The sequence below is a fragment of the Coffea arabica genome, chromosome 10c (assembly GCF_036785885.1).
Source record: "Coffea arabica cultivar ET-39 chromosome 10c, Coffea Arabica ET-39 HiFi, whole genome shotgun sequence".
NCBI lineage: Eukaryota > Viridiplantae > Streptophyta > Magnoliopsida > Gentianales > Rubiaceae > Coffea > Coffea arabica.
In genome coordinates, this window is record NC_092329.1 from 8927690 (window position 1) to 8999778 (window position 72089).

General features: G+C 32.7%; 4 protein-coding genes and 2 pseudogenes across 4 annotated transcripts; 5 read left to right on the forward strand and 1 right to left on the reverse strand.

Moving 5' to 3' along the window:
* Window positions 1-7991: 7991 nt before the first annotated feature.
* On the forward strand, window positions 7992-13676 carry LOC113714687 (oligopeptide transporter 4). The gene is made up of 6 exons (XM_027238683.2): window positions 7992-8719; window positions 9241-9338; window positions 11307-11909; window positions 12040-12292; window positions 12488-12670; window positions 12896-13676. The coding sequence occupies exons 1-6, from the start codon at window positions 8177-8179 to the stop codon at window positions 13511-13513; spliced, it is 2298 nt and encodes a 765-aa protein (XP_027094484.1). The 5' UTR covers window positions 7992-8176; the 3' UTR covers window positions 13514-13676.
* A 13948-nt stretch (window positions 13677-27624) lies between these two features.
* On the forward strand, window positions 27625-35734 carry LOC113713868 (oligopeptide transporter 4-like). The gene is made up of 6 exons (XM_027237678.2): window positions 27625-28206; window positions 29492-29589; window positions 33306-33908; window positions 34039-34291; window positions 34487-34669; window positions 34895-35734. The coding sequence occupies exons 1-6, from the start codon at window positions 27667-27669 to the stop codon at window positions 35510-35512; spliced, it is 2295 nt and encodes a 764-aa protein (XP_027093479.1). The 5' UTR covers window positions 27625-27666; the 3' UTR covers window positions 35513-35734.
* Window positions 35735-39306: 3572 nt separating this feature from the next.
* LOC113713869 (oligopeptide transporter 2-like) lies at window positions 39307-43362 on the forward strand (annotated as a pseudogene).
* Window positions 43363-46015: 2653 nt separating this feature from the next.
* LOC113713870 (oligopeptide transporter 2-like) lies at window positions 46016-49952 on the forward strand (annotated as a pseudogene).
* A 6942-nt stretch (window positions 49953-56894) lies between these two features.
* Window positions 56895-59226, forward strand: LOC113714688 (uncharacterized). The gene is made up of 2 exons (XM_027238684.2): window positions 56895-57044; window positions 57225-59226. The coding sequence occupies exon 2, from the start codon at window positions 57274-57276 to the stop codon at window positions 59095-59097; it is 1824 nt and encodes a 607-aa protein (XP_027094485.1). The 5' UTR covers window positions 56895-57044; window positions 57225-57273; the 3' UTR covers window positions 59098-59226.
* Window positions 59227-67323: 8097 nt separating this feature from the next.
* On the reverse strand, window positions 67324-71984 carry LOC113714690 (oligopeptide transporter 4-like). Its single transcript, XM_027238685.2, has 6 exons — window positions 71443-71984; window positions 71205-71302; window positions 69849-70412; window positions 69263-69515; window positions 68844-69026; window positions 67324-68097 (listed from the first exon to the last, which is right to left on the reverse strand). Exons 1-6 carry the CDS (start codon window positions 71980-71982, stop codon window positions 67480-67482), a joined length of 2256 nt encoding a protein of 751 aa, XP_027094486.2. The 5' UTR covers window positions 71983-71984; the 3' UTR covers window positions 67324-67479.
* Window positions 71985-72089: the final 105 nt, after the last annotated feature.

Below are 72089 nucleotides of genomic sequence, written 5' to 3' on the forward strand. Positions count from 1 at the left end.
TTGAATATTATGATCCACAAGTAAATAAATCAACAAGTCTTTCTTTTTTTTTTTTTGGGCCAACCAAAGTTTAATAAACAGTTATGAACAACAAATACACAGTCATAAACTTGGCCAAAGGAACATGGAGGGAGTGATTTAGGCCTACTACGAGCATCAACCAAATGAAACCCAAAGTTACTATCTTCTTCAACATGCTTAATTTCGGCTCCTCATTTCCCAACTCAAAGTTCAATAGTTGTCCGCACAGAGTTTGGTGCTTTTTGCAATCGTGTTCTTGTCACAGAAACTCAAGTCCATTGCATCGTTAAAAGTCATGATAAAAATAAAAGATAATCCAAGATAACATTCTGATTAATTTTTATTAGTGTTTAAACGCCAAATTATCTTAGTATTATTATACTATATATACCGTGTGTCTAAGAGATTAATCTGAACAACATTTAGGACTTGTATTGAAAGATCCTTTGAGTCCAAAAGTCTGAATGCAGGAATATTCAGAGTTCGTAGTACCACCTTGTAGCCCCACTGACACCCTGTTTTTGACGAGCCGATTTACATTTTGTTTCGGTCGTATTAGTCCAGCCCCATCAACAAATCATTGATGGGGAAAGTATCAGAATCTGGGAAGAGATTCTTGGCTGTCAACATTGAAAAGTATCTTCTACATGAAAATTTGTGTTCTCATAGCAATCGACATGCTAGTATTTGATTAGTCTACACAAACTACAGATTGTGCGCACTCGTGAACATTGTGCAGAAAAGCATAAGAAAAGCGAACAGAAAAAAAAAGGTTCGGATTTAGTGTGTGTATTTATGATTTGTTCACTACTATTTCTTCATTCCTTGACTTTCTCTAATGATCTTTTCTTCATGTCTTTATCCATCTTGCTGGTTATTTTGCCTGTTTTTGTCTGTAGTTTTTCTGGCAATGATGTATTTCTGTAAATTTTTTAACTGTACTAAGCCAGATAAATTTCATAGCATTCTTGAAACAATAAAAATTGACATTATCCAAGATACGTAACTTCCTTTATGTCTTGAAAAGTTCGACTTTTACATGTGACACCTTAAAAAGTTTTGAGCTAGATCTTCACTCTTGAGTAAGAGTCGGACTTTACGGTTGTTTCTCGGGCTAAATTCAGATTAGTCTCATTAAGGGTGAATATACCAAATGCTCAAAGCCAAAAAAAAAAGAGATATACAGATGTCCCTTTGCGGCCTTGCCTGACCAAAGCATACTCATACTTCAGCCATCTTGACCTCTACTTCTACGTTACCATTTCTGGGATTTTGTTAAAAAAGAAAATCATAATGTCTCAACCTTCTTATCATGCTTAAAGCAACTTAAAGTTTGTCATTTTTGTTTTGTGATGTTTTTTCTTTCTTTCCTTCTTTTTTTTTTAGTTCAAGAAAAAGGGAAGACAAGGATGGCCTATGTAATTTTTTCCCCCTTTTTTTGTTTTTTTTGGGGGGGGGGGGGGGGGGGGGGGGGGGGGGGGGGGGGGGGTTGGGGTTTCTATGGGTTTCTTTTATTTTTAGAAGATAAATGCAACACAAGCCTCACGGATGAATGAAGATGATTCTGAATCTGATATGAATCTTCTACACTAAATGGACTGGATTCAACTAACCAAATTGTTTGCTTGTCCCAGACTTTTGTCAGGGCAAAAGCATGTGACGTTAGGCCTAAAGTCCGTGACGTTGCCCTTTTCTTTAATTATGTTAAAGGCCCTTTACGCAGCAGGAAGGAAAGTAATTTCGAGACTCTACTTTCCTAGAGTTCAAATTTGGTATTTGATAAATTTTTAGTGGTGATTAAGAGTATGATGTACTCATTAGCATATCCAAGTATTAATATCAAAGAATATATGGAAAACAAGACAGAATTGACTGCTCTTTTATTTTATTTTTTTAAATATATTGTAGCTAACACCACCATCAAGCTGCTAAACTCTACTTTTAAACTATGGTCCCGTTTGACAAATGAATTTTTTGGATATTTGCTTAAAATTTTACTATAACTTATTGCAGAAGTTGTAGGAAAAATTTTTAAAATATTTAAATTTTTGAATATTTTAAAGTGTATAATTTTCTTTAAAAATTTTAAAGAAGTTTTTGATATTACTGTAGTTCTCGTCAAACAGGCCGTTTGACAAATGAATTTTTTGGGTATTTGCTTAAAATTTTACTATAACTTATTGCAGAAGTTGTAGGAAAAATTTTTTAAATATTTAAATTTTTGAATATTTTAAAGTGTATAATTTTCTTTAAAAATTTTAAAGAAGTTTTTGATATTACTACTGTAGTTCTCGTCAAACAGGCCGTATCTTATAGAGTCTACTTGGACATGTTTAATCACACGTCTACACCAAGCATTCATTTCTGGTGTCCAAGTCCTAGCAGCTGATCATCGTTGAATGCCATCCAATATCGTATGATAGCATTAATATATCAAGACTTTTCTGGTGGCAAATGCAAACCGACTAGAAGTAGTTTTCTTGGGCGCGGACGTTCGAGGATTCGAAGGAAATGAGCAAAGTGCTACCCGCACGTTTTCTTCAACTTTCCGCCGATTATAGTTACTCATGGCTCTCCAGCTGCCAAGCACTTCGAACTTTGTTTCCGACTTGCCTTGTTTGGATTACCTTTTTCCTTCAAAAAATTCTTATATTTTTTTCTGATCATATTTCTCGATTGCATTTTTAGCTCATATACATTATATTATTACACTACATTTTTTCTACGAGAACTCTAGAAAATAATAAGTCAAACAGGCTCTAAGATTTTCTTTCATCTTGGTTTCCACTTGTTGATTTTTATTTGGGTGTTTATTGGATTCGAGCCATATAATCATCATATAGTTTCTAATTCTAAGTACATCCATCCCTCTTTTCCGTTATTCCTAGGTCGATAAGCTGTCCATATCGGATGTGTCCGAAAAATTCTAAGGAGAAAAAATTTTCTTTCTTATTTGTCGAATGGACGAGTAGTGGCTCTACTTATTAATGGTTGTCTTTATTAGTGTAAATACAATGATGAATGACTGCTCATTACAATCTACATGATTGATAATTTAACTGCATTTCATACTATTTTTCCGCCAATCCATTCTTGGACAAATACATTTGATAACTGAGTAGACAAGAAGAATAGGACTCAGGTCCGTTTGTTTCGGGTGAAAATGTTTTTCAGGAAAATATTTTCCTAATTTCCCGTGTTTGGTTGCACAAAAGTTACTGAAAACATTTTCCTATGTAAAATATTTTCACTCATCTTATGGAAAACAACTTCCCTTCCAAACTTATTGAAGTTGTTTTTCGAAATGCATGCATCCCGCCTGTAGTATGTTCCAAACTTACTGAAAACATCTTGTAGTATGTTTTTTTTTTTTTTTTAGTGTAAACAGGAGAACTCGAACCCAAGATCTCTTCCTTACACTCCCTCCCCCGTACCACCCAACCCAACCCTCCCCCTAGTATATTCAAAATAAAAAAAAACCTCATCATGCTCATCCTATGCTAGTAATTAATTATGTATAATAGGGATATTCTTTTCTAGAGAAACTTTCAGCAGTGAGAGTGCAAGATATATGTCACAATAAGCATTGCATGTGATTGATATTTGACACTAAATGGCCAGCAATTTGTTTATTGCTTAAGGAGATATTTTTTATTCATATATACATTTCTCCAAGATTTTTTAAAGTTAAACAATGAGATAAATTTTCTTATTTTGCATGGGAAGAAGTATGTAGTTATAATGTGTAGAAAGTAAAGATAGAGATAAAAGTGAAAATATTTCAAAAGTTAAACAAACACTAGAAAAATGAAGTAAGAAAATATTTTCAATAAGCTAACCAAACACCTGAAAATGATGAAAGGGAAATGATTTTCATGGAAAATTACTTCCACGGAAAATATTTTCCCAAGGAAAACATTTTACTTCCAACCAAACAGACCCTCAATGTTAATCCTTTTCCATTTCGAAATCATATGAAGTTTTACATTTGATAACTGAGATGGGTTCTGAAACCTTATAGCATTGGGTTCTCAAAATTTCCCTCCACGCTACCTCAAAAAACAAACCACAAAAATCCAAAGTAATAATTGTTGTTAGAATTAATTTTTTATATATTGACAATGTATATGCATTATTACCACTTGATGCATGATAATTAATATAATTTTAAAAATTTTTAAATTAAATTTTTTTATAGAAAAGATTATTTCATTCAATAAATCTACACTAATGATAGAAAATAAATTAAATCAAACATGACACAAATATATACAGGATTTGAAAAATCGATACAAAGTAGAAATAATAATGATGGCTCAATATATCTTCTATCTAGATGAATTATTGTAACCTAACAGTTTTCTAATAGTTAGATATGATTGATAATTGGTTCAAATTCCAAGAAAAGTTTAGGGGGCATTTGGTAAAAGGGTATCAGAATGTAGTAATGGAATAAACTCCATAGTTGGTGTTTGGTTCACTGATATGGGAATTGAAATTTTGGAATGATTTCTAAAAATTTGGCATTCCTCCATTCCTTAGTAAAAGGGTGGGTTTGGTCCAAAACCCAAGTGTGATTCCAAAATCTTATAATTGCATAATATTTAGTATAATTAATATTTATATATATTATATATATTATAATATATACATATATATAATGTAATATTTTATAATTATAATATTTTATTATAATATTAATATATTATATAAATATATATTATAATTATTTAGTTAAATATAATTATATTTATATAATATATATTATAAATTTATTAATATTACATAATAATATATTTATAATATATATATATGTATATTTATAAATGTATATTATATGTGCATATAATTATAATATATACATGTATATAATATTAATAAATTATATATTTATATTTATATTTATTATTTTAAATATAATAATATATAATAATAACTATATCTAATATTAATATGCATTATATTTATATAAAATATTAGTACAATTAATATTTATATATTATATAATTATGATTATATATTTATATTATAACATTTGTATAATTATAATTAATTATATATATAATATTAAATTTAATTAGTTACAAACTTATAATAATGATATTATTATATTATATAATTATATATTATAATTATTTAGTTAAATATAATTATACCAATATAATATATATTATAAATTTATTAATATTATATAATAATATATTTATAATATATATATGTATATTTATAAATGTATATTATATGTGCATATAATTATAATTATAATTATAATTATTATTTTAAATATAATAATATATAATAATAACTATATTTAATATGTAATATATATTATATTTATATAAAATATTAGTATAATTAATATTTGTATATATTATATAATTATAAATATGTATTTATATTATAACATTTGCATATTTATATTTAATTATATATATAATATTTAATTTAATTAGTTACAAACTTATAATAGTTATATGTATTATATAATGTATATTAATTTATGTAATATAATTAATATTATCAATTATACTAATAATTATACATGTTTACTAATGGAAATTATTAATTAGTTAGACTAAATTTACTAATACATTTATACTAATATATTTAATTAGTGAAAATTTCTTATATCCCATTTACAAAGAGCCAATAATTATCATTTACGTTGTGGTTTATAATATATTTATTATATTCCATTCCGAAAGAGTCGACGAACCAAACATCAGCTATAGTAATGATACACATAGGGCTGTCAACGGTCCAAGTCTAGACCCGGACCCGGACCAGATCCGTCAAATTTAACTGGGTATGGATAGGGATTTAATTCCGTTACCCGGACCCGGATCCGGATCCATTTTGTCAAACAAAAAAATGGGTCGGATACGAAATATAGTGTTTCGACCCGTATTGGACCCGGATCTGGATATAAATGGATTAATAATTTAAAATACATATATTTATTAATATAATTTGATTAGGACAATGTATTTGAGTGATCAATATAATTGGACCCGGATCCTAATCAATATAATTTGATTAGGGTGATGTATTTGAGTAAGGTTAATTTGATTTCTTTTCTTATTTGATTTTTTTTGTATTAGTTAGAAATTAGTTTATAAATATATGTTTTTTTCTCATTTTTGTTAGGAATTATAAATTTTGTTAGTTTTTTTTGGGTAGACCCGGATCCGGATCCGGGACCCGTCGGGTAAACGGGTCGGATTCGGATCCGATATAGTGTGCAGGGTCCGGGTCTGGAATAATGAATTTCGGCCCGGACCCGGCCCGTTGACAGGCCTAGATACACATTCCAGGTACTTGAACCAAACAAATGTATTGGAATGAATGACCTCATTCCAAACCCAGGATATCCAATTTCGATGTGTGAACCAAACGCCACCTTAGATCTGACAATGATAAACAGAAAAATTGTAGATATAAGAAACTAAATATAAAAGATCTCAGATTTCTCCAAAAAGACAAAAATCTAAAAAAAAACTCTCACAAGGAAAAACTCTTAGTATGAAAACTTTGGAGAGATTTTATTGAAGTAAGGAAAAAAAAAAAACTAGAGAGATGGCTCCCTCTTATAGAAGAAGACCAGATTTGTCTAGTTTTTCTCCCATGTGAGAGTTAAGAGAGATTTTGACTAAAAGAGTTCTAGAAAAAAGGTGGAAAAAATAATTCAAGAGAGAAGGAGAAAACAATTGGTAACCTAAAATAAAAATTTTTTTAGTTGTCATTCATTTAAGGGATAATTTCAAAAACCTGTTTTGAAGTTTTTGACAATCTCACTCTCCTCCCCTGAGGTTTTCAAAATATTAGGGACCTCTTGGTAAAATATTGGACCCCACTTCTTACATCATCATGGGCAAAATGACTTCAATATCCACAAAACTTATCAGATATTTCATAATTATTTATAAATATTTACTTAAATTAGTTATAAATATGGTTAACTGAATTAATGATGATTGAAATTGCAATAATATCTAAAATGCCATGAGAAAAAAGTCACCAAATTTAGGCACCATTTTCTGGTTGATGTGTGGCATGCAAAACTACAAGAATAAGAAGTCACTTCAATTAGAGTAAGAGAAGTAGAGGTTTCTAAATCAAATGTGAAGATTCTCACCTTTATTGTAAAGGATTCAAGAGGTCTTTAAATCACATCTTCAAGTTAGTCTCTAAGAATTTTGTACTGAAAATTTTTTATTTTTTGGCAACTTATGTTGATATAGTTGTTGTTTGTGTATGGCAGATTATGCTTAACTGATTTTCTGTTTCAGAAACCTCCCCTAAAATTTCATTCTTGTTAAATTGTCTAGATACTGTTTATATGAAATTATCTCACTAATGCAAGGCTTGAGGGCATTTGTGGTATCAGGATGTTTTCTCTCTCTCTCTCTCTCTCTCTCAAATTTTTTTTATTGTTTGTCTTTTTAAATTAGGTTGGATTTAATACTAACTACTTACTTTTAGGGATGTCTTTGATATTTTGAAAATCTCACGAGAGGGGAGTGTGACAGTGAGAAATCTCAAGGGAGGTTTCTAAAATTATCCGTACATTTAAGGGTGATAGAATAATTGAAAATCATTGGATGCAAAAATTGAAATTGAAATTAAAAATATTTTAATTGTTATACATCCAACGATGAAAACATGTAAACTGTAACACTTATTCTTATCCTACGAAACAAAATCCAACGAGAAGTCAGAAAAGAAAATAAAGAACTAACAAGTTGAGATGATTCCCATGCACATTAATATCCATCCTCAAATTTGACCATTTATTCCTAGGCACCTACAACCTACTTGGTCTTAAGCAATTGAATGGCCGAATAGTTGCTTTCCCATTAACCTCACGTCAACTATTTCGTCGTCATGACACTTGCTTTAAACTACTCACTTATTAGTAAACCATTACTGTAACCTTCCATCAACCAAATATAAAACAAACAAAAAGAATCTCTGTTCGATTTATTTTTTCCCAAAAAAAAAAAGAAGTAAATTCTGTCTCAATCTGTAGTTCCCTTCTTTCCTTACACACTATATATACACATGTACTTAGACGATTGTTTCCCCGTGCCCAAATAAAAAAAAAAAAAAAAAAAACTGGTCTCTTTTATCATTTCTCCTAGTTCCAAAAAAAAAAATGGGTGAAGTAGTGGGAAATATAGAAGAACCAAGAATACCCGAAGAAGATATTGATGACAATAACAAGAAGATTACAGGCGCAGCAGATGAAGATGAGCTTTCGCCAATAGAGGAGGTTCGTTTAACCGTACCCAACACAGACGACCCGAATCAGCCAGTATGGACTTTCCGTATGTGGGTCTTGGGTATCATCTCCTGCATGCTTCTCTCATTTCTGAACCAGTTCTTCTCTTACCGGAGGGAGCCACTGATCATAACCCAGATCACAGTTGTGGTGGCAACTCTCCCCATCGGACGCTTCATGGCTGCTGCGCTGCCCACCACCCAGTTCCAGCTACCCGGGTTTGGATCCAGGAAATTTTCGCTTAACCCGGGTCCGTTCAACATGAAGGAGCACGTCCTTATATCCATCTTCGCTAATGCTGGCACTGCTTTTGGAAACGGGCCTGCCTATGCTGTTGGGATAGTTGATATCATCATTGCCTTTTATCGAAGAAAAATTTCTTTCTTTGCTGCTTGGCTTCTTATCATCACAACCCAGGTCTGTGTGTGTGTGTGTGTTTTTTTTTAGAAATTTTTTTTTTGTCTGTTTACATTATTATTGCTTATGATTCATGTTTTCTTGAGAATCTTTTGGTTATTATTTTGGTTGTAACGTACATTTTACTGTTTGGAAATAAATTTTAACGAAAAAAAAAATTTTGTTACGAAACTTTTTATTGCATGTTGCTTGTGCGGTGCAAAATTTTTCGTCAGACTTTGCATGAAAGAATTGATTAGCCGCCGACCTTTTTTTAATCCCAACGAGTGTTTTAGTCAAACAAAAATGTAGAAAAAAAGGTTCCAATTTCCTAGTCTTGATCTTGAGCAAGCACTGATGTCGACCTCAACTTAAAGTTTTCATGCAAAATTTTCACAGTTCCAATTTCCTGCTCATTTTTTTTTTGTTATAATTTAATTAAATAACTTCCATGTTTGACAATTATGCAGACTTTTAGAAACGGGTTGTTGTATTTTTTATTTGCAAAACGACAATGGTTGATGTTAACGTTGGGTGGGCAGGTTTTGGGCTACGGATGGGCTGGGCTTCTAAGGAAATACGTGGTTGAGCCGGCACACATGTGGTGGCCCAGCAATCTTGTCCAGATCTCCCTGTTTCGGTACGCTTCACATATCGTGAAAAAAAAATATTTTTTTTTTTTGGGTAGAAGATTTCTGCATGATTTTCGTGATCCACACTAATAATTCCACCTTGAAAGTAGAGCTTTTAACGAATCCAATTGAACTGAATACTAAGTGTTCAAATTCTATTTGTATAATATATAAACAGGTTTTGAGCTCGATCGAGTATTAAACGAGTTACAAATGTTATTCGAATTCAATTCATTAATTTATATAAATATTTGGATTCGAATTTGAACTCGGCTTGTTAAACTAAACGAGCCAAATCATTTAATTATATTCTTGATTTTGTAAAATAAATAGTACTAGTTTTATGTAAAATTACTTTTTTAAAGAAAAATACAAGGTATATATATATTTATTTGATAGTGTTAAATGTATTTATACTTGTATTCACTTATTTTTATAATTAAATATGTGTACACGAATCTATTCGAATAGTTCACGAATATATTCGTTTTTGATTCAATTATTAAACGAACCAAATAGTGCTCGAGCTCGATTTGTTTATTGCACGATCCAACTTTTTTAAAACTCAAAGGAATATAGAAGAAAAACTTGTTCGCGTTCATTAAAAGCTCTACTTGAAAGCAACTCTTCTGCATAAGTCGCCCCATTATGATTTAGACACTAAATTTCAAAATTTACAACGCTGAAAGTCTCCTTTAACTATGGACCTAAGCACGCTGGACACAAACAACACATACTTTAGAAAATTGAGATTATAAAATATTTTATATTGTATTTGTATTTTATAGGTAGATTTTCTCTGTTATCACAACTGATAAAAAAGGATTTGTGACCAATTGTTTATCTCATGGTTTTCCTACGTCCAAATCTCATATCTAATGTCATCATACCCAAAACAACCAGATTATATCGAAAGTATTTTTTACAAAAATTTATATTGTTGATAATATTTTTCTGTCATTTTTGCTACATGCTTAATTTGGTTGACCTTACCATTTTTGTTTTTCTTTCTTGACTTTGTTGATGAGAAGATCTTAGGCACGTACGCCTGTCGAAAACTAATGAATGACAAACCCTTATGAAGTGGCCCTAATCACGCCCCTTAATTAGTGCTTAAAACTTGGAAATGTCAAATCTCAGCCCCTATCTTTCAAATCCAGTTTCTGTCTTCATGGTCGTGAACATAAGAAGGTCCAAAATATCAGCTTTATGTTTCCTGATTTTTTTCCAACTCTTTTGTTTTTCTGGTACCATTTTCATTTTCTTGAGATGATCGAGTATAAAACGTCTCCAGTTCACACTCCAAGGCTGTTGGCTGTTATGATCAAGTGTCAGATAAAAAAAATTCTTCTTAAAACCTGTTCTACTCTTCTTAACTTAGTATCTAGAATCATAGAAGCAATCACAAATTTACTTTGACAGAGCGAATCTTAATCATCTAAACTTAGGTATATAACATAAGATATTTTCAAGTTTTATGTGGGGGGCAAAAGTTTAAGTTTATAAAGAATATTTTTAAAAAATTTTTAATTTTCTAAATGAGGAAAATCTAATTTTCTAAAATTTGGTGGGCGTTGGCCCTTTCCGTCCCCTAGTTCCACTTATGCCTGGGACTGGGAGTTACTGATGGCGCGTCAAGTTAGAAATGCAATGGAACAAAGAACTTTGGAAACTGTCAAATTTTTGAGATTTTTTAAAATTTTGTTTTTGTGTATTTGCATCCTTTCCATTTCGTTGTCATGCAACGAATAACAGAATGCAGTAAAAATACTTCATATACAAAATTCGCATAAGATATATGATCATCAACTAGTGAAGACGCCTGTCTACTTTGAGTTTGAGAAGAAATGAGAAACTTCTTGCAAGTCCCTCTCATATAAAGCAATTTAGTGGGAAGACCTGAGTGCTCAAGTAACTTTTACACCGCATAAACAAATTGTGATGAAACAAGAAATTTGCACTATTGACTATTACAGGGCACTGCATGAGAAAGAAGATGCAGATGGAAATGAAAATGGGGAGAGCAATGGCAATAAGCGACAAACTTCGCGCACAAAATTCTTTGTGCTAGCATTGGTCTGTAGTTTTATCTGGTACTTGGTTCCAGGGTTCTTATTCCAGGCTCTATCAAGCATTTCATGGGTATGCTGGGCGTATCCCAATTCAGTCACCGCTCAGCAACTAGGATCAGGCTTGAATGGATTAGGACTTGGAGCCTTCACATTGGACTGGTCAACAGTGGCTTCCTTCCTGTTCAGCCCTCTCATTTCTCCCTTCTTTGCTATTGCCAATGTTTTTGTTGGCTATGTGTTGGTTATGTATTTTGTAATTCCTATATCTTACTGGGGACTTAATGTGTACAATGCCAAAAACTTTCCAATATTTTCTTCAGACCTTTTCACCGCACAAGGTCAGGAGTACAACATATCTACAATTGTTAATCGCAAGTTTGAGTTGGATAAAGTGCAGTATGAGCAACAAGGGAGAATCAACTTGAGCACTTTTTTTGCTCTCACATATGGATTTGGATTCGCCACCATTGCCTCTACTCTCACTCATGTTGCCTTGTTTTATGGGAGGTAACCTTCTCTAATTTTGATGACTTTCCATTATTGGTAGTTTTAGCTTTTGTCCATGTTAGATTAGTGAATGCTTCATCACCTTTTCTGTGGCCCTGAATATATCTAACAGCTATTTGTAATATGACAGAGAGATATATGACCGTTATCGAGCTTCTTCAAATGCAAAGCCAGATATTCACACTAGATTGATGAGAAAGTACAAAGACATTCCTAACATGTGGTTTATCGTGCTTCTTTCGGCGACACTTATTGTTTCTCTTGCACTCTGCATTTTCTTGAAAAAAGAAGTCCAGATGCCTTATTGGGGACTTCTACTTGCAGCTGCCGTTTCTTTCCTGTTTACCCTCCCCATCAGCATCATCACTGCAACAACTAATCAGGTAATACTGGAATCCATCTGCAGCTTTCATTTCCATTTCCTTTGTTAGTCGATTATGCACTCACTTACAGTTGGCAGCTTCTCGTCATCTTAGATTCAACTGATTTTGATTCTTTTAAGAATGCTACAAGAGATTGTGTTGATCAGTTAATAAAAAATTAATATAGCTAATTGAATTTTGATGTTTGTATCACAGACTCCAGGTCTCAATATCATCACAGAGTATCTCATGGGAGTCATATACCCTGGAAAACCCATTGCAAATGTCGCTTTTAAGACCTATGGTTACATGAGCATGACTCAAGCAATCTCCTTTCTGAGTGATTTCAAACTCGGCCACTATATGAAGATCCCTCCAAGATCAATGTTCTTGGTTCAGGTACTAACTCAATAGATTGTATTAAGTTATTGACAACTTGCTTTTCCTTAACTGTAAATAGGATCTGTAACTTTGAGCTTTCGTTGGCTGATAATCAGATGTTTAGGCAACTTCATATGTGATTATCAACATAAGAAAGATGGCATACGTTAGATTCATAATAAGATCTGAATACTTCCATTTGCAATTAATCAACTAAATCTTTATGTCGGTTTGCATTTCCAGTTCCTTGGGACTATAATTGCCGGAACAGTCAATCTTGGTGTAGCATGGTGGCTGTTGCATACAGTTAAAGACATATGCCACCAAGATCGGACATCAAACAGTCCTTGGACATGTCCCGGTGATCGAGTTTTCTTTGATGCCTCTGTCATCTGGGGTTTGGTTGGTCCAAAACGAATTTTCGGCCCTCATGGCAATTATTCAGCACTTAACTGGTTCTTCCTTGGAGGATTACTAGGGCCACTTGCAATATGGCTCTTGCACAAACAATTCCCAAAACAGACCTGGATTCCTCTTATTAACCTTCCAGTAATCCTTGGTGCAACTGCTTATATGCCACCAGCAACCGCATTGAACTACAATTCTTGGATTTTGGTAGGAACAATCTTCAATTTCTTTGTCTTCAGGTATAGAAAGAAATGGTGGCAGAGATACAACTACATTCTTTCCGCGGCATTAGATGCTGGAGTGGCTTTCATGGCAGTTCTGCTTCACTTCACTGTTGGCATGGAGAACAGAAGCATATCCTGGTGGGGTAACAATAACCCTGAGCATTGTGACTTGGCAACTTGTCCTACTGCTAAAGGCATATCTGTGGACGGCTGTCCTACATTTCACTGATTACTGTATTGCTTCCCCATAGTTTGAAACTTGTAAGATAGAGCTTGAGCTTTGGAAAAATTACCACGCAGAGCTGTGTATGGATAGAATCTTTTCAAATTGCTCCATAAGCAATGGTGTTTTATATCATCTTGAATGCTCAAGGTTTTTTCTTGCTCCTGCATATGCTTTAAGTTGTGAGCGTCTAGCAGAAATTTACTTGCTGAAGTTGTTTTGTCCACTCGAAAGAAGTTTGGCTTAGCAAATTAGCATACATTACGAGAAAAAAATTGTTTTTGCTTTCAAATTGTACTGTATTAGGTGTGAGTTTATCTACAAAAGATAATACAATATGACTAAATGATAAATACAAATATGGAAACTCCTAAATATCAGAGTGTAGACCATTTTTAACTTGTATCTATCATATAACTCATATGTGGCTTAGTATTGGATTTTCCATTAGATATATGGGATGAATTCTCTATTTCTAAATTCAATAGACTTCTTACTATTTTATGATATATAATTCAAACCTTCTTGTTACGTTTAAAGTAACTAATATTTGTCGTTTTTGCTTTTATAATATAGCCTTTTCACATGTAAACTACGAAAATTTTCAAGTAATTTTGCGTTTTGAGAAAGTACAAAAATTCATGCAATATAAAAACATCTACATTGTATCTTTTTCCTACCAAATTGAATTTACCCACCTCGTTTGTTGGGAAAAAAAGGAATTTAGCCACCTAAAAAAAAGGTGATATATGCACCAAACATGCAGAAAGATGAGTAATCAACAAATAGTCTCCTAAATGGGGCAACATTTTGAATTGCTACATATTTAAGAGCATAACTACAGAAGTTTCCCATGTCAGCATCTATGTGGACGCCCGGTTGGACTTGTGCTGTATGCATAAATGTCCCTACATATTTAAGAACTAAAGACAATGGGTATGTCTGGAATCTGGATTACATATTTTTTTCAAAATATTATTTTACTTGTATCATAAATATATTTTTTTAATTATATATATTTCAAATATAAAGAAAAACAATCTCATGTTGATTTTCTTTTGTCGGGAATATATTTTGGTAGTTAACTTTGTAGTGCGATACACAGTGAATAGGATTAATCTCATCTTGCATATCTCCTATTCTTTTAATTTTTTTTCAAAAATTTTTTCTAACAAGGGAGGGATAGAATTAAAAAGCATGGGGAGGAAAAGTAATTTAGAACCTAGGACCTTTGAATTTAAGAGTTTTAATTTTAACTACTAGATCAAGACCTTCTTGACCTCTTATACTTTTAATTAATTCTTGATAAAGAGGATGTTTGTATAGAGGTTTAATTGCAAATTTTTTTCATTGCATCTAAACACGTTTTCTAACTATCTTTTATTTTTTTTCAACTACCTTTTTATCTCATTCACATCACATTACAAAAATTGCTACAGTATTTTTGTCAAAATATTATTCCAAATATCTCCTATTGTATTTGCATTAATGCACTCTTACAGAAAGTTAATGAAAAATGCTGACATGCAAAGCCACAAAAAGAAAAGAAAAATTGAATAAGATACCCGATTTTAGTTTGGTGACTTTTTTTTGTTATTCTTTTTTCCAAAGGAATCAATAATGGTTCTCCACCCGAGACTCAAACTAGTGATTTACTGGTCCACGTAAAGCGAATTGAATTGATCTTCGGTATCAATTTTGATGACCTTGTGATGTGTGCACGGATTTGAGGCCGAATGATGAACAAAGGGTCCATAGGAACATTAAAAGCTTGGAAGTTGCTAATTTGGCCTTCGCTACTTGGGCCGGGCACTAGTAATGTTAGCCACTGGTTTTGTTAGTTGGATTGGTTATTATGATGTCATGTTTTAATTCGATAGTCTTGTTAATTAGTGGAGTTAAATAAGTCGGCCCAACTCATATAAATATGGACCGAATTACTCTTGCTAGTGTTAGGAAGATGGGCCGCAAATCCTTGTCTCAAATGGATTAGGCTCCTAAGTTTCTAGCCTATAAAAAGGCTCCTTCATGTACTGTTGGGCGTACACAATTTGATAATAAAATTCTGATTTGTTTCTGTTCAAATTATTGAGAGCATTCGAACCTTAACTTGCTAGGCAAAGGTTCTTGAGCAATCTTGCGTATTGTCCTTGATTGTTCTACCAACCTATCCACTGGAGTATTCACCTCAATTGGAGTCGTCATTCTACCACCTTCAATCAATTCGTGTAGTCCGTTTTGGTTTTAGGTTCCACAATCCAAGCGTTAGACAACCTCACTAGATCCTTGGGCAAGCGTGCTACATGTCTCGAAACGAGTTGATCGAGAACCGTATCACTTTGACTAAAAATAATTCTTAATCAAATTTTTATCAGTTTCATCTTTGGTTTTTTCTAGATATGTACTATCAAATAACCTTCATTTTACTTTCATCTTCCGACTATGTTACCACATAATTACCAGACGTAGTCAGGATTTTCAGTAGAGAGTTTCATGTTTAGTAACTTCTTGTACAACCTGGAAATGACAACAACAACTTAAACGAGGATAATAATATTGACTCTAATGTTTTCACAATTAATACATACAAAAGTATGTATATATGTACAGACACTGAGGAATATAAGATTTTCCATTAGTTTCTTGTTTATATTAATTGTAGAAAAGATTTTCATTTAAGGGTCTGTTTGATAACATAAAAAAGTGCTGAATCTGAATTTTTTCAGACATTCAGATGTTTTGAGTGTTTGATAAATGAAAATCCATTTGCTGAACTTGTTAAGTAGTGCTGAACTTGTGTATATTTTTTTCAGCACAAGAATCCTAACTGAATGCTTAATTCTGATAAGAATCACTAGAATTACTTCAATTACCTTATCTTATTTACCAAATCTACCCTTGTTTGTTAATTATGTTCAAAATTCTTATTTAATTAAACAATCTAATATTCTCTATCTAATGATTTTCTATTTTTTTTCCTTTTTGAATGATTTTCACATCTTATTCATACTCATATAATATATTTCATCTTTTATATTAATTTGATTAAAAATATATATTATCATTTTCATACCTAACATTTTTAGCTAATTAAATCATAGGTTCTATTTCTTTTTTGGATGAAAAATATAAGGGCAAATTTGTCAAATTTAACTTATTAAGTATTTAGTTATAAATGTTTATCAAACCGTATAAATAGGTTTAACATTAAAATTCAGACATTCATATATTTCTTTTCGGTGCTTAAAATTCGGCAAATTAATTGTTTCAGTTAGGGGTGAGCAAATTCGGTTCATACCGAATTCAAATTCAATTCGGTAATTTGAAATTGGGTATTTGGTAATTTGGTACAAATTCGGTACATACTGAATTCACCGAATTCTAATATGGTATGAAATAGGTAATGAGATTATGAATTTGGTAATAACCGATTTCGTATTCAAATTCGGTAATTGAAATAGGGTACCACATTACCACATTCGAATACCAAATTGGTATATAAAATTATATAATATATAGATAAATGCTATTTAGTATTAGTATATATTACTAATATATTATTATATTATATAGGTAAATGCTATTAATAATAATTAATATATGGTATTATCATCATATCATGTACTTATAATAATAATAATATATAATAACGTACAATATATTATTTTAGTATTTGTTAATTGTTATATGACTATAATAATACAAATATATGGTAATACATAACAATATAAGATAACTACTTAGTATTTTATACATGAGTAACATGACTAGAATTAGATATAATACTAAATATTAAACAATAAATATAATTAGTAATTAGAATTTAGATATTGGTAATTTGATACATCATTGATCATTCATATTTGAATTATTGAATATTTGAATGCGTAATCTGTAACTTGCAAGCATTAGTGTGCTCTAAATTTATATTACATATTTAACATAAAAATTCATATTATCTATTCACTAATCTTAAGGTTTTAAGTATAGACAAGACAACTAAGCAGTGTAAGTGAATGCATGTGAGTTTGTTTGGATTGGCTTGATTTCAAATAAAAAAATTTACTTCACAAATTTCAACCACTTTTTTATCTTCCCAATCACCTTTTTATCTCACATACATCACATCATAAAAAGTGTTACAGTAATTATCTCAAATAAATCATCCAAATAAACTCTTATCCAAACAAACTCAATGTATTAGTGTATTGACTTTTACAATAATATATGTAAGTAAATAAGTTTTATTTTGATTTGAAATAAATTATAAGTTTGTAACTAATATAACTTATCACTAATAATTGTAATTTGTAAGTTTGTAACTAATATTACTTATTATTAATCATTGTAAATTATAAATTCATAAATTATCATTAATTATTGTACAGTCTAAGGTTTATTCTAGTTTAAATTAATCACTTTTTATATATGTTCCTTAAATCATCGACTAAGGATTCTAGGTATAAGTGATCAAATAAATGCCAATTAAATTAAACCACAAAATGATTAGAACATAAGTAATGTGTTAAATTATGAATAAATTTGGAGATCAAATCAGTAATAATTTTTAAAAAATTAGTTTTTTTTTAAATAGATGAATTCTGTTAGACCGAATTCATTACCATTTTTGAATTTGAAATCGGTTGCGGAATGAATTTGGTTATGGCCAATTCGAAATTGAAAACGGTTTAAATTTCTATAAGTCGAATAACTGAATTCACCGAATTCATTGCACCGAATTACCGCTTTTACACCGGATGCACACCCCTAGTTTCAGTATTCAGATTTCATAATTCAGACTTCAGAATTCAGATTTAATTTTATCAAACGGAACCTAAGTCTCAAAAATACTACTTCTAATGCTTAGCTTTTTCGTGACGTGGATGGTTATTTTGGTGACTACTAAATTTAGACAGGAAGTTATTTTGGTTAAAAAGGTGGATAAATGAAACACATTCCCACTAAAAATTAGAAAGTTACAATACTTTTGACCTTTTTCTACAAATTTTCTGTATCTAATCATTTACAAGAAGTAATTAGAAAAGAAAAAAACCTGAAATTGAAAAGTAGATTTTACTACGCTTCGAAATTTTGGAATTTGTATTGTTGAGCGCTTATCAATACACCTACTTTTGTGTAAGATTACTATGTGCATGTTTAGCCCATATTAGTTGCTCCTGCTTGCATTTAAATGGTTTACAAATTAAGATCAATTTCTCAAAAAATTAAAACCTAAGATTAAAAATGATATCAAGAAGGCATACATACAAAGCAAGGAATAAAAATAAGGATTAATCTTTTCTATATACTATTAGCCTTGAATTATAAATAACTATTCAAAATTTGAATTTACAATCTAACTTTTGTACATATGTCATGATCTAATGATGATAGTATATACACTATCAATGTATATAAGATTTACTCATAAAATAAATGATAAATCTTTTATATACTAACAGTGTATACACTAGCGGGTGTAGATACATGCAACATATACAAAATTTGATGTTTAAATTCAAATTTAGATGATGGGGCATTCATCCAACCATATAAACTAATAGTGTAAGAAATATTAATCCTAAAATAATTCATTAATTTGGAGTCTTTAAATGGAAACCTTGTTCTGATACTAAATTTTTTGGATAATGATAACGCATAAATAACCCGCCATTGCAATAGTACTATCTCTTATATTTATGAAAGGAAAGGGTAGTTACAATAGAAATAACGAAACAATTAGCATATTAATTACCATTTATTGGAAAATCATGTGCTAAAGTTATTAAATAAGAATGAAACTCTGAAAGTATATTATTTCAGAAAAGAAAATTATTATAAGAAAGTGAATATCAATTAGGAGTAGAAGAAATGAGTGATTCTAGAAATATATAGTTGATATCAAAATCTTAATCAATTAGGGAATCTGTCCATGTCCGTAAGTTGATGACGGGAGTAGGGGAAAATTAGGGAGAGAGTAATTACGGACAGATATGATAGATGTTAGAACAATAAATTTGAAATAAATAGGTCTAATACCAACTATGTGCTAGTATATAAATGATGAAAAATGTTAATTGCACCTTCCTCATTTTGTTAATTGTACTTTCACTATTATTTTATCAATAATTTTCATTTATTAGACTATCAATAATTTTCATTTATTAGATTTGCCAAGTTTGTCTGCTACAAGTTTTTTAAAAACTTTAGCTACAGTAATCTCAAAAATTTTCTCAAAGTTTTTAAACTATACACTTCAAAATATTCAAAAAAATTTTTTAAAATTTCTACAATAAGCTACAGTAAGTTTTAGACAAACTCTCAAAAAATTCACTTTCTTCATTTCTGGGACATGTTTAATCACGTCTACACCAAGCATTCATTTCTGGGACATGTTTAATCACGTCTACACCAAGCATTCATTTCTGGTGTCCAAGACCTAGCAGCTGTTCTTCTAACAAAGTCCTAGCAGCTAATCCTTGTTGAATGCCAATGCCATCCAGTACCGTATAATAGCATTAATATATCAAGACTTTTCTGGTGGCAAATGCCAACTTACGTGTAGTAGCTTTATTGGGTGTGGACATTCGAAGGAAATGAGCAAATTGCTACCCGCACGTTTTCTGCAACTTTCGACCGATTATAGGCTCTCCAGCTGCCAAGCACTTTGAACTTCGATTCCGGCTTGCCTGGTTTTGATTATCATTTTCCTTCAAAAAAATCTTTTATGTTTTTTGTGACTATATTTTTTAATCATATTTTTATTTCACATATATAAGATCACTATAATACATTTATCTACGAGAACTCTAGAAAATAATAATTCAAACGGACTCTAAGATTTTCTTTCTTCTTGGTTTCCACTTGTTGATTTTTATTTGGGTGTTTATTCGATTCAAGCCATATAATCATCATATAGTTTCTAATTCTAAGTACAGCCATCCCCCTTTTCCGTTATTCCTAGGTCGATAAGCTGTCCATATCTGATGTTTCCGAAAAATTCCAAGGAGGAAAAACAAGACTTATTTATTTGTCGTACAAGCAGTGGCTCTACTCATTAATGGCTGTCTTTATTAGTGTAAATACAACGATGAATGACTACTCATCACAATCTACATGATTGATAATTTAAGTGCATTTCATACTATTTCTCCGCCAATCCATTCTTGGACAAATACATTTGATAACTGAGTAGACAAGGAGAATAGGACTCAATGTTAATCCTTTTCCATTTCGAAATCATATAAAGTTTTTTTTTTAAAAAAAAAAAAAGCGTGAAAGTGGGTGGAATTTAAAAAGTGGGAATGGAGAAATCATATAGTATAACTTATGCGATCTTGAAAAATAAAATATTATGAGGTCATGTTTGAATTATTGTAAATTTGTACGTCACAAAACAATGATGGCTCAATATATTTGCTATCTAGATGAATTATTGTAACCTAATAGTTTTGTGCATGTTTTCTAATAGTTAGATATGATTGATAATTGGTTCAAATTCCAAGAAAAGTTTAGATCTGGCAATGATAAAGAGAGAAATTATAGACATGAAAAACTGAATATAAAAATTATCAAATTTCTCCAAAAAAGACAAAAAACTAAAAAAAAGAAACTCTCACAAGGAAAAACTCTTAGTATAAAACCCTAAGAAAGATTTTATTGAAGTAAAGAAAACGAAAAAAACTAGAGGGATGGCTTCGTCTTATAGAAAAAGACCAAATTTGTCTAGTTTCTCTCCCATGTGAGAGTTATGAGAGATTTTCACTAAAAGAGTTCTGTAGAGAAGTTGGAAAAAATAATTCAAGAGAGAAGGAGACAACAATCGGTTACCTAAAATAAAACATTTTTTCGTTGTCATACATTTAAGGGATAATTTCAAAAACCTCCCCTGAAATTTTTGACAGTCTCACTCTGCTCTTCTGAAATTTTCAAAATATTAGGGACCTCTCTTGGTAGAACATTAGGTCTCATTGTCTTACATAATCATGGGCGAAATGACTCAAATACCCACATAACTTATTAGATATTTCACAATTATTTGTACAAAATATACTTAAATTAGTTACAAATATGGTTCACTGAATTAATGATAATTTAAAAGTGCAAATAATATCTAAAATACCATGAGAAAAAAGTCACCAAATTCAGGCATCATTTTCTAGTTGATTTATGGCATAGAAAGCTGTAAGAATAAGAGTCACTTCATTTGGAGTAAGAGAAGCAGTGGTTTTTAAACTATATGTGAAGATTGTCACCTTTATTGCAGAGGATTTAAGAGCTCTTTAAATCACATCTTCAGGTTAGTCTCTAAGAATTTTGTACTGAAAATTTTTTATTCTTTGGTAACTTATGTTGATACAGTTGTTATTTGTGTATGGCAGATTATGCTTACCTGATTTTCTATTTTTGAAACCTCCTCTAAAATTTTATTCTTGTTAAATTCCCTAGATACTGTTTATATGAAATCATATATATATATATATAATAAAGTCGTATCCTCATACTTATCCCTTCATATTTTCTCTTTCCTAATTGACTTAACGAGACGGCAAGTAGTTTTCTACGTGACTTACTCCTTTTTTGTTTGGATATATATCAATTCTTATTTCCTGTAAAAATTCTTAATATTATATGATTCTTATTTTCTACCCAAAAAAGGAACCGGAAAGTAATGCGATATAAATAAAAGAGACATAAATCTCCTCTATTAGATATATAGGAATAAATGATAATATATTTTTTTATAGTGTCCTATTCTTTTTTTTTTTAACAGTTTCATCATAGATCCTTTTTATTTTAAGATAAATCTACCCATATATAGAACAACATACAAACAATCAAATTAAAGAAAGTTAGCCCGAGAAAGTTTTTACAAGACTCACAGTCCCCATGCATAATTGATGTATAAAGAGAAATGACACTTCATCTGATTGAAAATTTCTGGAAAAGTCCATAAAGAAAATGGAGTGTCATCAACCAAAGAAATAAAATCCCATTATCATAGCTAAAGAAAGATGAGATAAAACATTAGATATTTGTTGAAGTTTTGCACCCTGAAGGCCCCTACCCGACCCTCCGTCCGTAGTGTCCTCCAATCCAAGAGAAAGGCCTCCGTTCGTCCGTAGTGTCCTCCGCCTGTCTTTTTTTTAACATATTTCGGCTAATAATTCCTTAATCACAATACATCTTTGCCCAGATGGTAGAAAATATTTTGTGTGTGGACCCACATTATAGGAATCCATGCACTTAAAGGACTCGATATAGTGGAGGTGGTATTTTAAAGTCGGTAAAATCTATCTTGATAACGAATTTGTAAATTCATTACGTACAGGTTTATGTACGTGCATAGTACGGGTCACATAAGGTCTTATTTCCTACCCAAAGTTATTTGGGCGATTATGGTTTTATTTCTTATAAGAATTCTTAATATTATAGGATTCTTATTTCCTACCCAAAGTTACGTACTTTAAGTAACTTAAATTAAGATAAACATACTTTTAATGTTCTTATCAATATTTCTTCGTATTCTTATCAATTCTTATTTCCTATGTCTATACTAAATATAGCCTCTAATATATTGATTTCAAGCATCAAATTCATGGTTAGATATTTCCAGTGCAAGCGATTGGCATATTAAAGTATCAATTTTGGGTTTTCACTCCTCTTGATTATCAGATACATCTTCTTTCAATATATATATATATATATATATATTTTTAAAAAGGCATGTTGATCTTCAATTGTAAGAGCTTAGTAACAGATCTTGAATTTTGTTTTTTTTTGTTTTATTTTCTATTTGTTTTGTATGAAGACATAGGATTTAAACAAGTACTTTCATCGTTATTTTTGTAGGATTTTTTCTAACATGTTTGTTAATTGATTTTTGTGATCATACACTACGATGTTTGTTAATTTGTCTTCAGGAAAAACAACCAAAAACAAAAGATACTGGAAAGTAATGCGATATAAATACAAGAGACAAAAATATCTCTATTAGATATATTTGCAAATTCATTAGTTAATTAAAAGACTTTGGCCCTTAATTATAATCTTTACGTATTGTTATACACAAACTTGAATGCGATACATCATTTATTTTTTTTATACTTAGTTATCCTACTTTGCTATCATTCAGTGATAATAGAAAATCAATAAATGCTGATTTGCACGGACAAATCGAGGAGAATATTCAAACAGAAAAAAAAACAAGTTTCTGAATAGTAGAATATTATTTGATACTATTTACTGCACTTTTTATTTATTTTCAAGTTTTTGAATGTTATGATATTGTTGAATGTTATTTTTTCTATTTTTAAATTATAATTCACTGAATTAGATATTCAAATTTATATTATAAGAATACTTTACATTACAATGCACACATAGTAATATACTTAAGACAAGTTATAATAAATTATACATTAAATATGTATTTTATATCGACATTTTTATAAATTGACTAAAGTTCATTATTTTTCGACGATTCCCATTCAATGAACGGGTACAAAACTAGTTATCTCACTAATGCAAGACTTGAGGGAATTTGTTGTACCAGGCTGTTTTCTCTCTCTATCTCCCAAAATTTTTTTTATTGTTTGTCCTTTTGAATTAGGTTGGATTTGGTACTAGATACTTACTTCTAGGGATGTCTCTAATATTTTGAAAACCTCACAGGAGGGGAGTGCGGCTATGAGAAATCTCAAGGGGGTTTCTAAAATTCTCCGTACATCATTAGATGCAAAAATTGAAATTGAAATTAAAAATAGGAAAAATTGTCCAAAACGTCCCTCACATTTTGTAAAATAACTTTTTTCGTCCTTCACTTTTAAAAGTGTAATTTTATATCCCTTACATATTCACATCGGTCAAATTTAGTCCCTAACTAGGTTTCCGATCATTTTTTGGCCGGAATCCATCATGTGCAAGGCAAGTGATCATTTTTTAAGGGTAAATTTGTCAAATTATATTTTACATAATTTGATCTATAATCCTCCACATTTTATAAAATAATTTTTTTCATCCTTCACATTTTATAAAATGATTTTTTTATTCCTTACATTTCGCAAAATGAATTTCTTTATCCCTCATATTTCAAAAAATGAAATTTTCATTTCTCACTAATTATGTGTGTGAATACATTTTTTTTAAACACATGTATATGTCTATTTGATTTTGCTTAATAATAATAGCATAAACACATGTATGTAATTGGGGCCAACTTGTAGGCTATCATCTCTTTTTTATGATTATGACTAATATTTACCAATAGAACCTTAATTTGCATATTCTTTTTGTATTTTGACCGAAAATAGCTTTATTGGCCAACTTGATAATGAATGCAAGATTTTTTACTAGCTAATACCAGATGGAATCAAATGATCACGTATAATATATGGTATTCGTATTGTTAAGTGAAATCAAATAGATACATACATATATTTATGCTATTCGTATTATTAAGCAAAATCAAATAGACATATACATGTGTTTAAACAAAATGTATTCACACACATATATATTTTTTAGAGTTTCCCTCACACACATAATTAGTGAGGGATGGAAATATTCTTTTTTTGAAATGTGAGGGATGAAAAAATTATTTTATAAAATCTGAGGGAAGAAAATTTTGTTTTATAAAATGTGGAGGACTATAGATTAGATTATGTAAAATATAATTTGACAAATTTACCCTTTAAAAATGATCACGTGCCTTGCACGTGGTGAATTCCGGTGAAAAAATGATCGGAAACCTAGTTAGAAACTAAATTTGACCGATGTAAATATTTAAGGGATATAAAATTACACTTTTAAAAGTGAGGGACGAAAAAAGTCATTTTACAAAATATGAGGGACATTTTGGACGATTTTCCCTTAAAAATATTTTAATTGTCATGAATCATGTACACTGTAACACTTAGGGGGCGCTTGGTTCAAGCTTAAGAATTGGAATTGTAATTGGAATCATACAAAAAAACTTAGTATGGGTTTTGGACAAAGGTATGATTACAAATGGGGGTGCTTGGTAAATATTGGTAAGGAATGGGTATCAAATTTAATAATCAATTTTTTACCTTTAATTTCTTTTTTCTTTTCATATCTTTCTTCTTCCTCGTTCAAATGCTTTTCCCACATACCCATCCACAATATATATATTCATATATAAATATTAATTTTCTGTTTAAAATATATTTATAAATATTTATAAATATATTTTATATTTATATTTATATAAATATATAAATATATTTATTTATATATATATTTATATAATTTTATAAATATATTTATTTATATATATTTATATAAATTTATAAATATATTTATTTCAATTTTGTTTTATAATATGTATATTAATATATAATAATATGTATATTTCAATTATGTATATTATATATATAAATTATAGTAATATTAATATGTATATTTCAATTATGTATATTATATCAATTGAAATAAATAATATATATTTATATATAAATATTTTTGTTTAAAATATATTTATGTATATATTTATAAATTTATTTATATTTATATTTACATAAATATATAAATATATTTATTTATATATTTATATATTTATATAAATTTATAAATATATTTATTTCAATTTTGTTTTATAACATGTATATTAATATATATTAATATGTATATTTCAATTATGTATATTATATATATAAATTATAGTAATATTAATATGTATATTTCAATTATGTATATTATATCAATTGAAATAAATAATATATATTTATATATAAATATTTTTGTTTAAAAAATATTTATGTATATATTTATAAATTTATTTATATTTATATTTACATAAATATATAAATATATTTATTTATATATTGATATAAATTTATAAATATATTTATAAATATATTTATATAAATTTATAAATATATTTATTTCAATTTTGTTTTATAACATGTATATTAATATATATTAATATGTATATTTCAATTATGTATATTATATATATAAATTATAGTAATATTAATATGTCAATTATGTATATTATATATATTATATCAATTGAAAAAATAATATATATTTATATATAAATATTTTTGTTTAAAATATATATAACAAAAATATTTATACATTTATATTTATATATTTATTTCAATTTTGTTTTATAATATGTATATTAACATATATTAATATGTATATTTCAATTAATATTTATATTTTATTATATATATAAATTATATTAATATTAATATGTATATTAGATATTATATCAATTGAAATAAATAGATATATTTATATATAAGTATATAAATATATAAATATATATTTCAATTTTTTTATAATTTATATATTAATATATATTAATATATGTATATTAAATATATATTAATATACATATAAATATATATTAATATACATATTATAAAACAAAATTGAAATAAAAAATATTATATATATAAATAAATAAATATTAATATATAGAAACAGAGCCAATATATATTTTTAAAAAATCCCAAAAATAATTTTTTTTTTAAAGATTTTGGAATCAAATGTGTGATTCATCAAAACCCTCCAATCTACTTGGGTATTGAGAGTGACTGATTTTTCATGAATCATTCCAAGATTTCAAAACCTATACCCATTAGCCAAACAACAATTTTGGGGCTCAATCCAATTCTTGATTCCTATACCCTCCAACCAAGCAACAATTTTGGGGCTCAATCTTGATTCTTATGGTATGAAACAAAATCCAACGACAAGTCAGAAAATACAGAACTAACAAGTTGAGATGATTCCCATGCACATTAATATCCATCCTCAAATTTGACTATTTATTCCTAGGCACCTACAGCCTACTTGATCTTAAGCAATTGAATGGCCGAATAGTTGCTTTCCCATTAACCTCACGTCAACTATTTCGTCGTCATGACACTTGCTTTAAACTACTCACTTATTAGTAAACCATTACTGTAACCTTCCATCAACCAAATGCAAAACAAACAAAAAGAATCTCTGTTCGATTTATTTTTTCCCAAAAAAAAAAGAGTAAATTCTGTCTCAATCTGTAGTTCCCTTCTTTCCTTACACGCTATATATAAACATGTACTTAGACGATTGTTTCCCCATGCCCAAATAAAAAAAAAAAAACCAAAACTGGTCTCTTTTATCATTTCTCCTAGTTCCAAAGAATGAGTGAAGTAGTGGGAAATATAGAAGAACAAAGAATACCCGAAGAAGATATTGACAATAATAACAAGATTACTGGCGCAGCGGATGAAGATGAGCTTTCGCCAATAGAGGAGGTTCGTTTAACCGTACCCAACACAGACGACCCGAATCAACCAGTATGGACTTTTCGGATGTGGGTCTTGGGTATCATCTCCTGCACACTTCTCTCATTTCTGAACCAGTTCTTCTCTTACCGGAGGGAGACAGTGATCATAACCCAGATCCCAGTTGTGGTGGCAACTCTCCCCACCGGACGCTTCATGGCTGCTGTGCTACCCACCACCCAGTTCCGGCTACCCGGGTTTGGGTCCAGGAAGTTTTCGCTTAACCCGGGTCCGTTTAACATGAAGGAGCACGTCCTTATATCCATTTTTGCTAATGCTGGCACTGCTTTTGGAAACGGGTCTGCCTATGCTGTTGGGATAGTTGACCTCGTCATTGCCTTTTATCGAAGAAAAATTTCTTTCTTTGCTGCTTGGCTTCTTATCATCACAACCCAGGTGCGCGCGCGCGCGTTTTATATATATATTTGCATTTTTACATTGCATAGGATTCATGTTTTCTTGTCATACAATTTTTTGGTTGATACGAGACTTTGCATGTTGCTTGTGCCTTGCAAAATGTTTCGTCAGATTTTGCATGAAAGAATTTATTAGCCGCCGACCTTTTTTTAAATTTTAATCCCAACAAGTGTTTGAGTCAAACAAAAATGTAGAAAGGAAGGTTCCAATTTCCTAGTCCTCATCTTGAGCAAGCATTGATGTCGATCATAAAGTTTTCATGCAAAATTTTCACATTTACATTTTTTTTTCTTGAAAATTTGTTTAGTCTGGTAAAGAATCCAATGGAAAGCATTTTTGACTACTTCTTCTGTTTATTGTTTCTACGGTTTTTGATGCAGTCATGAGCATGAACCAAGATGCTTCTTGCAAAGCAGTCCTTCTATTTAGATTAAAACATACGCAAGAACTGGCTAACCATCCAAAAGAGGCAGGAATATATACACTTAACCCCCTGTACTTAGAATATATACACTTTACCTCCTACTGAGATTAAATTTTAGAATTCCGTACAAAAATTTAGTGAACTAACATTAATGCCCATATATATATTATTTGTATGGACAACTTTTGTCCATTAGGCAGGAATATTGGCGCCTAAATTATGAAACTTCATGTAACATTTTAAAAAAAGAAAATAAAAAGACTAAATAATCTTAAATGTCATCGGCAACAAGTTAAAAACTTCTAAAACTCTTCCAAAACTATTACTTCTGCAAATCATGATTCCTCTTGTAAGATTACAATTGGTGGCCTTTAATCGATGAAGCATCAACGAGATTTAAGGTGGAAGTACATCTTATCTCTCGAAGTATTTTCCTTCTTGATTGAGCATTTTGATGAAATATGAGATGGGTATGAGGCTTTATGCATCTTCTACTATCTAGTTGCTTTTCTAATTTGTGTATTTTGTTTGAATTCCTGGATGTTTATCAAATTATACAATGATTGAATAGCGTGCTTCTTTCATTTGGAATGTGCAAAAGTTCAAGTTGCTCCTTTATATATAGCCAGATATGTAAAGAATACTGAGCAACAGTTAACAAAGTGATCGTTGGGATAGTATTACAAATTGTGCTCCATATGTAAAAATTTTAGTGTTTGTTTCCGAAGTACAGCCGGCGAAGTGTTACTCACCCCCAAGTTCAGGCGGGTAAAGTGTAATTAACCCTATTTTTTTATTTGGAAAACCTTTAATAGGTTGATGTTAACGTTGGGTGGGCAGGTTTTGGGCTACGGATGGGCTGGGCTTCTAAGGAAATACGTGGTTGAGCCGGCACACATGTGGTGGCCCAGCAATCTTGTCCAGATCTCCCTGTTTCGGTATGTTTCACGTACTATAATAAATTTTTTTTGGTAGAAGATTTCTGCATGATGTTCGTGTTCCACACTAATAATTTCACCTTGAAAGTAGAGCTTTTAACGAGTCTAATTGAGTCCAACACTTGGTGTATAGGCTTTGTTTGTTTGTGTGATATATAAAACAAGTTAATTTATATAAATATTTGGGGTTCGAATTGAATTCAACTTGTTAAACTAAATGAGTCAAATTCATTTAATTATATTCTTTATTTTACAAAATAAATAATACTAATTTTATTTACAATTACTTTTTTAATGAAAAATACAAGGCATTTATATATATATATATATTTAATAATGTTAAATGTATTTATACTTGTATTTACGTATTTTTCTAATTAAATATGAGTTCACGAACCTATTAGAATAGTTCATGAATAGGTTTGTGTTTGACTCGATTATCAAACGAACCTAATAATGTTCGAGCTCGATTCGTCTATTATATGATGGAACTGTTTTAAAACTCAAAGGAGTCGAAGGCGAACTTGTTAGCAAATGAATTCATTAAAAGCTCTATTTGAAAGCAACTCCTCTGTCTAAGTCGCCCCACTTTGATTTATACACTAAATTTCAAAAGTTACAAGGCTAAAATTCTCCTTTAACTGAAGACCTGAGCACGCTAGACACAAAGAGCACATAGTTTAGAAAATTGAGATTATAAAATATATAATATTATATTTGTAGATTTTCTCTGTTATCACAAATGATAAAAGGGATTTTCTCTGTCTATCTCATGGTTTTCCTACATCCAGATCTCATATCTTAGGTCTTCATACCCAAAACAAGCAGATTATGTCGAAAGTATTTTTCGCACAAATTTGTATCGTTGATAATAGTTTTCTGTCATTGTTGCTACATGCTTAATTTTGTTGACCTTAACATTTTTGTTTTTCTTTCTTGACTTTGTTGATGAGAAGATCTTAGGTACGCACAGTGACCGAGCCAGGATTTTTTTTTAGGGGGGCCAAAATTTTTTCTAATAAAATTATCTTAATATATTATGTTCAAAATAATTTTCTTCTATTGAAATATATGACATCTAAAAATATCAAATATTAAATTTAATTATAAAGGTATGTCTATTCATAAATATGCGGTACAGCCATAACAAAATTAACAAAAAGGATAACTTTTGATTAAATATCTTATAACATCACAAACCATCCAATTTGCACATTATGAGAAGATGCTCTCCAATATGTCATCTATGCAATATATATATATATAACCATGTAATATAAATGTAACTATTTTCAATTGAAAAAAGATAAAAGTTATGTTAACATACTTTGAAATTTCAACATCTTTTCTTAGAAGTAAATTGAGCTCTACGCTCTTTCATAGAACTAAATTCATCTATGATTGAATCACTACTAAATTTTTTAGCAACTTCCTTTTCTATATACATAGTTAGACAATCATTCAAGAAATTATCTTCCATCTTGTTTTGGAGGTTTATCTTAATTATTTTCATAATTGAAAATGCCCGCTCTGTAGTTGCAGTTGATACAGGAAGAGTAAAAACAAGTCTAATCAATCTATCAATAAGAGGATATATCACTGATTTTCTTGTCTTCACCAAGCCTTGACATGACTCATTAATACCAGATAATTCTTGCAATTCAGGATGAAGTTCTATTGTTAGACGTACTAGTTCTTGCTCCATAAAATCATTCGGATAGAAGTTCTCTGCAAGTTTACAAATATCATCAATTTTGAATAGCATAAATCCATTTCTAGGATCTAAAGTAGTTCTCAAAACAAGCAATTCCATGGTATGATCATTAAACCTGCTATGTAATTCTTGCAATTGACAATCAATTGTTGCAAGAAATATATCCACTCGATAATAATGCTCGACACTAATCTTATCATGATGACTTTGAGATCTGCCACGTCTTGCAATATATTGAGCATTCATACATGGGATATCAATTTGATGTTGCTCACAAAATAATTTAACTTTCACCAAGAAATCATCCCATCCCCAATCTCGAAAATTCTTTAGCAGCTTTGTTGTGCTTGAGACAAGATGCATTGCATTCAAAATATCTTGAGATTTACGTTGCAATGCTATACAAAAGATATGAGTAATTTCCATAATGTCTTTCATAAGATACAAAGTGAAAACAAACTTAAAGGATAACAACTGATTCAAAGCAAAATTTGCATCTCCACGTTGAGAGTATGAACCTCCATCTACTGCAATGTTACTTAAAATCACACAAGTAGCATTGAACATTTTCAGTAAACTAGAAATAGAATCCAAATGAGAACCCCAACGAGTATCTCCAGTTCATTTTAAAGTGCCAATTTGATTAAGCCCCCTTCCAGTTTCAAGTTCACCATTAGCAATCTTAGTAGCAACTTCAATTGCTTGAGCCTCCTTTAATTCATCATTACGTTTGCTAGATGCAGTAACAATGTTGATAATGAAAACTAAATTGGAGAAGAATTGGTGAACAGAAGCTACTTCTCTAGAAGCTGCAACTAAAGCAAGTTAAAGCCTATGAACCAAACAATGAATGTAATAGGCATATGGACATTCGTGGAAAATTAGAGCTTGCAAGCCATTCCATTCAAAGATGACTAATTCATATATATATATATCAACTCTCATAATATAAACTAAAATTGTAAACTTTAGGGGGGGCCAATTTTATTTTACACACATATTTACATATTATGAATTAAAATTCTCAAAACTTAGGGGGGGCCATGGCCCCCTCTGCCCCCCTTGGCTCCATCATTGGGTACGCACACCTCACATCAATGTGGAAAACTAATGAAAGCTTTGCCTGTAGTCCAAACCCTTATGAATGGCCCTAATCATGCCCCTTGATTAGTGCCTAAAACTTGGAAATGTCAAATCTCAGCCCTTATTTTCCAAATCCAGTGTCTGTCTTCATGGTCGTGAACATCACAAGGTCCAAAATATCAGCTTTATGTTTCCTAATTTTTTCCAACTCCCTTTTTTTTTTTTTTTCTCTCTGGTACCATTTTCAAACTCTTGATATGATCAAGTATAACGTCTCCAGTTCACCCTCCAAGGCTGTAGGCTGTTATGATCAGGTGTCAGATAGAAAATCTTCTTGAAACCTGTCCTGCTCTTCTTAACTTAGTACCTAGAATCATAGAAGGAATCACAAATTTACTTTGACAGAGCGGATCTTAATCATCTAAACTTAGGTATATAACACAAGATATTTTCAAGTTTTATGTGGGGGACAAAAGTTTAAGTTTATAAAGAATATCTAAAAAATTTTAATTTTCTAAATGAGGAAAATTTAATTTTTTCCGTCCCCTAGTTCCACTTGTGCCTGGAAGTTACCAATGGTGTCGAGTAAGAAATGCAATGGAACAAAGAAGTTTAGAAACTGTTAAAATTTTGAGATTTTTTAAATTTTTTTGTGTATTTACATTCTTTCCATTTTGTTGTCATGCAACGAATAACAGAATGCAGTAAAAATACTTCCAACTGGAAAATTTGCATAAGATATATGATCATAAATTAGTGAAGACGCCTGTCTACTTTGAGTTTGAGAAGAAATGGAAACTTCTGGCAAGTCCTTCCCATGTAAAGCAAATTAGTGGGAAGACCTGAGTGCTCAAGTATCTTTTACACTGCATAAACAATTTGTAGTGAAACAAGAAATTTGCACTATTGACTATTACAGGGCACTGCATGAGGAAGAAGATGCAGATGGCAATGAAAATGGGGAGAGAAATGGCAATAAGCGACAAACTTCACGCACAAAATTCTTTGTGGTAGCATTGGTTTGTAGTTTTATCTGGTACTTGGTTCCAGGGTTCTTATTCCAGGCTCTGTCAAGCATTTCATGGGTATGCTGGGCGTATCCCAATTCAGTCACCGCTCAGCAACTAGGATCAGGCTTGAAAGGATTAGGACTTGGAGCCTTCACATTGGACTGGTCAACAGTGGCTTCCTTCCTGTTCAGCCCTCTCATTTCTCCCTTCTTTGCTATTGCCAATGTTTTTGTTGGCTATGTGTTGGTTGTGTATGTTGTAATTCCTATATCTTACTGGGGACTTAATGTGTGCAATGCCAAAAACTTTCCAATATTTTCTTCAGAGCTTTTCACCGCACAAGGTCAGGAGTACAACATATTAGCAATTGTTAATCAGAAGTTTGAATTGGATAAAGTGCAGTATGAGCAACAAGGGAGAATTAACTTCAGCACTTTTTTTGCTCTCGCATATGGATTTGGATTCGCCACCATTGCCTCTACTCTCACTCATGTTGCCTTGTTTTATGGGAGGTAACCTTCTCTAATTTTGCTGACTTTCTATTCTTGGTAATTTTAGCTTTTGTCCATGTTAGATTAGTGAATGCTTAATCACCTTTTCTCTGGCCCTGAATATATCTAACAGCTATTTGTAATATGACAGAGAGATATATGACCGTTATCGAGCTTCTTCAAATGCAAGGCCAGATATTCACACTAGATTGATGAGAAAGTACAAAGACATTCCTAACATGTGGTTTATCGTGCTTCTTTCGGCGACACTTATTGTTTCTCTTGCACTCTGCATTTTCTTGAAAAAAGAAGTCCAGATGCCTTATTGGGGACTTCTACTTGCGGCTGCCGTTTCTTTCCTGTTTACCCTCCCCATCAGCATCATCACTGCAACAACTAATCAGGTAATACTGAAATCCATCTGCAGCTTTCATTTTCATTTCCTTTGTTAGTCGATTATGCACTCACTTACAGTAGGCAGCTTCTTGTCATCTTAGATTATACTGATTTTGATTCTCTTAAGAATGCTACAAGAGATTGTGTTGGTCAATTAGCAAAAAATTAATCTAGCTAACTGAATTTTGATGTTTGTATCACAGACTCCAGGTCTAAATATAATCACAGAGTATCTCATGGGAGTCATGTATCCTGGAAAACCCACTGCAAATGTCGCTTTTAAGACCTATGGTTACATGAGCATGACTCAAGCAATCTCCTTTCTGAGCGATTTCAAGCTCGGCCACTATATGAAGATCCCTCCAAGATCAATGTTCTTGGTTCAGGTACTAACTCAATAGATTGTATTAAGTTATTGACAACTTGCTTTTCCTTAACTGTTAATAGGATCTGTAACTTTGAGCTTTCGTTGGCTGATAATCAGATGTTTAGGCAACTTCATATGTGATTATCAACATAAGAAAGATGGCATACGTTAGATTCATAATAAGATCTGAATACTTCCATTTGCAATTAATCAACTAAATCTTTATGTCGGTTTGCATTTCCAGTTCCTTGGGACTATAATTGCTGGAACAGTTAATCTTGGTGTAGCATGGTGGCTGTTGCATACGGTTGAAGACATATGCCACCAGGATATGACATCAAACAGTCCTTGGACATGTCCCGGTGATCGAGTTTTCTTTGATGCCTCTGTCATCTGGGGTTTGGTTGGTCCAAAACGAATTTTCGGCCCTCATGGCAATTATTCAGCACTTAACTGGTTCTTCCTTGGAGGATTACTAGGACCACTTGCAATATGGCTCTTGCACAAACAATTCCCAAAGCAGACCTGGATTCCTCTTATTAACCTTCCAGTAGTCCTTGGTGCAGCTGCTGATATGCCACCTGCAACCGCATTGAACTACAATTCTTGGATTTTGGTAGGAACAATCTTCAATTTCCTTGTCTTCAGGTATAGAAAGAAATGGTGGCAGAGGTACAACTACATTCTTTCCGCGGCATTAGATGCTGGAGTGGCTGTCATGGCAGTTCTGCTTCACTTCACTGTTGGCATGGAGAACAGAAGCATATCCTGGTGGGGTAACAATAACCCTGAGCATTGTGACTTGGCAACTTGTCCTACTGCTAAAGGCATATCTGTGGACGGCTGTCCTACATTTCACTGATTACTGTATTGCTTCCCCATAGTTTGAAAGTTGTAAGATAGAGCTTGAGCTTTGGAAAAATTACCACACAGAGCTGTGTATAGATAGAATCTTCTTAAGTTGCTCTATAAGCAATGGCGTTTTAGCTCATATTGAATGCTGAAGGATTTTTTTCTTGCTCCTGCATATGCTTTAAGTTGTAAGCGTCTAGCAGCAATTTACTTGTTGAAGTAGTTTTGTCCACGCGAAAGAAGTTTGGCTTAGCAAATTAGCATACATTACGAGAAAATTTTTTTTTTTGCTGTCAAAGTGTACCGTATTAGGTATTTAGGTATGAGTTTATCTACAAAAAATGATACAGTATAATTAAACGATAAATACAAATATGAAAACCCCTAAATATATCAGAGTGTAGACCATTTTTAACTTGCGTCTATCATATAACTCATATGTTGCTTAGTATTGGATTTTCCATTACATAAATTCTCTATTTCTAAATTCAATAGACTTTCTTACCATTTTATGATATATAATTCAAACCTTCTTGTTACATTTAAAGTAACTGATATTTGTCGTTTTTGCTTTTATAATATAGCCTTTTTCACATGTAAACTATGAAAAATTTCAAGTAATTTTGCGTTTTGAGAAAGTGCAAAAATTCATGCAATATAGAAATATCTACATTGTAGCTTTATCCTACCAAATTGAATTTAGCCACCTCGTTTTGTTGGGGAAAAAAAAAAGAATTTAGCCACCTAAAAAAAAGGCGATATATGCACCAAACATGAAGAAAGATGGAGTAATCAACAAATAGCCTCCCAAATGGGGCAACATTTTGAATTGCTACTCAATCCTTGAACAATAAGAGCATAACTACAGAAGTTTCCCATGTCAGCATCTATGTGGACGCCCATTTGGACTTGTGCTGCATGCATAAATGTCCCTAAATATTTAAGAACTAAGGACAATGGGTACGTCTGGAATCTGGATTACGTATTTTTTTAAAATATTATTTACTTGTATCGTATATATATATTTTAATTATTATATATATATAAATTTCAAATATAAAGAAAAAAAATCTCATGTTGATTTTCTTTTGTCGGGAATATATTTGGGTAGTTAACTTTGTAGCGGGATACACAATGAATAGGATTAATCTCATCTTGCATATCTCCTATTCTTTTAATTTGTTTTCAAAAATTTTTTCTAACAAGGGAGGGATGGAATTTAAAAAGCATGGGGAGGAAAAGTAATTTAGAAGAGTTTTAATTTTAACTACTAGATCAAGACCTTCTTGACCTCTTACACTTTTAATTAATTCTTGATAAAGAGTATGTTTGTATAGAGGTTTAATTGCAAAATTTTTTCATTGCATCTAAACACGTTTTCTAACTATCTTTTATTTTTTTCAGCTACCTTTTTATCTCATTCACATCACACTACAAAAATTGCTACAGTATTTTGTGTCAAAATATTATTCCAAATATCTCCTATTGTATTTGCATTAATGCACTCTTACAGAAAGCTAATGAAAAATGCTGACATGCAAAGCCACAAAAAGAAAAGAAAAATTGAATAAGATACCCGATTTTAGTTTGGTGACTTTTTTTTTGTTATTCTTTTTTTCCAAAGGAATCAATAATGGTTCTCCACCTATGACTCAAACCAGTGATTTACTGGCCCACGTAAAGCGAATTGAATTGATCTTCGTTATCAATTTTGGTGACCTTGACTAAAAATAATTCTTAATCAAATTTTTATCAGTTTCATCTTTGGTTTTTTTCTAGATATGTACTATCAAATAACCTTCATTTTACTTTCATCTTCCGACTATGTTACCGCATAATTACCAGACGTAGTCAGGATTTTCAGTAGAGAGTTTCATGTTTAGTAACTTCTTGTACAACCTAGAAATGACAACAACAACGTAAATGAGGATAATAATATTGACTCTAATGTTTTCACAGTTAATACATACAAAAGTATGTATATATGTACAGACACTGAGGAATATAAGATTTTCCATTAGTTTCTCGTTTATATTAATTGTGGAAAAGGTTTTCATTTAAGTCTCAAAAATACTACTTCTAATGGTTAGCTTCTTCGCGACGTGGATGGTTATTTTGGTGACTACTAAATTTAGACAGGAACTTATTTTGGTTAAAAAGGTGGATAAATGAAACAGATTCCCACTAAAAATTAGAGAGTTACAATAGTTTCTACCTTTTTCTACAAATTTTCTGTATCTAATCATTTACAAGAAGTAATTAGAAAAGAAAAAGAACCTGAAATTGAAAAGTAGATTTTACTACTTTTGGAATTTTTATTGTTGAGTGCTTGTCAATACACCTATTTTTGTTCAAGATTACCATGTGCATCAGTGCATGTATACGCCCATATTAATTTCTCAAAAAATTACAACCTAAGATTAAAATGATATGAAGAAGGCATACATACAAAGCAGGGAATAAAAAAAGAATTAATCTTTTTTATACTAATAGTGTATATGCTATCAGCCTTGAATTAATAATAACTATTCAAAATTGAATTTAAAATTTAACTTTTGCACATATATCATGATCTAACGATGATAGTGTATACACTGTATATAAGATTTACTCATAAAATAATTCATTAATTTGGAGTCTTTAAATGGAAACCATGCTCTGATACTAACTTTTTTGGAGAATGATAACGCATAAATAACCCGCCATTGAAATAGTAATATCTCTTATATTTATAAAAGGAAAGGGTGGTTACAATAGAAATAACGAAACAATTAGCATATGAATTACCATTTATCGGAAAATCATGTGCTAAAGTTATTAAACAAGAATGAAACTCTAAAAGTATATTATTTCAGAAAAGAAAATTATTATAAGAAAGTGAATATCAATTAGGAGTAGAAGAGATGAGTGATTCTAGAAAAATACTGTTGATATCAAAATCTCAATCAATTAGGGAATCTGTGTATGTCAGTAAGCTGATGATGGGAGTAAGGGAAAATTAGGGAGAGAGTAATTACGGACAGATATGATAGATGTTAGAACAATAAATTTCAAATAAATAGGTCTAATACCAACTATGTACTAGTATATAAATGAAGAAAAATGTTAATTGCACCTTCCTCTTTTTGTTAATCGTACTTTCACTATTATTTTATCAATAATTTTCATTTATTAGACTATGCAATAAAACAAATAATGAAAGTACAATTAACAAAAAAAAGTGGAGTGAAATTAACATTCCCCTGTAAATGATTTTGAACTTAGAATCTCTATTAATAAAAACATGAAAAGCAAGTATAATATCAATTTCTCAGTCATATACATATATAATTCGAATTCTACAAATGCTAAAAGAGTGAAATAAAAAAATTGGCAAGGATGGTGATGGAGAACAGAATAAGTGTGTAAGCTAGGCGGGCAAGAATCGACAATATATGAATACAATAAATTGCCATGAAACAAAAGTTCAGTGTACTAAATACTCTTATTCAACATACAATTTGATGAGTTGGAGTCAGAAAACAAAGGGCAATGTACTTGGTCTTCAGAACATTAGAGGTGCAAAGTTGCCTCACACAGCACCGTCAGACAACAGTTAGTCACACACTCACACACTGGTGTCTGTCTGATATTCGGAAAGATACCATAAATGGAGGATACAAGAAGATTTTTGTATCCTTTATTACATTGATGAACTTGACATAAAAGTTCACATAACAAATCTCGGACATTTGAATTGAAAGGATATTAACTATTCTCATTTCTCTAGATACCCTCTCAAAAGAACTCACACAAACCTCCTCCATGGCGTCTATGGATATACACCTAGATGATTCAACCACGAAAGATCCAAAATGCAATGGCTCTGACGCTGATGATGATGTTGTAGACCCTGATGAAATTTCCCCTGTAGAACAAGTTCGATTGACGGTCCCAACCCATGATGATCCTTCCATCCCAGTGTGGACTTTTCGAATGTGGTTTCTTGGGATATTATCATGTGGGCTTCTGGCTTTTCTCAACACATTCTTCGGTTACAGAACTGAACCACTTATCATAACTATGATTTCTGCACAAGTTGCCACATTGCCTGTAGGAAAATTTATGGCCAAAGTCCTACCAGAAAAGAAATTTAAGATACCGGGTTTTGGTTCCAGGGAATTTTCGTTGAATCCAGGGCCATTTAATATTAAAGAGCACGCATTAATCTCCATATTTGCTAATACTGGCAGTGGATTTGGGAGTGGAGCTGCTTATGCTATTAGTATTGTGGATATTGTCAAGGTTTTTTATCACAGAAAAATTTCTTTCTTGGCTAGTTGGATTCTTGTTGTCACAACCCAGGTTTGTTTAGATGTTTAAGTAAATTCATTCTTGTATGACTACCGGTAAACATATGTTTATTGATTCATGCTTAGTCGAGCCTTTAATCAATCAGGTCTTGGGATATGGTTGGGCTGGGATTATTAGAAAGTATGTTGTGGAAGCTGCAGAGATGTGGTGGCCAGCGAGTCTTGTTCAAGTTTCTCTTCTCAGGTAATTTCAACTATTTCTTTTATTTTCTTTCCCTTTTTATATCTTTTTCTCAGACCAGTTAACATTAGAGAATTATTAGCATAAAGAATAGCATATTACTTTATTTTGGATTTCCACAAATGACACTTTTTAATTTTGAGAATTCTTTTAATCCTACCACTATCTATGAAGTGCAGGGCAGGCTTTTGTCCAATGCCACCCTAAAATTCTTCAAAAGCACCCTTAAAGGGGGGGGGGGGGGGGTAGTCTTTTCTCACAATTTTATTTTCCATTGTCATCAATCAAAGATATATAAATGAAATCATCAAACTCATGTAGTTTATTCAATAATTTCATTGCAGGGCTCTCCATGAGAAAGATAGTAGGCGCATGTCAAGGGGGAAATTCTTTCTAATTGCAGTAACCTGCAGCTTCTCTTGGTACACATTCCCTGGCCTACTATTTCCAACCTTGTCGAGCCTTTCGGTGCTCTGCTTGGTGTTTCCCAGCTCAATAACTGCTCAACAAATTGGTTCTGGGCTAAAAGGTCTGGGTATAGGAGCCTTCACTTTCGATTGGTCTGTCATAGCTTCGTTCCTGGGAAGTCCTCTTGTCTCTCCATTCTTTGCAACTGTCAATATTTTGGTGGGCTATGTAGCAGCAATCTATGTCTTGATTCCTATAGCTTACTGGGGTCTCAACTTGTACAATGCGAACAAATATCCGTTCTTCTCTCCGCATTTGTTTGATAGCCAGGGGCAGCCATATGAAGTATCGGCTATTGTGAATGACAACTTTGAGCTAGACTTGCCAACATATGAGAAGCAGGGACGAATACATATCACCATGTTTTTTGCTATTGCTTACGCCCTTAATTTCGCTACTGTGATTGCCACAATCGTTCACGTGGCTTGTTTTAATGGAAAGTAAGTTGTTTCGAAACTTATCACTGTGCAGAAATAATTCATGTCTTGCATTTTTTTTTTTTGATAAATGGTTCCTAATCAGAACCAGAAGTGTATCCTATCCAAATTGGGATACGTTTTGTTTAGATACAATGACAATTCCAATTGCGAAAGACAAGAATCACAGTTGTCCTTTCAAATTTTTACACCATGCACTATGCTTCTGAATTTGCTAGTGTACTGTATTCCTTGTTTGTCAATAATTTCAGTGATGATTTAGTTAGTGGTGATTTCTAGTTTTCCTATTGTTGTGTTAATCATATGAAAAATCTCTTTGAGCAGAGATATTTATCGTCGCTTCATGGCTTCAAACAAAGGAAAACCAGACATTCACACAAAACTCATGAGGAAATACGAGGATGTTCCTTCCTGGTGGTTTGGCCTCCTGCTTTCATTCTCATTGGTTCTCTCACTCTTGCTTTGCATATTCTTGAACGATCAGGTTCAATTGCCCTGGTGGGGACTCCTTTTTGCTGCTGGAATTGCTCTACTCTTTACCCTCCCAATAAGCACCATAACAGCCACCACAAATCAGGTAAACTAGATCGAACTTCAGTTGATCTCCATTACAAAATTAATAGTGAATTTTCCTTTTCATGAATATGTTTTGCTAGGCCTCTTATTCTTGTTCTGAAGTTAAAGTTGCATGAAGGCTGATAAACTAGTTTTTAGTACTTCAGGAATGACATGTAACGCATGTATCATGTATGTTAAGAGCTATTTGATCTAAATCCTGAAAAAAAGAAAAAGAAAATAAGAGCATCATGCATTTACCACATTTGATTACAACACCTCTTGTAACTATTAATCTGTCATGTTTGCAGACACCTGGGCTAAACGTCATTACAGAATATGTTTTCGGTATAATACATCCCGGCAGGCCTGTGGCCAATGTTTGCTTTAAAACTTATGGATACATAAGCATGAGTCAAGCTTTGCCTTTCTGAATGATTTTAAGCTAGGCCACTACATGAAGATTCCTCCAAGGTCCATGTTCATCGTTCAGGTAGTTTTTTCTGGCTTCTCCTCTGTTATTTGTGCCTACCATGTTTAGTTGTGGGAGATTGGTATCGTATATCTCTAACTGAACCAAGGGAAATCCATTAATATTGCAGATCATATATATATATTTTTTTCTTTTCAAATGGTGCCCTGACAAAGTACAATAACAATGTGAAATTCAGCCATACTCATTTTGGTGACTACACCTGGCAGGACAATTCGTCTTATTTTGTGATTAAGATTCAAATATAGAACAATGTATCTTTGCTACAACAAATCAATAGGCCCTGCTAGTGTTTAAGCAATCGGTAATTTCACCAGGGGCCAGCTAGTTAGAAAACCACACCGGAATACAGAATTTTTAAGCATTTATAATTGATTCCTTATTTTCTTATGAAGGATTAGACAATAGTTTTAGTTTTCCCAACATGTGAACTCACGAGTCAGTGATATTCTTGGAGCTGTGAGTTCAGTTAATTAGGATCTCTGTAAATTCTGAAAAAAGATGTGATAGTGGATGCATGAGGTTAGGCATAAAAAATATATATAGTATGTATCAGTGTCAACGAATAATTAAGTTACTTTTTGCCTGAAGTCATATTTGAGATAACAACAGATGCATGTTCTAGTAGACAATCAAGTATGTTTAGATCTACCCTGTTTTTCAATTATTGCATTCGTTTTTCATCGAACAAGTTTATCATTGTTTACTCCAAGAAATTCTAGTTCTTAGCTTAACTAGTCTTGCTTCAAAATCTAGTTCCTTGGAACGATCATTGCGGGGACAATCAACATTTCTACAGCTTGGTACATGTTAACAAGCATCGAGAACATATGCCATCCAGAACTACTTCCACCTGATAGTCCTTGGACCTGCCCTGGTGACAATACCTTTTATAGTGCATCAGTAATATGGGGCTTAATTGGACCAATGCGAATCTTCGGGCGACTTGGCGATTATTCTGCCCTTAATTGGGGTTTCATTATAGGTGGTCTAGCTCCCATTTTGGTATGGTTGACACACAAAACATTCCCTAGCCAGGACTGGATCAAGCTTGTAAACTTCCCAGTACTTTTTGGAGCTACAAGTTTGATGTTTCCGGCTACCTCTGTGAACTACAATGGCTGGTTTGTTGTCGGAATTGTATTCAATTACTTCGTTTATCGGTATAAAAAGAAATGGTGGCAGAGGTACAACTATATTCTATCAGCTGGACTGGATGCTGGCTTGGCTTTCATGGGGGTGCTCTTGTATTTCTGCCTCCAATATGAGAACAAAACCATTTCCTGGTGGGGAAGCGAAGGAGACCATTGCAATTTGGCTAGTTGTCCAACAGCCATGGGCATTGAAGTTGATGGATGTCCATTGCAACATTAGAGCTACCTAAATGTCGATTGAACAAACGTAAATTGTACTATTATGTTTTTCTTGTTGGAATCATTTGGTGTTACAAACATATATACAGCTTATTCTACATGCATAAGCAAAAAGTAGTTTCGCACGTCAATTTATCAGTACTATATTCAGATTTTACCTGATGGCTTGAACACAAGCCGGGCAATTCACCAATTTGCTCATTTCCCACATAAATGGACAAATATCTGACAACAATATCGCTTTGCAGGATACTTGGAGCAATGAAAATATCAATAATCGGATGTATACATATTTGTCTTCTTTGATTTTATGGTTACGTTTACAAAAAAAAGTTGATAGATATTATGAAACTAATGCTAATATGATGTAGTCGTACATGTGTAAATATTTATCTTCTTTGATTTTACGAAAAAGTTCTATAGTCGGATGCAGTTGTATACGTATAAATATTGGTCTTCTTTGATTTTATGGTTATGTTCACGAAAAAGTTGATAGATGTTATAAAACTAATGCTACTATGATGTAGGATTTCTGATGTTTATATGGTGGGGGCTATGCTAAAAAATTAATGGAAGCCAAAAAGGATCTCTAATTTCAGTGCCACCAAATGAATGAAACTAGAACTCTACAGTTATAACTAGTCCTAAAACCCATGCTATGCACGGTCTTAAAGAATATCATGTGAAAAAAAAAGAAAAAAGAATAGTTAGAAATACATAACACGAAAAAATTTAATAAATGATAGCTTAATGTATGAAATATTAAACAATTTTTAACTATTGTCTACTTAGTACAAACAAATATTAAAAAATAAAAAGACTTACAAAAAATATTGTAATTTTTAATTTTAAGTCATTAATATATTTGGTAGGTCATTAGTTTGTAATTTGCATGTTTTCTTTATTTTTGGGTTTGTATTTAAATTTATTTTTGACAAACCTCTTTAGTTTTTATTACCATCTTCCAAGAAAGTATTTAAAAGTTCTGACAAAGTCTTAATGATTAAACATTTTGAAATAGTTTTAAATAATAAAATTTTTGTAATCTTTTAAATTTTAGAAATTAAAATAGATGAAAATTCTAGAAAAAGGAATGGAGGTTTGGGAGCCTTTTTATCCCCAAGAAAATTTTATTTAAGTATAGAGATCATTATGTTTAAAATTTTTCCAGACATTTGTATGGATACTCAGTAGATAAAATTAACAGATGTAGAAACACAAGTTGGTTCAATTGGTAAAAATAGAAACTTCCTCACAAAAGATCTTGCATTTGAATTTCACTGCTAATGTGAGGATTATGTTGGTGAACGGTTTCACTGCTAATGTGAGGATTATGTTAGTGGATGATTTGTAAGAATCTATATAAGCAATCTATGGTGCTAATTTCATTGCCAATGTGAAAACTGTATTGATAGATGATTTGTAAAAACTTTTATAAGCAACCTCACATGTTTGAAGTGTGATGCTCCAATCGTTGAGATAGTTCAAATAACAGCATGAAATGGACATCTTTTCTCTTTGGGAAGTTTTGGAGCACTCTTCATTTCCTCCCGATATAAATAGAAAGTGCGACAATGTAAATTCCTGTCAATTGTATTTTTTTAAGCAAAAAAAAATTTGGGTGGGTTCGCCTTTGATCTCAATCATGAGTCAAAGCATGCCTCTAGACCATAAATTGTTTATAAGGATTTTATATATCGTCGACCTATACAGTCCATCAAGATTTAAACACATTATCGGTAAGGAAGAAGTCTATTTTCACCAACTGAACCAAGTTGTATTGCTGTCGATTGTATTGTTACCATTGGGATTTCAGATTAAATATAACATAAAGGCAGTATATTTTGGAGTCAAATCACTTTATTTTGCAAATCATGAATAGGGTAAATCTTTTATACCCTTATTATATAAACACTATCAGGTCTAAATATATATTACATGTATAAAATTTGATATTTAAATTTAAATTCAAATAATGTGTCATACATCTAACCCTATTAGTATATACACTGATAGTGTAGGAAAGATTAATTTTCATAAATAAGGTGCAATAGATTTATGTTCTTTGGCAAATTTTTAAGCGTTGAAAAGGGTATTTTGGACTGTATAAATGGGTTTGCTTGTCTAATATCGACTTATTTAGGGTTCATTTTGCCGTGTTAATAATGGCTGGATTAAGAATGAAATTCCGTCGAAATATGTGTAAATCTGTATTTAAAACAAATTGAATCTAGTATTAAAAACTTTAAATCATAGAATTTTTTAACAGTGTGATAATCCTGTGCCGGGGTGAAAAACTAGTTTGGACAGAAAGATTCGAGAACAAATCTTGTGCCAAATTGATTTCTCGAAATCTTAGCCAATATGTCTTTGACTCAAAAGAAAGTTTATCGTTTCAAGGGAATGAAAGACCAATTGGAACAAAACCATTAGGTCTCAAACAATTCCACAAGAATCCTACCCCTAACAGAATACTACAAATCTACTAACACTAGCTAACAACACTCTTCTTAAGTCCTCTCTTAACCCTCTTTTCATCATCTTCATCACTTTTCATCATCTTCATCATGGCATCTTTCGAAATTAACGTGGATGATTCAACAATGAACGCTCCAAACACCAAAGGTCATGGTTATGAAGCTGAAGGAATCGATCCTGAGGAAGAGTCACCTATAGAACAAGTGAGATTGACAGTCTTAAACCATGACGATCCTTCGCTACCCGTATGGACTTTTCGGATGTGGTTTCTTGGACTTCTATCATGTGGAGTTCTTTCTTTTCTCAATACTTTCTTCAGTTACAGAAGTGAACCGCTTGTCATAACTATGATTTCTGCACAAGTTGCCACATTGCCTATGGGACATTTTATGGCCAAAGTGTTACCCACAAAGAAATTTCGGATCCGTTCGTGGGAGTTTTCGTTGAATCCAGGGCCGTTTAATATAAAAGAACATGCATTAATCTCCATATTTGCTAATACTGGCAGTGCATTTGGGGGTGGAACTGCTTATGCTATTAGTATTGTGGATATTGTCAAGGCTTTTTATCACAGAAAAATTTCTTTCTTGGCTAGTTGGATTCTTGTTGTTACGACCCAGGTAGAATTTATTCATGGTCCTGTCAATTAGCGCATTTAAGACCCTTTAACATAACACATATGTTGTGATTGATATGTTGATGTTAGCTTTGATTATTTAAACAGGTATTGGGATATGGTTGGGCTGGCATAATGAGAAAGTATGTTATAGAACCTGCAGAGATGTAGTGGCCATCAAGTCTTGTTCAAGTCTCTCTTTTCAGGTAATTTTCACTTTTTTCTTTGTAGTGCTTAAGCAATCAATTTCTAATAATTAATCAGCGTTAAAATCTAATCAAATCTTTTGTGTTCAAACATTCAATTTTGGTAATAATTAATTAGTCTCAAAATCTTATCCGCCTTCCCAGTTTTTTCTGGTTTCATGTGATATTTTTCTTTTAATCTAATTCATCTTAAATTTCAATGTGACAAAAACTTATTAGATATCAAAGAAAGGTTTTTGCAAAATATACGAGTAGGAGAAAATCAGAAAAGTTAAGGATACAGTTAGGGCAGCTACGGGAGTGCTTCCTTCACTCATTGCGCGTTTTATGAACTGAATATATTCATTAACCAATAAAATGTAGCAGTAACTGATGAGTGGAGGGGAAAGAGGGTTAGGAAGAAGCCATTGAAGATCGATCATATACTAGCATGTATTTATTATTTAATGCAAAAAAAAAAATGATCTTCTCACAAGTCAAGTCATTACTAGCTAACTAGGCAACCCTTTGATGAAGAGTCAAATTTTCAAACTTGTAGCAATAAATTAACAATGAAGAAAACAGATCTTGTTGGTCTATCATATAAACAAGTGCTATAAGAAGCCCTTCATTTTGCTTTAAAGTCTTATTGGTTGAATAAATGATTGTGAATATGTGATGCAGTAATGCCGGATTTCCCTCTACTGGAATAAAAGTTAGAAAAGCTTTATGTATTCAGGATCCATATCAATTTGGTCTTGCTTAAAACCTTGATTCTTCATTCTTTCTCTTCTGCACACAAGTTTTGATTTGTAAAATTTGTATTTGTAGGCATGATTATTCAGAACAAATTATGAAGTTTAGAAATTACCAATAAAAAAATACTATCTGTGTTGTTTGATATAATTGCAGGGCTCTCCATGAGAAAGATGATAGTCGCATGTCAAGGGGGAAATTCTTTCTAATTGCACTGATCTGCAGCTTCTCTTGGTATACATTCCCTGGCTACCTCATGAACACATTGTCTAACCTATCATTGCTCTGCTTGCTATTTCCCCGTTCTGTCACAATGCAGCAACTTGGTTCAGGCATTCGTGGGCTTGGTATAGGATCGTTCACCTTTGATTGGACTGTCATAGCTTCATTTCTGTCAAGTCCTCTAGTGTCTCCATTCTTTTCCACAGTCAATGTACTCGTGGGCTATGTCTTCGTAGTCTATGTGTTAATTCCGGTAGCTTACTGGGGACTCGACATATACAATGCCAAAACCTATCCCCTCTTCTCCTCGGACTTGTTCGATATACACGGGCAGAAGTATAATGTGTCGGCTATTGTGAATGACAAGTTTGAGATAGACATGCTGGCGTATGAGAATCAAGGACAAGTACATATAACCATGTTTTTCGCAGTTTCTTATGCCCTAACTTTCGCGGCTGTGGTTGCTACAATTACTCATGTGGCTTGTTTCAACGGAAAGTAAGTTTCCTTTTATTTATGAAGTGCATGAACAACTGATCTCTCACATTTCATCTGTGTTTGGTTCTCTATCAGAGTTCGATTTTGAATTTGGTTTCTATCCCACTCCTCTCCGAATTAAGCTACAATTTCTAGATGAGAAACTTCTTTTGGAACTCTGAAAACTAAGGCAAGCAAGCCGCATTGAGTTTCATTTTGTTGCATCATATGGTCATTGGATCAATCAAAAAATTTCTTGGTTAATCATATTCCTTGCTTGTAACTAATGAAACCTTCCATAGACAGTAAAGTGTCACATATAGAATAATCTCAAGCGTTCTGCCGTTTATCATTTTCTATCCTTGTATTACTAAGGCAAACCGACTGTACAGGGAAATTTACGACCTCTTCCGAGCTTCGAGTAAAGGAAAACCAGATATTCACACAAAACTTATGAGGAAATACAAGGGCATCCCTAGCTGGTGGTTTGTCCTCATGCTTGCACTATCATTGGCACTCTCACTTGTACTTTGCATATTCATGAAAGATCAGGTTCAATTGCCCTGGTGGGCACTCCTTCTTTCAGCAGGTTTTGCTCTATTTTTCACCCTCCCAACAAGTATCATTACAGCGACAACAAATCAGGTAAACCAAACAGAACTCCAACTCCACCCTGCTGTTTTTATTCACACAAAATTCTAATTGTTTGTTGGTTAAACCTTATAAAGAAGTATGTTGAAATATAAAAAACAAATCAGAAAAAGGAATTCTTTTTCACAATCTAATAGCCTCGTTCATCTTTATTTGCTTTCTTACTTGTTTCTTTCGCCTCTCCTACTGGTAGACACCAGGGTTGAACGTTATCACGGAATACGTATTCGGTGTATTATATCCAGGAAGGCCTGTAGCCAACGTTTGCTTCAAAACCTATGGATATATGAGTATGAGTCAAGCTGTTTCGTTTCTGAATGATTTTAAGCTAGGGCACTACATGAAGATTCCGCCAAGGTCCATGTTCATGGTTCAGGTACTTCTATTTGGCTTCTCGTCTTTCATCTATGACTTCTGTGTTGTTCCTTGAACCACATTCAAGATGTTGTGGATGGTTGGCTGTAAGTATGGAGATGTAAAGATTGGCGAAGATGTTTGCCTATCTAGTCCTTTTTCTGTGTCAGTCAATTCAAATATTATCTCCTTCTTTGCTTATTCATCTTTTGTTGCATAACGATTTAGCTCATTGGAACCATCATTGCTGGAACAACCAATATCGGTGTGGCTTGGTACATGCTGACAAGCATCAAGAACATATGCCATTCAGAACTTCTTCCTGCTAACAGTCCTTGGACCTGTCCTGGTGATAGCGTATTCTACAGTGCATCCGTTCTCTGGGGTTTGGTAGGACCCTTACGAGTCTTCGGGCCACAGGGAAAGTATTCTGCCCTCAACTGGTGTTTCCTGGGAGGTGCCTTAGCTCCCATTTTGGTGTGGCTTTTATACAAGATATTCCCCAGCCAAAAGTGGATCAAGCTTATAAACTTTCCAGTAATTCTGGGATCAACAGGCAATATGCCTCCGGCGACATCTTTGAACTTCAACAGCTGGATTTTTATCGGAACTATCTTCAATTTCTTTGTCTACCGTTTTAGAAAGAGTTGGTGGCAGAAGTACAATTATGTCCTATCGGCCGCATTGGACGCTGGCTTGGCTTTCATGTGTGTGCTCTTGTATTTCTGTCTTCAGTACGAAGGTATAGGCATTTCTTGGTGGGGTACTAAAACTCATATGGCAGAGCATTGTGAGTTGCCTTCATGTCCAACGGCCAAAGGAATTGAAGTTGACGGATGTCCAGTACAATAGTACTATTGCCTGCCAAAAACTTGTGATATTCAAACAGAATTTTTCTTCCTGGTATGTTTTCAGTCACATTGATTTGCAATTAGCAATACGTAGTTTTGCTTTTACTATTGGTCTGTTTGGTTAGATGTAAAATATTTTTATTACGAAAATATTTTTTGTTGAAATTATTTTCTAGAAAAAGATTTGCATTTACATAATTTTCAGGTGTTTGGTTGCAATTTGAAACTTTGCTCCTATCATTAAAATGTCAATGACCAATCGCCACCACCGCTGTTCTCTGCCCATTGCTAGTGTACTTCATCAGTAACTGACCAGTCCTAACCTATGAAATCTATACGTGAAATAACATTTGTTTTTATGTATTAGTAATATTTACAGACTCTAAATCCAATTTTCATAATCATATAGTATAAACTTCCAAGGATAAAAATCAAGGGCAATTTGATGAAAAAGATTGGGGTTTCAAAAGAAAATAGAAAAAAAAAAAGAATCTGCATGAAGAAGGAAAAATCAAGTTGTTAAAAAGGAGAAAATTTCATCTGCACTGAAACTTTGTCAGGAATGAAATCATTGATGAGTTTGTCGCGAGCGAAGATTCATCAAATTGTCTGACATGCTTTTGGGGTGTTTCGTGTTTTTTGGATTGAATGTTCTTCTATCAACATATGATAGGAGTTTCGACTTTGTCAACGAATGCGTTGTTTTGGAAACAAATTCAGGGAGTTTTGATTTTGCTAGCGGATGTGTTGCTTTGAAAAACAACTTCAGTTCCTCATCTAAGGAAGTTGTTTTAAGTTGTTTTACATCCAAATGAGAAAAATAATTTCTCAGGTAAAATATTTTCACTTGGTATAAGGCAACGAAACATTGGAAATTGTGAAAAACATTTTCCAGAAAATATTTTCAATCCAAACAAATACGGTCCTAAATCAGGAGTCAGCATAAACGGACGCGACTTCTTCTCGATATTATGTTTCCTTCATTAGTAAATCATTGCATTCGGATCACTTATTCAATCCACTCCTTGCGAACATAATTACATGCAAGATCTATAGCTTTCTAAGAAAAGACTTCTCATGTCAACTGACTTGTAACTCTATCAATTGCTTATTTGAATCTATGTAAAATACAGGATACAAACGAGCCAAAAAAAACTGATCTAACCTGACTTACGTGGGAGCTCAAAGCTAGTTGCTTACAAACGTTTGCTGCAAAATCGATAATCCCCCATGATTAAATTAACCTGATAATAAGAGAGAGTGAATGACAAAAAATATCATGGTGGATTAGACACAAAGTTTTGGTAACAGAACTGAATGTTATTCATTTCTTGGAATTCTGAGTTTCCAAAACCCTGTTCGAGTTCTTGAACGCTAGGATTTCTTGTTTCTTATTTCTTGCAGCTTGAATCCCCAATACGATCTAGAATGGCAGGAAAAGATAGAGGACGATGGCAACAGAAATGAAACGAATACTTTATTTATTTATTTATGATAATTTGCTCGATTTTAACCTGCTGCAGTACTGAAATAGCTTGAGCCTTGAGTATTGTACTTTCGGGATATAGAATTAAACTAAAATCATGTCTAAGTTGATCATGCCCTCCATTCTAATCCATTAAGGTGGTTTCTCAATAATTGATATATTCTGATCATGTGCCAGGGATTCTTTATGGGCCTTCATAAATTAATATCATGATACATAACTACTTCACTCCAAAAAAGAAAAAAGGCAAACACAAAAGGTTAATGTTTATGAAAAAGAGAAGGACAGCAGATTTACTTCGAATTTATGAAAATCGTGAAATACAACAAGGATGATACAGGACTGGATGTTATTCATCAAACATGGAGTATGGGCACAGAACTGAATGGTAGTCTTTTGATTTGATCTACAATGGTGAAGTAGCTTGGACATGAAAATATATATATATATGTATATGTATGAACTAAGTCATTGTACCTATAAATAGGTCATAAATTCTCTTTTCCATTACATTGAAGAAACCAAAACAAACGTGAATCATGATGAGATCGTGGGTGGTAGCACTTCTTACATTCCCGATGGCCCTTTGTCTTCTTGCAAAACCCGATCCAAATTGACATGAGCAATGTGCTGACAGTATGATTTGCAGGTACCCTAGAATTTCTGCATGTATTCAAGAGTGTTCAAGGCAATGTGGCTACCCACCAATAGATGGATCCTTCCAAAACACAGAAGCCGCGAAGACTCCTGAAACTGGTGGGCCAATTTGAAGGCTTCATTTAGTAGCAAAAGTAGAAATGCTTTTGTGTTTATTTTAGTAGCAATTAAAGAAATGCTTTTGTGTTATTTTTGTATATATGCACAAGAATGGCTCGAAAGCTTTCAATTATTCTCTTGCAATATCCGTGGAGCGCAGTGGGCTATGGCTTCGGAACGACGATTCCATCTTTGATTATACCAAATGCATTCCAATATATAGTTTGTTGAGTTAAACCATGCAGAAGAATTGGAGGAAACTAAAGATCTTTCCCATTGAATTAAACATCGCTGAGGCTTCCAATGTCTTCCTTTTCATTCGTATCAGAATTTCGAAAACTCTAATGTTGCTGGGACAGCATCTCCACCAACATACCTCAAAAAGGGGGAAAAAAAAACCTCCACCAATATGTCCATTATAATCAACTAAATTATGCCTAATTAGGAAGGTTTTTTTTTTTTACATAGATCAAATTCGTTTTAGTACATGCCTCAGTCTTCATTGGGGCTTTGTCAGGAAACTATAACTCAACTATGATTTTACAAACCGTTTCCTCATTTACCAGATCAATACAATTAAATTCCGAGGCAGCTGCTGTTGCAAACGGGGTTTGTATATGTAAGTTTTATGAGTAAATTTTATATATACTGATAGTGTATACACTATTACGATTGGATGTATGACACATATATAAAATTTGAGTTTTAAATTTAAATTCGAATTATATTTAATGCATCTAATTCGGATTATATGTTATGTATCCAATGGTATTAAATGGCCCTTCGAAAGTGTTTTTGATTAATTCAAGTTTTATACCGGAACTTCTAAACTGTCGGGGAGAGTTTGTTATAGCTACAAATCCTTTAAGGTGGGTTTTGGATTAAATGGCCTTTCGAGAGTGAAATTAATGTCATGAAATACTTGAGTTACCTCTCGTTCAGCATATGGTTTTCCACTTGGCTGATAACATATATACCTCTTATTTTTGGGTGTGTAATGTGCATATCATATAATTAGCTGGTTACGTGATTTGCAATAATGGGCCTTGGCATTTCCAAAGTACCTTGTTAGCTACTTGGATGAAATATGCTTTGCTTCTAATTCGGCATGGGAAATTTGAAAATCAGGATTTCGTACGCATTACAATTGAGAATCGATAAGGTAAGTTGCTTGGTTTCTTGTTTCCAGAGAAAACGTCATCGACTGTGAAATGGATTTCATGAATAGTGATTAGTGAATTACAACGTTAAGTGTTGGATATAGTTGATGATGTACTTCAAGTGGGGAAGTTAAAAAAAAAAGTCATATATTAAAAGATACCCATGAATAAAAGTGATTAAAAAGTGCCTATTCATTGAAAAAGAACTATTTGTACATTAAGAGATATCTATTAATGAAGAGGTATGTATATGTGAAAATATATCTATATAAAGAGACAGCTTTCATTAAAGGGTGTCTAGACTACTACAAATAAAAGGCGTAGACAATCATTTACTCACTTGAGAAAATCATACAAATAGTCCCTCACATGTTAGATCTGTATATTCTAGATCTCTCACATATAAAATATGATTTTTCATTCCCCACATATTAATTTCATAGCTTTTACATTCCTAACACATAAAATGATAATTTTTTCATCCCTCACAAATAAAAAAATGCACATATTTAGTCCCTCAGCTCATTTTTACTAATATTCATGCTGCAAAAAAATTACATACTCATGTCTCACAAATTTTAAGGGCAAAATCAGAAGATTGCATGGAAAGAGGAAAAAATGCCCCGCACATTTCTTTCTTCTTCATTTTATTTTTGTTGGGCATGGTTGCCTTTGGTCGCCGTGCTAATAGAGTCGCCGTTGGTGGCCACCTTTTTTGTCATAAGATCTCCTACTTAGTTTTTCATGCAGAATCTGATTTTAATATTAGTTTTTACAAAAAAAAAAAAAGAACAAATGTGGGTGAAAAATATAAAAAGCACTAGCAGATAGAATCTGATTTTGATATTATTTTTGTGCTTTTTCCTGAAATCATATAGCTATAGAAAAAATATTGACTTGTTTTTCGGATATTAGATATGTTAGACATTACTCATTACTATTTTTATTTTTCATCCATTTTTGTTCATCTTTTGCAAAAACTAATATTGAAATCAAATTCTATGTGAAAAACGGAGTGAGGAGTTAAATTTTATGGTAGAAAATGGTGGCAGTTGACGGCAACACTGTCAACACTATGTTTGGATTCAATCATGGCTAGTGCAACACTCTTAGGTAAAAAGTATAGGAGGAAGAAGAAAGAAATGTGAGAGACAGTCTTCCCCTTTTCCTTGCAATCAAGCATAAGGTTCACAAGATTTTTTCCAACAAGAACATGACTAGATATTAGCAAAGGAACTAAAAATGCGTGTTTTTCATTCCTGAGGGACAAAAATCATCATTCCATATGTGAGGAGTGTAAAAGGTATATAACCAGTATGTCAGGGATGAAAAATCATCATTTCATATATAAGGTATATAAAAGATACAAAACCAATATGTGAGGAACTATTTGCATGACTTCACTTTTCATTTTTACTTTGCTTTTTATTCTTCTTCTCCTCTAATCAAAACACAAATTCTCTAAATCATTCTAGGGAGAGTTTTTTTTTTTTTTTTTTTTTTTTTTTTTTGGCTATAGGGAAACTCTATTTTAGCTTTGTAATTCCTGGAGAGAATTGCCACAAATCCAATAACTAAATAGTAGGGACAAATTTCCTTAAAGAAAGTAAATCTATTCACATCAATCATAATATATTTTCTATCAAAAAAGTACTACTTAAACCTATTAATTTTAGGTAAAAGACAATTAAGTGCAATGTAATAAAAATGTGTATTAATTCTTTAGTAGGATATTCTTTCACGTGTTGCATGTGCTGTCCCAAAAGTTCTAGTTCCATGTTAAATTAGTCCAACTTCAGTTCACTTAAGAGAAGTGGAGCATGTATTCTTACTCGTGTACCTTTATTATTACACTTGGAAAGATTCTATGGTCCTTTAGAAAACCATTCTTTCAATTTTTATCACTAAGAAATGATAGTGATTCCAACATATATATACATATGAAAGTAACTATTTTAATTAGAGTTATTTCTTACTCGTATGTGGCATGCTTAATTGAAAAGAATTAATGGGTTATGGGTCATTTGAGTTTTACCCATATTGAATATTAAATTATATGTTTAAAAATTATCCCTAATTTTAAAATAACTTTAAAAAATAACTAATCTTATGTTAATGATATATGTTTTCTATTAAATTATTACATAGAACTACAGTAAAACCTTTTTCAAATCACAATTATTAAAATCTTTCACATTTCATAAATTACTTCCTTTTATCACCATATCGTTGAGTGGTATTCAAATTGTTTATCATCTTTTTCCTTAATTTTGAATTAACTTAGTAAAAAGAAAAAAGAATTAGCTGTTGCACGGACAGATTTACCAATATTGTTGATTTATTGTTAAAAAAAGCGGATTGCTAGATCTTTTCTACTTCATTAAATGTGAATATATACTTCTAGGTTTATGGTCATTAAAAAAATTTAAATTATCTAAAAGAATATTTATAAAAAAAGAATATCTACCAAGTTTTTGATATAAAATACATTATTTGATATATACTATCATATTATAGGGAAAGTATGTAAACAAATTTTTAAAAATTAGTAAATAATTGAGCATTTAGAATACATTAATTTTTTAAAGTTAATATGAATAAACATATAGGATTATTGTTAATTTTTGTATTTAAATTATTCATATTTGTATAAATTCACAATAAATTAAAAAAAGCAGTGCTAAGGTACGGGTAAAATTCTAGTTCTAAATGATTGAAATTATTACAATAATAGAATTCAACGCATTATTTTACCATCTATTGGTGAATTGAATCTAAAGGTATGAAATTTAAAAGGGATTATAAATCTCCATTAAATCTGTGCATCAACTTAAAATGTTAAATCTGAGACCAGGCAAGATTAACCGTCTATGTAACTATGCGAGTGGAAGAGGACGGATGCCTTCTTCCTTCTCCCACCAAAAATCCCCACCACTGTTCCCCGTGAGTCAGGGCCAAGGCCACCCTCATAGCCATTTCTAGATTTAGGCCCTATTTGATAACTCAATTCACTATTTAAATTTAATGAATTCGAATTTTAATATATTCAGGTGTGTTTGATAATAAAAAATTAAATATCCAAATTTATTAAGTGGCACTGAATTTTTAAGCAAAACTTGTTTCAAAAAATAAGCGATAAACTATTCATTTATCACTGAATATGATTTACATTCAAATGTATTTGATTTAATACTTAACAATTTAATAACTTAATGGATTCAGACTTTAGATTTTAGATTTCAAATTTTAGTTTTCAAACTTTAGTTTTATCAAACATTCCCTTGCTTATTTATTAGAGTTTTCAATTATGCAATGCATCTTTTATGGACTAAAAAGATTTATGCACATATAATACTTCAGAAAGCGCCCAAAAAAATAAAACCAAAAATAAAACCAAAAAAAAAAAGGTATGGACCGATATCTTGAAAGGCCCAAACAAATTGCACGACGCAACCCGTCAAAGCGTCTTTATTTACAAAATGGATTAACCATTTATCAGCATCAAGGGCCTCAATATTATATGGGCCTCGGAATCTCTCTCTCTTTTCCAATTCTCTGGCCCTCTGACAGTCTCAGAAAATGGGATAAGAATGACGAAGAAAAAGTGGGAAAAAAAAAAACATGGCGGCAGAATTCACAACCCTGGGTTCTTCTCTTCTTTCATCCCTCAACCATCCACTGCTCATTAACAGTAAGATTTCTCTCTATTTAAACTTCTAGTTTCTACTTAAAAGGCTAGTTCCTTTTTCTCTCGACTTCATTCTAGGCATCTTATCATTTTGGCTGTAGAAATTTTTCTCTGTAGTCTGTTCACTTGTTTTGGGATCTATACATTGCAAAATTTGACAGTGTTTTCTTGCTGTTAACTTAGCTGACTGTGATATATAGTTAAACGAAAGATAAATTATTGGTGGGGTGAAATGGAACTGATGATGCCCTCAGCCAAAACCCCTGAAGGTTTTTGCTCATACCATTCTGTACTTCAGAAAGACAGCTCAAGAATTAATATTTGTTCCAGCTTGAATTCAGTTAATGTCCTTGTGGATTGTCAGAAAGCTAGGTTCTTTGTCCCTTTTGTTGACCGTGGATGTGAGTTGAGAAAACTAGTGGGGTTGCCAAAACAGAGGCAAAGTAGAATCTTTGCCATTTCAAAGGTCGAAACCTTGAATAGTAATGGTAGTACTAGTGGTAGGTTATATGGTTTCGAGAAAAACTCACAAGAGCTGGGGCAAGCTTCCCCCAACTATGAGGAGTTTGAGAGCAATATCCATCTTCGCCGGTTGGTTAGAAATGGGGAATTGGAGGAAGGGCTTAGACATCTTGAGGTCATGGTCTATAAGGGTGATATACCGGATATAATTCCATGTACAAGTTTGATTCGAGGGTTTTGTAAGCTCGGGAAGACTAAGAAGGCGACTAGGGTCTTGGAGTTTCTTGAGGAGTCGGGGGCTGTTCCAGATGTTATTACCTATAATGTGTTGATTAGTGGGTATTGCAAGTCTGGGGAGATTGATAATGCGTTGAAGTTGTTAGACAGGATGAGTGTTGCTCCAGATGTGGTAACATATAACACTATTTTGCGATCATTGTGTGGTAGTGGAAAGTTGAAGCAGGCAATGGAGGTTCTTGACCGGCAGTTGAGGAGGGAGTGTTATCCAGATGTAATTACTTACACAATTTTGATTGAAGCTACTTGTAGGGAAAGTGGGGTAGGACAGGCAATGAAGCTCTTGGATGAGATGAGTGCTAAAGGTTGTAAACCTGATGTGGTTACTTATAATGTTCTTATCAATGGTATTTGCAAGGAAGGGAGATTGGATGAAGCAATAAAGTTCTTGAGAAATATGCCATCATATGGTTGCCAACCTAATGTGATAACGCATAATATCATCTTGCGTAGCATGTGTAGTACGGGGAGGTGGATGGATGCTGAGAAACTCTTGACTGAGATGCTTAGAAAAGGCTGTTCTCCCAGCGTAGTTACGTTTAACATACTGATTAATTTCTTGTGCAGAAAGGGGTTATTGGGTCGAGCAATTGATGTTCTGGAAAGGATGCCTAAATATGGATGCACTCCGAATTCCTTGAGCTATAATCCTCTGCTGCATGGTTTCTGCAAAGAGAAAAAGATGGAAAGGGCAATAGAGTATCTGGAGATAATGGTATCTCGGGGTTGTTATCCAGATATCGTTACCTATAACACTCTGCTTACAGCATTGTGTAAAGATGGAAAGGCTGATGTTGCAGTTGAGATTCTAGATCAGCTAACTAGCAGAGGTTGTTCTCCTGTTCTAATCACTTACAATACCGTGATTGATGGACTGTCGAAGGCAGGGAAGACCAAAAGTGCGATTAAACTGTTGCAGGAAATGCGGGAAAAAGGTTTGCAACCAGATATAATTACTTACTCTTCACTCGTTGGAGGACTCTGTCGAGAAGGAAAGGTCGATGAAGCCATCAGTTTCATTCATGAACTGGAAGAACTTGGCATCAAACCTAATGCTATCACATACAATGCTATCATGTTGGGCCTTTGTAAAGCTCGCCAAACAGATCGCGCAATTGATTTCTTGGCTTATATGGTGTCTAAGGGATGTAAACCTACTGAATCTACATACACAATCTTGATTGAAGGTATTGCTTATGAAGGATTAGCAAACGAGGCATTGGAGTTACTGAATGAATTATGCTCCAGAGGAGTTGTGAAGAGGAGTTCAGCAGAACAAGTTGCGGTCAAGATTTAGCTAGAATGCATGCTTTGGCTGGATTTAGAGTAGACATACTCTCAGTTACTTTTAGCATGAATTTTGTGATTGCAGTTACTTTGTGATCTATTAAATGCTAATGGGCTCTTACATGTGTTTCTTTTTTTTTTTCCTGGCTTCTTTTACAATAAACTGGGGGTGATCTACTTCAATGTTTTTGCCTTTTAATCAGCCCAAGCACTTAAATTTAAGTAGATTTCACTTGAACTCAACAAATTGGTGTAATAACAAAAGAGTACATAAACTAACTGTAATTTAGTTATGGTCAAGATTTAACTAAAGGAGTACCAAACCAATGTGCATCTTCTCTCTCTCTCTCTCTCTTATTATAATTTGGAGTGAAATGATTCAATTTTTTAATTATGGACAATACTCCCGCCCCATCTCTCCCGTCCTATCTCTCGCTTAAATTTATTAATATAAATAAATATAATATAATAAGTAATCTGTATTGATTCGTATGTTGATTAGTTATGCATATGTTTATTACTTAGGATGTTGATCATCTCTATTTTCTGTTTTGTTTTGTTCTATGTTATGATGGAATGAAGGCTTGGCAATTATTTTTGTCTTAGTGCTTTCTTTCAATACTTTTCTTGTTTCATTTTTTTTTTCTTTTTCACTTTTTTTCAGCTCTTTTTTGTTATTTTGTTCTTTAATTTAGCCTTGATCTATTGGACAGGGGTTTCGGAGTTGGTTTAGATTTCATCCTTAAAGGAGGAATAATGGAATATGTACAAGACAATTCAGAAAAAGATCAAATTATCACCTGCGGGAGGGGTGGGGTGGGGTGGGGTGAGGGGAGAGCAGGCCACGACGCAGGCGGGGGAGGGGGGAAGTTTGCGCAACGGATCTTCTGTCCCACACCCAGTGTCACTCTCTGTTCCACTTTTTATTTTATTGCTATTTCTCTTTCATAAACATCATGTTTTAATTCTTTTTTGCTTCCTTAAGATCCAATAACTATTAATTGAGTAATACATAAAATTTAACAAACTCAAAAAATCAAAATGCATAAAAAATGAGATTTTTTAATGAATTTTCTGCTGTATTTTTTAATTTTCTATTATATATTACTTTTTTGAAACTGTTGTATTTATTTTTTACTTAATTAATAGCTATTGGATCTTAAGAAAAAAAAAATTAAAACATGATATTTATATAGGAGAAATAGCAATATAATAAAAAAGTAGGACAGAGAGTGGCATAGAGTGTGGGACAGAAGATCCGTTGCGGGAAGTTTTTGAGCAATGAGGAGGGGATCCCGTTGCCGTCGCTAAGTGATACTATCAAATTCCTCATATTTTACCACTTAGAAATTTTACTTTTATAAGCATTGTACCTTACCGCAAAAAAGAAAAAGTTAATCAAGTGACTCAAGCATCTTAAAAATTTGTCAATTACTTTCTCTAATGTATCCAACTATCAAAACATGGTGAAAGAACGTTTAATTTGGCTCGAAGATTTTCATAAATGAGGCATTGATTAATCTATTTGCTTCGCAGTCATCATATTCGGATAATTTGCATGCAACAAAAAATGAGAGAGATTCTTCGATTCCTTTTGCTATATTGATGAGATAATTAAGAACTCGTATGGTTCTTCTAAAAATGCAGGTCATCTTGTACTTTTTAAAGATTCTTATCAGCGTGAACTTACACACTTTCTGTCCCCTCCGTATCCTCAAATTTCAGTAAATTATTACGAGACAAAATTGATGTTTTAGGGTATTTAAGTAGCAAATTTATTTCAATAAATTTCAATACATGCAGGAATTAGAGATTTTGATTCAAATCCCTTACCCCTATTAGCACAAAAAAAAAATACACGCAGCAGAAGCAATCTTAACACATATCAAACACAAAAAAAAAGTGTAACGGAAGCAATCTTAACACATATCAAACACAAAAAAAAAGTGTAACGGAAGCAATCTTAACACATAAAAATATGTGTTAAGATTGTTGCCAGTGCGCGTAATTTTTTTTTTTTTTTTTGTTGCTCTAACAAATGGTATTAGAGCTCTAGATTCAAGATTATGATCCTCGAGGTGTCTGTGGTGCCTGGAGTGTGCGCAAAGTTCTTAATAGAGGAACCTGTACCATAGAAGGGTATAGAGATTGTGGTAGAGTATTCGTATATTGAAAAATTGGATCATGAGAATTGATCTTGGAGTACTCGTTCATTGATTGGAATTAAGGAAAAGTGACCCTAATTGGACAGAGATCTAAAAAGAGGACTCTATCGAGATTGTTGGTATTGTGCAGTGATCGGGAAAAAAGATCCTACTAGATTGTTAATTGTCACAATATTGTTTGATCATGTCTAAAATAGGGGAAGCCAAGAAATTCAAGCGGGGAAGAAAATTTTGTGAATGTACATAAATTGTTTTGAGCTACCATGGAGAGAGAATTTGTCAAAAGTGAAAATTATTACCATAAAGAAAATTATGAAAGGTATGATTTATTAGTTGAAAGTTATATGGATTGTTACCCAAGGAAATGTGGTGGCCCTAATTGCGAAATGGTCAATATGGATGACATTTTTTATTGAGGAGAATTAGCAGCAAAATTGTATGCAAATAGTCCACTTCCACGCGTAAATTTGCAAATGGTATTAGTCGTAAATTGGAGTTGCACTAGAATTACACTACTACAAAGGCTGCAAAAGGGATTTAATCTCTAAATGGCATCAGAGATAACAATATCAAAAGTTTGGTTTAAAGGATGCATTGTTGACATATTTTAAATCAAGCAATATTTGAAAATTTAGTAGTTTTAGAATTATATTTTTATTTGGTAACTATATAAGATTTGGTATCATAGTTGGTTTAGTAAATAGAATTGAGTCATGTTTTGGTATCATAATTAAAATAAGATTTGTAGTTATGTTTCTCTATTTAAGGACTTGGAGCCTAAGTTTGCAGTTGAGAGAAATTAGTAAATCACAGTTAGTGTAGGAAGTAGAATTAAGTCATATTTTGGTATCATAATTAGAGTTGGATTTGTGGTTATGCTTTTCTATTTAAGGATTTGGAGTCTTAAGTTCGTAGTTGAGAGAAATTAGTGAATTGAAACAAAATATTTTGTTTTCTCCCGTGCCTTTTTTTAGTTTATTATTTGTAAGATTTTAATATTACTTTCGCTTTGTGATTTTTTGTGCTAACAGCCCCTCCCGATTTTCTAAATCCCACCCCTCTCCTACTAGAAAAAAAAAATAGCGCATATATTTGAAATTTTCAGGACAATTTCTAAATAGGTAAAACTGTTTGGTGTAAAAAACAATTAACACCATCATTATCCCGCCCTCTATTTCTCAATTTCTCTTTTTTACCAGACTCTTATCTCATTTGCAAATTATACCATTTCCCCCTTATTTTTTCATTCACATACAAAGAAAAGAGCGTCCACATGATGGTGCGATATCTCATTTTGTTACAACCACATATCAAACGTCCTTATGGGCGAGAGGGATCAGAAAAAGACAGCAAAAGCTGCCAAACATCCCCTCATCCACCAAGAATAAATTTTCTGCAAGTGTATAGCTAGAAATCAGCATAATCCTTACACCAAAAGTCAGAAGCAAAACCATGGTAAGGTATTCATCCACTCATGAGGACGCTAAAAGAGGAGAAAAAGGGTTATATTCATGCTGGGGACGTCTCAAAATGATGCTTCCTTGGATAAAATCAAGAGAGAAGGGTCGCCAAAATCATCATGCAATGCAGGGAGGAAAGCTGCTTGCAGGTTGTGACTGTGTTTCCATCGTTGAACCCAAAGGACAAAGGCCAGCTGCTGTTAGTTTCAGGTACAGCCCATTAAGCTATGCTCAGAATTTCGACCAATGGGTTGAAGATAATGATGAAGACGCCATACTTGTTGATTTTTCCTCAAGATATGCAGCATCTAATTCATCTATTAGTCGTCATGAAACAAAGTGATGATTATATATATACTCCAATCAGATGATATACTTTAATTTGCGCAAAACGATTTGATACACACATCCAAAATGTTGCTTAATGCAAATAATGGAGCTTAGATTTTGTAAGAGTCCAGACACTATACAACTTTCAAGTGTTTTTTCTTCGTTAGTTGAATACATACTGATATGTTTGTGTCCTTTATTTGTGATAATTTAGAAAATTAAGTATCATCCTTTAACTGATTTCCTCTATTTGCTTCTCATTTTGATCTTGCAGTATAATCACTAGTAAATAACATGACTTGTGAATTTTTCCCACGTGAGTTCTTGAAAATTTTCATGTAAGTAATGAGCTCTATGCAGCATATACTTTCGCAGGCAAACAATCTTAAAAAAAAAAAAAAAGAAAATCATCGTGGGAGACTAAAAATTTATGTGATAACGGGTTCAACCAAACTAAGTACCAGTGTTCTATCATCTAAGACGAGAAAATTGTTTGCACATGACCATTACTTCGAACTCTAGGCTAATTTATACTCAATTGGCAACCTTTTATCGTTGTGTTCCCTTTTATCTTACGTTGCTTTTGTGTTTTCTTTTAATCCTCAGAAGGATGATTATAAATTGGGAAAATTTTGAAGTATTTTCTTTAATATTTGTCCGTATAAGTGCTTCAAACTTTTGGTGAAAGCAGCAGTTTTTTTTTTTTTTTTTTTTTGGGAGCATCAAAGAATATTTCTTGAGTTCTTAACTACTCTTGATTTTGCTGCCAATACAATTTCTAGAATCCAAATGTCCTTTTCTCTAGCTCTTACAGCGTTGCATGGCATGCCGTACCCGCACACCTGTCCAACTCAAATTAACAAAAAAAAAAACGAAAATGAAAAGGAGCAAATAAATAATGTTACTTTCTTTTCTTCTTTAATTCTTGCAAAATTTGCCATATTGGTTCCTAATATTTTTCAAAAATACTTTTTTAGTCCCCAATATTTAAAATCAGCCAGAATTGTCCCTTACATTTTAATTATAAACCATTTTGGTCATAATGCTCGTATTTGCTTATTTTTTCGAACGAAAACAGCACGTCTCTCTCATGTGAATATACTTTCAAGAGCAAAATCGAAAAGCACACTTCATTAACAGTTTATTAACATATTGGATCCACCAACAACTATCTTCCAATTTTAATTCAATTCCAGCTCATTAACAGTAGCAAAGTGCATATCCAAGAGGCAACCAAACCAGTCCAAAGCAATTTCTCTCTTCAGATTCTTCGTTCTTGATCAGCTTCCAACCGGTTGATTGTTCTTAATAGACCAGGTATTATTGATACAAATCTACTACATATTGGCAGGTCATACCACTTGAAGTAGCAACAAGCACGAGTTACCTAAAATGCACAAAGAACATCACATATCAAGACCAAATTTTAACCCCATACCCCAAACCCAAATTGACTTGAAATGTTTAGCAAGCTTACTCCATAATTTGGACAACCATAGAATCTTCTCCCTGGATTTGCAAGTTTCCAACAAGTCACAATGACGGGCTCCTTTCCACAAAGACATCGTTCGTTGTTCAGATCCATTTTACTCTTCAATATGTCAGCTTATTCTTTACATTTTCTTACTATTCTTCCTCCATTACACAGCCATCCAGTTGCAACTATGTTTTTCCTCTTCAATTTCGTTCTTTCAATGAGGCAATTAGAACACAAATGGGAAAATATGAAGAAAAGATGGCTTTACTTAACCGAAAAAAAAGTGTTTTTTTCGATTTTGCCCTTGGAAATATACTCAGGTGAGAGAGGCGTGCTATTTTCAATTGCAAAAATGAGCAAATACGAGCATTGGGACAAAAATGGATAATTTAAATGTTAGGAATAATTCTGTCTGATTTTAAATATTAAGGATTAAAAAAAAAATTTGGTAAATGTTAGGGACCAATTTAGCAAATTTTCCTTAATTCTTTCATATTTTCAAGAACTTTTGGCATCCAGCCTTTTCTTCTTCCCTCTCTATTTTGGGCAGCATCCATTTCCTTTTTAAGTTTTTACCACTTTATTTTCGTCTACTAGAGCCCAAATGTAGTGAAGAGAGCCCAAAATATTAGTATGTCATGTAAGGATTCCTCTAGATTATAATTTCTCCAAATAGAATGGCTACAAATTTTCCATTTCAAATAATTTGGTCAATAAACAAGTGGTATATAACCAATTTGCCTTAGATAAATTGACACCAAATGAAGCATAAGGCGTAGGTCTGATTGTAGGTTAGGAATTCAGACATCTGCGCCTGCTATAAAATTCAATGAATGTTTCAATAGGTATACATTAATACATCCCTTTAGTCATGCCAATAGATTGGCTTTGATATATTTGCTTGTGCACGGCAAACTCCATCAGCCATTCCTTTACGTATACAACTGACTAATAATATGTCTTATGCACTTTTCTTCTGAAACTTCAACAAAGATGTAAACGAAAATTAAGAAGCCAACAGGATGCCAAAAACCAATCTGTGGCAAACGTAAATAACCCGTCCAAGATTTAAAAATAGTACCTTAAAATTACCAACAACTCAATATAAAGCTCATCAACAGTATACCTCAAAATACTATTAAAAGATTGCTTGTATAACCGCTATATTGGAAGTGAAACTATCTAGTAAACTTCAACCAAAGCAAAACACTTTGTATCAAGACAATGTACAGAAACCTCAATTGTGCTCATGAAGCACAAGCGAAAATAGAACTTGAAAAGAGAAGTTAAAAGAAGACATGCTAGCTTAGAAAGGTGAAGCATAAGGTAAATTTGTTTTACCTTTTGGACATGTACAATATTTGTGCCCAACTTCCTTATCTTTATTACACTTGTGACTTTTTTGTTTTGGTAAGATCAATCTATGAGGATGAGAAAAAAAAATTGGACATAGACATTATATTCCCTTGATAGGGGAAAAAAAAGCAGTGGGAATATCCATACAATATAAAAAGGGTAGCACCAAATTGTTAGCACACATTTTTCATCTTTTAAACTTTCTGTTATACCCTTTCTAGTAAGAGTATTTACTCTGTCCTCACATATATAACTAACGATTTTGAGGGTAACTTAGTGAATTAGTCACTTCCCACCTATTTTTTAAGCACTTCATATAAAAAAACTAAAATTATGTTAATTTTCAGCCACGACTAAAACTAACTATCAAATCAATAAGTAAACACCACGCAAAAATATAAACTAACCATAAATTTTTATTGTAATTAAAATTCTTTAAGAAATATTCTCAAGGTGAATAACCATTTTTCGTGAAAAATATTTTCACAAATAATCATAATTTTTATTACTTGCTCACAAATAGAGCGTGTCTTCAACAACAGTGAATGAAAATTTTGTCCATGTACTTCTCATGCGTCATGACTTGCCAGAAATTTGAGGGGGCTAGAAGTAGTACTTTCTTTACTCTTTTTTTTTTTTTTAATTTGCTCATATAAATTACTTAGATTCTCTCAATGAGTTTTAGAGCTGGTACTTCGCACTAGAGCTGGTGTTTTGCAAACTAGATACACCAGTTCACATCTATTTGTGGCAGGAAACCTAAAAAGATCCACAAATTCTAGTGTTGTATTGCTTAGCAAGTAAAATTAGTTGTAAGTTTATGAAAATTGTGGAATTCTTTTTAAGTTTCCACGCAAAGAATTATAAGCCCGTCAGGATATGAACTTCTTTTTTTTTGTTTTTTTTTTTGAGCGCTCAGTAGTTTTAGTTCATATGGATATATATCATGATAATGCTACTTGGACATTTTTTTTCATAAAAATGCCATAGCTTGAATGAAAATGGTGTAAACTAGAGCTCAAAGAAGTCATTGTTTAGTAAATCAGTCAAGCAACTTTGGAACAAGAGAAAACATAATATAATTCAACCTAAAATTAGAGATTCTGGACTCTAATCCCCATGTTTCCTCCCCGCTTCTTAAATTTTACCCATCTTCTGCTGGAAACCAATTTTAAGAAAAACTGAAAAAATTAAAAACAAAACTTACATTCTCTTTGGTAGCCATAATGCTATGTTTCTCAGTTATTTTACTTATTTTGTAACTATATATACCCAGAAAATGCCGGAAAAAAAATCTAAAACGTGAAATTGAAACAAGAAATATATATAGCCCTAAAATTTTAACATTTTAGGTTAAAAAACATTTCGTCCTGAACAATCAGCAATAGTTTTTGCTCAGATCTAATAGATGCATGAGTTGAAATGTTAAATGCAAACCAATTAAAGACATAAATTATTTATTTTATCTACAATACATTTTCTTTGGGATCTTGCTAATTACTAACATAACATCAGTGCAACTGAAAACGATGCTGACCCCAAAAAGAAAAAATGAGAATGCTGAAAGAAATCTATGTCCCTTGAAACACAGGTAGGGAGCCAAATTAATGCACTGGACAACCATCAACTGCAATACCTTTAGCTGTTGGACATGCGACCAAAGGACAATGATCATCTTCCTCAGATCCCCACCACAGAAGAAAAAAACCTCCGTACTGGAGACAAAAATATAAGAGCACACCCATAAAACCTAGGCCTGCATCCAATGCAGCTGACAGGACGTAGTTGTACCTCTGCCACCATTTCTTTCTGTATCTATAAACATAGAAATTGAAGACAAATGCAAAAACAAACCAGGCGTTGTAGTTCACAGCCCTGGCTGGAGGCATCATCGCTGTTGCCCCAAGAAGTACTGGAAAGTTTATGAGCTTTATCCACTTCTGGCTGGGGAATACTTTGTGTACCAACCACACAAGAAGGGGAGCCAAGGCACCTGCCAGAAATGCCCAGTTGAGGGCAGAGTACCTTCCAAGTGGTCCGAACATTCTCTTTGGTCCTATTAAACCCCAAATCACTGACGCACTGTAGAAGACATCGTTTCCGGGACAGGTCCAAGGACTGTCGGGAGGAAGTAGGTCCTTTTGGCATATGTTGTCGATGCTTGTCAACAGATACCAAGCCACACCAATGTTGATTGTTCCAGCAATGATGGTTCCAAGAAACTGAATATTCAAGGAAAGCAAGAGTAAAAGTGAATGTAGAAAGTATTCTTTCCAAACACTATTTCTTTGCTTTTTTATTATTCTTTTAAATTTTTTATTTTGCTGGGAAGGGAATATGGGGACTGTTTCAGAATAAGATGATGGGAAACAACACAAAAAGAGAAAAAGATTCTGCATGATTGTCACATTTATACTTGTGAACTAGCATGTATCCACTCCTGGTTTCAACATTTGAATTAAGACAAAGAAATAGGCATACATAATTTGTTCTAACTGTGCCACGAATCCATGATATTTTAGGATGCCCAATTATCAAAGAGAGCAGGTTAAGCTCACATTCCACAGTCCCTCGGGTTTCTGAGTTTAAAGATATTATGTACTGAATTGATTTCTTAATGTAAAGAAATGTTTGTGCTTAGTATAAATGTATCAAAAAATGAATTCATTCAACTTTCTTTTCTTCAGAAAATAAGGAAGCCAACTATAATTACCCCAAAAGAAAAGGAAGCCAAGTATAATCACTTAAACGATCTTTTGAAATTGTTTATATCACAAAGATGATAAAGTTGGCCAAAGCTTACAGACCATCTATCAAAGTAGCTCTTTGTATTGCAGCATTTATGAGAATAAGGTTTCCTTCTGGCTTCTATATGCAAACTCCTTGAGAGTTGCATAACTTTTGCATTATAATGTATGCTTTTGTCTGGATTTAACTTGTCACCAAGACAAAACAAAAGAGGAAGTACCTGAACGATGAACATGGACCTTGGCGGAATCTTCATGTAATGGCCTAGCTTAAAATCATTCAAGAAGGAAACAGCTTGACCCATACTTATGTAGCCAAAGGTTTTGAAGCAAACATTGGCTACAGGGTTGCCCGGATATACGTAACCGAAGACGTACTCAGTAATGACGTTTAGTCCTGGTTGCTGAGAGTAAAATATATAAATAAGGACAGGAACAATCCAATTCAAGATTGCAGATGAAGGCCAATAAATTTGATTAGTATATGAGTTGACTTTTAGGGATATTATATGTTGTCGACATGTTTGATTATTTCTAAATGCTTCTTGATAATTAACGTTTGGCATCTCACAAACAATGCCTACTAATCTGGCTACCATTCTTTCTTCTGTGAAAGGAGAATGCAGTTGAGTTGCTTTACCTGATTTGTTGTGGCTGTGATGATGCTTATTGGGAGGGTAAAGAATAGAGCTATACCAGCTGAAAAGAGGAGCCCCCACCAGGGTAATTGAACCTGATCTATCATGACTGTGCAAAGTACAAGTGAGAGAGCTAACGCAAGTGAAAGCATGGCCATAAACCACCAAGAGGGGATGTCCTTGTATTTCCTCATAAGTTTTGTGTGAATGTCTGGTTTTCCTTTGCTTGAAGCTTGAAATCTGTCCTTAATCTCCCTGCTCAATCAGTGCCCTACATTAGCACCATAATAGGATATATAGGCAGAAGAAAATTCAAGGCTATATATGATTGTATATGTGATTTCTTATTTTCTTTAGTCAGTGGTCATTAATTGCTCTCAGGATGCTGCAAAATGAAGTTCACTAAGGTCATATTTGGTTCCTAATTATTTGGATGGTAACTGGAACTGGAATCGTACGTGTTGTACATAAGTTTCATAACTGTTGAAGAACACAATTAAGTTCCAACTCCCCCAAGGCAAGTAAACACAGAGTAGATATACATGAAAGAGACCAAGTAGTTTGTGCGTTCTAATTTCAGAAACTTACTTTCCGTAAAATAAAGCAACATGAGTGAGTGTAGAGGTCAAATTTGCGAAACTAAGGGCATAAGTAGTAGCAAAGATCACGCTCATATTCACAGGTCCCAGCTTCTCATATTCTGGCAAGTCTAGCTGAAACTTGTCATTCACAATAGCTGATATATTATAATGCTTCCCCTGGTTATCATACAACTGGCTGGAGAAGAATGGATATGTTTTCCCGTCGTACAAGTTGAATTTCCAGTAAGCTAGAGGAATCAAGACATAAACTATCACCACATAGCCCACGAAAGCATTGAGGGTGGCAAAGAACGGCGACACAAGAGGACTTCCCAAAAATGATGCTACAGCCGACCAGTCAAGAGAGAAGGATCCTATACCAATCCCACTCAAGCCTGAGCCAATTTGCTGCATGGTGATAGAGCGGGGAAATACCAAGCACAGCAATGACACGTTAGTCAACATGGGCATGAGGAAGCCTGGGAATGTGTACCAAGAGAAGCTGCTGATTAGTGCAATCACAAAGAATTTCCCCCTTGACATGCGACTTTTATCTTTCTCATGGAGAGCCCTGCAATGAAATTATTGAATAAATTACATGTTTTTGAAGATTTGAATAATTTGTCGAGTCTTTTTGTTAGCTTACTTTTTAGTTGGTCATAATTGAAATATATCGGCATTCAAACTAGTGATTAAGGCATACTCCATGAGTATTGTTTAAAAGAACAAGAAGAGCAAATTTAAAGAAAATTATTAAGAGAAAGCTACCCTTAATAAACTATGAGACTTTGACACTATGTGTGTGTGTGTGTGGATCTTTTTCTTTTTTTTTTTCTTTGTCAAAAGTGACAACCGTGGATGTTTAGAAAAGGGAAAACGAAATTGGATCCATGAGATAAGCAGAAGCCTCAATATTTGCAAGAAAATTGAGAGATTTTTTAGAAGCAAGATTTGGCCTCGCCATCGCCATAGAGAATTTTGTATAGTTGAGGGGTTTAATCACGTAAACTGAAATCCCAAGAATGTAAACAAATCCTAGCTAGATAGCTTTTAAAAACATGGCGTGCAATCTTAACCATGAGTTGTCTCCCGCAATTGCTCTTGCAAATGTTCTTCTGATCATTCCAGAACATAATCTGTTTTATGTGTCAATTTCCATAAACTTTACTTCAAACTCTAGTTATTAGGAGCTCATCATTGAGATAAAAGATTAAATTAACTATTTGCAAAGAAACTGGGAAGGCCTGGAAGATTGTAATCCCTATTTCCAGACGTCTGGCCCTCACGCAGACATAATCTTTGAGGCTAATGATTCTCCATTAATAATTCATCGGTCTAACCAAAAGAAAGGTCTGAAAGTTACCTGAAAAGAGAGACTTGGACAAGGCTTGATGGCCACCACATATGTGCAGGCTCCACAACATATCTTCTCATAATCCCAGCCCAACCATATCCCAATACCTGCTCAAAATAAAAGGCTCGCATGAGTATGAAAATTGAAAATTACTACACAGAGAAGTCATGGAATGATACTACTCCTGCCTACACTATACGGGACCTCTTCAATAAAATCAGAAGAGAAACACTGATAAGACAAAAACCTGGGTTGTGGTGACAAGAATCCAACTAGCCAAAAATGAAATACGCCTGTGATAAAAAGCCTTGACGATTGTCACAATATCAATAGCATAAGCAGTTCCACCACCAAAGCTACTGCCAGCATTAGCAAATACAGAGATTAGCGCATGCTCTTTCATGTTAAACGGCCCTGGATTCAATGAAAACTGTCTGGATCCGAAACCGGGGATCCTAAACTTCTTTTTTGGTAGGACTTTTGCCATAAAACGGCCTAACGGCAATGTAGCAACTTGAGCAGATATCATAGTTATGGTAAGTGGTTGGCTTCTATAGCCGAAGAAAGTATTAAGAAAAGAAAGAAGTACACATGATAAGAGTCCAAGAAACCACATCCGGAAAGTCCATACTGGAAGGGAAGGATCATCATGGTTTGAGACTGTCAGTCTCACTTGTTCTACTGGTGACTCTTCCTCTGGGTCGATATCTTTGGTATCATATTCATGATCTTTGTGTTTTGGAGCATTCAAGGTTGAATCGTCCTCACTTATTTCCAGAGATGCCATGAAAAAAAAGAGAGAAGGTTAAGATAGGAGAGACACTGCAGAAGGAAAGCTAAAATACTTGAGACTGAGTTCCTTGTGATTCTGAGAATGTTTAAAGAGTCAAAATG

Bases quoted from the DNA above. Each gene is read 5' to 3' on its own strand.
- LOC113714687 (XM_027238683.2), top strand. From the start codon at position 8,177: ATGGGTGAAGTAGTGGGAAATATAGAAGAACCAAGAATACCCGAAGAA. The intron at 8,720-9,240 runs GTCTGTGTGTGT...TTGGGTGGGCAG, and splicing joins TTCTTATCATCACAACCCAG to GTTTTGGGCTACGGATGGGC. The intron at 11,910-12,039 runs GTAACCTTCTCT...GTAATATGACAG, and splicing joins GTTGCCTTGTTTTATGGGAG to AGAGATATATGACCGTTATC.
- LOC113713868 (XM_027237678.2), top strand. From the start codon at position 27,667: ATGAGTGAAGTAGTGGGAAATATAGAAGAACAAAGAATACCCGAAGAA. The intron at 33,909-34,038 runs GTAACCTTCTCT...GTAATATGACAG, and splicing joins GTTGCCTTGTTTTATGGGAG to AGAGATATATGACCGTTATC. The intron at 34,292-34,486 runs GTAATACTGAAA...TTTGTATCACAG, and splicing joins TCACTGCAACAACTAATCAG to ACTCCAGGTCTAAATATAAT.
- LOC113714688 (XM_027238684.2), top strand. From the start codon at position 57,274: ATGGAACTGATGATGCCCTCAGCCAAAACCCCTGAAGGTTTTTGCTCA.
- LOC113714690 (XM_027238685.2), bottom strand. From the start codon at position 71,982: ATGGCATCTCTGGAAATAAGTGAGGACGATTCAACCTTGAATGCTCCA. The intron at 71,303-71,442 runs GTTTTTGTCTTA...TATTTTGAGCAG, and splicing joins TTCTTGTCACCACAACCCAG to GTATTGGGATATGGTTGGGC. The intron at 70,413-71,204 runs GTAACTTTCAGA...ATTTCATTGCAG, and splicing joins GTCCAAGTCTCTCTTTTCAG to GGCTCTCCATGAGAAAGATA.